Source organism: Myodes glareolus, chromosome 2 (genome assembly GCF_982192425.1).
Source record: "Myodes glareolus chromosome 2, mMyoGla1.1, whole genome shotgun sequence".
NCBI classification, from domain to species: Eukaryota; Metazoa; Chordata; class Mammalia; order Rodentia; family Cricetidae; genus Myodes; species Myodes glareolus.
Window position 1 is genome coordinate 51,611,123 of NC_142027.1, and position 59,970 is coordinate 51,671,092.

A 59,970-nucleotide genomic window follows, 5' to 3' on the forward strand; every position below is an offset into this window, starting at 1 on the left:
GTGTTCCAGGCTTTGTATGGAGAAATACTGTCTTGAAAAGCAAAAACAAATGAATAAAAAGAATTCCAAGACAGAAATAGTAGAATATAATAATAACCAAGTGCCACGCCTTTCTATCTTTTCGAAATGTGGTCTATTTGTCTTACCAAGAAGCATGCCTGTGAAGCTGGACTTGATCTTGTGTCCCCATACTGCCCTTCTCTGATCATGCTTGGTGAAGCATCTGTGTGACAGAGAGGGAGAACCAACCGTGGGCTTTATGGTTAGAAACAGAAGGACTCCATCTTTAATATTAGCCCAATTGGGCTGGGGATGAAGTTTAGTTGATAGAGTGGTTGACTTTGAAGAAAGTCCTTGGTTTGATCCTCATAAATCAAGCCTGGTAGTGCATGCCTGGAATCTCAGCACTGGAGCCTTAGAGGCAGGAGAGAAAGAAGTTCAAGTTCATCCTTGGCTATGCATGAAGTTTGAAGTGAACCTAAAGTACGTGAGACCCTGACTTGAAAACAAACAAAAAAATTGTGATCCTGCGCAGTAATCTTGGGCGACTGCCTTCTCTGGTCCTTGCCCCAGTTTCCTCAAGTGTTGAGCAAGGACAATCACATCCACCCATAGGGAGCTGAGATAGAATGGTAGCACAAAGTAGGCAGGGGTCCAGCAGACTGGACTCATGCTGTTGCTGAGTATTGTTTATGGTAAGTTCACTGAGTTCCACCTGCAACAGGATTTCGCAGACTTGTGGCTTTTAAAGGCAAGATTCTACTAGAGAGACAGATTCAAACCAGACATTCTTAAAAAAAAAAAAAAAAGAAAGTCCTGAGGCTTCTTTTACAGTAAGCGCTTAGGCGGGCTCTGTCTTCTGGACCACACACTCCCTGGTGCAAGAGGTCAGGTAGGCCCTCGTGAAAATCAGCTTTGGGCCTCCTACTTTTCTCACTCAGCCCCGGCCTTCGACTCTTTCTGCTCTTCAGGACAGCACACATCTCTGGAGGAAGCCATCTGTGTCACACACTAGATGCCTGGCTGTGTTTGCCCTCATCCTCATATCGTGTGTGTCCACAGGTGCGGCTCTTCTCAGGTCAGTGTTCCCAGAGAAGAGGCCCAGCCTATCTTTGGGACTCTCTTGGCTTTAGTGAATGGCACCATGAGCAGAAGTCAGCTTCCGACAGCAAGAAAATAGCATCCATTCGTGTGCTTATTCTTTCACTCGCTCAGTATTTGAGCAACTAAAATACATGTTAGCCGTGCAGCCAGATACTGAGAATTTTGAGGAACTCAAGGAACAATGAAAGAGTAAGTAGACAGAAAGCAAAGTAAACTTAAAAAAAAAAAGACTATAAGTGTGTGAGTGCAGGTGGTGATGGGGATGACTCCCATGGTGTGTGCAGGTGGTGATGGGGATGACTCCCATGGTGAGTGCAGGTGGTGATGGGGATGACTCCCATGGTGTGTGCAGGTGGTGATGGGGATGACTTCCATGGTGAGTGCAGGTGGTGATGGGGATGACTTCCATGGTGTGTGCAGGTGGTGATGGGGATGACTCCCATGGTGAGTGCAGGTGGTGATGGGGATGACTCCCATGGTGTGTGCAGGTGGTGATGGGGATGACTCCCATGGTGTGTGCAGGTGGTGATGGGGATGACTCCCATGGTGAGTGCAGGTGGTGATGGGGATGACTCCCATGGTGTGTGCAGGTGGTGATGGGGATGACTCCCATGGTGAGTGCAGGTGGTGATGGGGATGACTCCCATGGTGTGTGCAGGTGGTGGTGGGGATAACTCCCATGGTGTGTGCAGGTGGTGATGGGGATGACTCCCATGGTGAGTGCAGGTGGTGATGGGGATGACTCCCATGGTGAGTGCAGGTGGTGATGGGGATGACTCCCATGGTGTGTGCAGGTGGTGGTGGGGATAACTCCCATGGTGTGTGCAGGTGGTGATGGGGATGACTCCCATGGTGAGTGCAGGTGGTGATGGGGATGACTCCCATGGTGTGTGCAGGTGGTGATGGGGATGACTCCCATGGTGAGTGCAGGTGGTGATGGGGATGATTCCCATGGTTCAGTTTCTGCATGGAGAGCCAGAGGAAGGAATATTTGAGTCTGTTGCTAAAGGATGTTTGGGTAGTTTTTTTTTTCTCTTTGTTTTGTTGTTTTCAGGAAAAGGTGAGTCACCTGAAGGGAACCCTTCAAGTCTCACTATTGTTTCTTGATCCTTTAAATCATCTCTGAGCAATTTTCTGAGACATTTGCTTCGGGAGCATCCTAGTGAAAAGTCAGCTTTACACCACTGGCTTCAGCACACAGGCAGAAGCAAACTTTAACCTCTTGTTCAAGGGTACGACCACATTTAGAGCCGAGGTACCCCATCTTTGTTTTAGTTACATCAGTCCCAAAGCTTTCATCCCTTCTCTCACAAAGGAAGATGTCCTTGATTCTTCTAAAAGCAGCCCTTCTTCAGGCAGCCCCGTCACACCTCACCTTCTAGCCTGCTTATTATGTTTCCTGTCTCATAGCTTCAGACTCTTAGACTTTCCATCTCCTTTCCTTGTGTCAACAAACACCTTCCAGTCTTGTGCAGGCTCAAAGCAAACAGAGGCTTCCCAGCCCTGCTCTCCCCTGAAGCTCCTGAGGTGCCCACAGCCTTCTTACTCACACACTAAGGAAACAGGCTCTGCTTTTTGCAGCCACTGGTAATTTCCTTGATTCTTCTTCATTCTGTATCTTCTAACACGTTGGTTTCCAGTCCCTCACCCTCATGGAATCTCAGTTCTCCAAAGAACCTCAAGACCAACAAGTCTACCAACATATCTCCAGCTTTCATTGCCATCAGTGTCATTCAGATCTTCCAGATGCACAGTTCTTAAACTAAGGTTATCCCATATCTTCCACAGCATTGTGGTCCCAGCTCCCCCTGCCTCTTCTGCTCCCACTCCTTTTGAGTCAACGTTCCCAAGGGGATCCTGTACTGTCTCTTGACGTAAGCTCTAGACTCTCAAGCCCTGGCTCTACTCCTTCAGTTTCTCTGAGTACTACACTCTGTGGAGTGGCTGTCCCACCAGCCTACTCCCAAATCACAACACAGAGACTTACTATTAATTATGAAAGCTTGGCAGATAGCTTAGTCTTGTTTCTAACTAGCTCTTACAACTTAAATGAACTCATATCTTTTAACCTACATTCCTCTAAGTGGCTTGGTTACTTTGTAATGCCCATGCTGCTTGCCAGCGTCCTTTCTTCCCTGAAAATTCTGCCAACTATTGACCATTTGACCTTTTATTAAACCAACCCAAGTGACACATCTTCAAAGCGTACAAAAAGATTATTCCACAACACCACTCCAACTTCCGGTGGTATCTCTGATCTTCCTCTGAGAGCACCTCAAACACAGAATTCAGTACATTCTGCTTCAGATGCTTACACTGTGGTGATGAGCTTCATTCCAGCTCTCAGACTCAGGATCCAATGGCACTCTTTAGTCCTTGCAACTGTTTTTCTCCTTTGGCCTTTTCCCAACTGGGTCCGAAACCCTGTTTTGGGTAACTGAACGGTTCCTGCTTTGTTGGTATTAGAAAAGCAAGGGTTTCTTCCACCTGCTGGTTACTGAGAATGCCTGGTAGCGCATCTTCATTTTTCCTAGCTTACACAAATTCTCAGAACTTTCCAGTACTTTACCCTGAGGGTCACAATCTGGGCCTTTCTGTTTCCACGTACACTTTCCTTAAGTATTAACTGAGTATTTTAAGGCAACCTCTGATCTTTCTATGACTCAGCCAATTCTCATCCTTAAGTCATTCTAAAGAGCTGCAGGGCAAAGAAGAGGAAGATCACATTTGAAGCAAGGAGTAGAACCGAAACTGAAGATTAAAAATAGTAGGAACTTGGCAGAGATAAAAGAAGAAAACCGAGATGTTTTCAGAAGAAAGAGATGGTGTGTGTGTGTGTGTGTGTGTGTGTGTGTGTGTGTGTGTGTGTGTGTCTTCTTGGCAGGAGGGGGGCTGTAATCAGTGGAGGCAGTATTTGAACTGAATCTGAATAGAGAGAAGCTATTTCTACAATGGTAGCAAGATGGGCTATACTGGGCATGTTTGGAAAAATAGGAAGGAATCTAGATTTGTTGGAGAAAAAGAGCGCAGTCTTAACTAACTTAAATTGGTTTACTTGATGAATTCTAAAATCCACATATTCCTTAGAAAGTGCAGACAGTGCAGAATGTAAGATTTTGGCTTATGCTTCAACAAAAACATTTACTTCAGATCTGAGTACTGTGTATATTTGTTAGGACACACACACACACACACATACACACACAGATACAGACATACACACAGACACAGACGGACAGACAGACACACAAGCACAGACAAACAGACAGACGAGACCATGCTGGGGACTGCTGGAATGCACAGGCTTGGTGGGAGTAAGGGTGAATTCACTCTCACTGGCAAAGTCATGAGTGAGCACTACTAACACAAGTAAACACACATAGTGGCCGTGTCAGCTTGAGGAGGGATGAGAAACTGAGCTGGCATGAATGCAAGCAGAGATATCGGCCAGCATTTGGTTTAGGATGGAAAGTGCAAGCAGGAGCGTGTAAGTGAAAACAGGAAGAGCACAGGGCTTCAGGTAAGGGGGCAGAGGAAATGTGAATGAGTGTGTCAGAAGGGCAGGGCACAGTAGATGTGCTCACAGTTGGAGCTGTGGGAGAAACCTGGGGGCAGTATCAATGCAGGTAGGTTTGCCTGGCTGTGGCTCTTCATGGGGAAGTCAACTTTGTCCTCAGGGGACTTTTGACAGTGTCTCCAGGTATTTTTTAAATTGTCACAACTTGGGTAAAAGCCAAAAAGGCCATTGTATGTTCTTCAGCGAACAGGACAACACCTCAGAACAAATTATCCTGTCAAAATGTGAATGGCACCAGGGTTTAGAAACCCTTAATAAAAATAGAGAAACAATAATAAGAAAAGAAAAAGAAATTTGGAAAGATAAGTGCCAATTAAAAAAAAACAACCAACAACAACAATAACACAAAAGAAAAAACCCAAAAGCTATATAATATAAGGGAGCTTTCTGGAAAGGTAAAGTAGCATTATTTTAACTAATTTAATTGATTGCATTAATTTATTAAAAGTAAAAATTCTAGCAAGTGACAAAGAGCATTTCTTTGTAAGATTCTTACAGCTTAAGCATTAGTTAAGATTAGTGCTTGCAGCTCTTACAGAGGACTTGGGCCCAGTTCCCAGCACCCATGTTGTGCAGCTGACAACCTACTATAACTGTAGCTTTAGATGAGATGACACCCTCTTCTGGCCTGTGTGGGTACCTGCATATACATGCTACACACACACACACACACACACACACACACACACACACACACACACACACATAAATCTTAACCAAAAACAAACAAACAAACAAAAGCCAATTTAAGTGTTGAGGTCATTGAAACAAAAAGTTCTCCAAAGAAAGGCGCAATCTGTCTGTCTCTCCTGGTCCTAGCTAGTTTTCTGTCCTAGAACTCCTCCACCCCTACCTCCTCCCAAGGCACCAGGGAGTCTGTCTGTCCACTAGGGCTTTTGGCAACACTGACTGGGGAAAACAGGGCTGAGCTCCACCTGAAGTGACTGTAACAAGGATCATATGTGTTGAGCTCCAGCTTCCTGGGGCCTAGGAAGGACTGGCTCTGGATATTTGTGATCAGAAAGCTGTGGATCACGAGTCCTGAGCCGCAATTATGTAGGGGAAACTGAGTCATCACTATCTGGTTTGTTATGAATCCTGCCTGCCAGGACCACAGCTGCCTTCCCTCATGGTGTTAAAGCCACTCCATGATAAAGATGGTAAATTTAAACTAGTCAGAAGTTACCAAGGAAGCATAAGGCCTCCTAAGCCTATTTTTTTAACCTCTTAAACAAAGATATCTACTCAACAATTAATTCCTAAAGTGTAGGAGAGGGTTACCATATATACACTTTGTTCAGATTTAAAAAAACAAAATACTATTAAATTTTGTCTGTCACTTATAGCCTCAAAACTGTGAACTCAGGGTGACACTTAACCCAGAAATGGTCCAGAATCAATCTATCAATGTCTTCAAGAGTAGCCAGAGGGGATGGAATAGAGAATAAATTCTTGACCAGCATCCCCAGGAGCTGGGTCTAGTGGTCTATGATCCATAGACAATATTAGAAAGTCCCCATGTCCCCAGAAGAGAATCAGGAGCTCAAAGGTTTTGAAGAGATTCCCAGCCCCTCTCCGGGTCAGATGGGTCTGCCCCATGTAGCGCCAACAGTACTTTATCCTGGCCCTTTGAGGCTCATCCTCAATACTTCTGCAGTTGCCTCTGCTTCTAGGAAGCCAAGTGCAAAATTCCTTACAGGCAGTACAGACAGGGCACCCCGAAGCAGAAAGCCCATATGAAGAAACTCTAGATTTGGGTAACTACAACCCTAAGAACCAGTCTCTGACCCAGTGCCCCTGGATGGGCATCCATCACTTTTGTGAATTTCCTAGCCAAAGCCAGGTAGTCACATCTACACAGGCAGGGAAAGAGGAGCCAGCTTTGAGAATGCCTGATGCACCCAATGCCTTAGGAGAAGGGTATCAGGATAGTTGACACAGATGCTGCCCCTTCAGCTGGGAGCCTTGGGGTCAGCCTGCTCTGGAGAGACTGAGTACCATGGACCATTCAGAACATCAGGACTTGCCATCGCCATCAACTGAGCATTTAGAGCAAACATATCAAGCTGGGTGTGATGGCAATTGCCTGTAATCCCTGCTCTTGGGTTGATACAGAGTCTTTACGAGCTGGGGGCTAGCCTGGGAGAGATCCTGTCTCAACACACCAGAACAAATCAACAAAATAAACACATCAATCGTTTTCAGCACACACCCTTGGAAAGGAAAAAGAAGACAAACCCAAACTTTGAACTGGGGAAGTACTAGAGTTCTTTGTGGCATAATTAAAGGGACACAATGCAATTGACTCTTATGCTACAATGCCATGGAGACTATGAAATTGAAATGCTGCAGCCTCAGAGCCACAGAGGAAGAGAGACTTTACCCCTGCAAAGTCAGAAAAGCCTCCCGCTTCTGCTCAGAAAGTGCAGATCCCAGAGCAACGCTGCCAGTGAAAATACAGGATGCTGTTCAGTTTTACATTTCAGAAACATAATATTTTAGTAGTAAAAGTTTATCTCAGGCTACCTCCAGTTATTTGAAATTCAAATTCAACTGAACACCCTGTGGTTTTGGGTGTTTTGTTGTTGCTGTTGAGTCTGACCTTACCCCAGACAGCATGAGATGGGAATTTTGCTGGTTTTTAGTCAGTACCGGTGCCCACATGCTTCTCCAGGGTTACCATCTTGCGCCTCCTGCTATGATGGCTGTGGAGTTGTGACTCCCATCTCCAAGCTGCCTACTTCAGCTAGTGTTGGTCTCAAGAAACCATTGTCTAGAGCAATTCTGGGAGCAGATAGAGAGAAAAATCAGAAAATGGTATACCAAAAATCTCTGATAAGATACTTTTTAAAATAAAGGGTCTGTTAATATTTTATGTGTGTGAGTGTTTCGTATGTATGTGCATCGCAAATATACAGTAACTTTGGAGGCCAGGAAGAGGCTATCTCATCCTTTGACACTGGAGGTACTGGGGATTGTGATCCACTGACTTGGGTGCTGGAAACAACCTGAGTCCTCTTGCAAGAGCAAGACATGTTCTTTTGTTCATTTTGTTATTTTTTGTTTGTTTATTTGTTTGCTTATATTTTGTTTTTGTGGCTTCTCTTTGTAGCCCTAGATGTCTTGGACCTTGCTTTGCAGACCAGGGCTGGCCTTTAGTTCACAGATCCACCTGCCTCTGCCTCCCTAGAGCTGGGGCTAAGGGCCTGTGCCACCACTGCCTGGAGCAACACATGCTCTCAACCACAGAGCCATTTCTCCAGTTCCTATGGTACATTTCTTAACTATTTTCTTCATTTGGCAGATATTAACTGACCAATGACATGTTCTAGTTATTGGGGAATAAAACGAGAAATGAAGCATTCCTGTTCTCATAGTTTTTGCATGACTAAAGCAGATTTTCGATCACTAACTTTAATATTCTTATTTTTTTTAATGCCCGGAGCTGACCTGAGCTAGGTATAACTCCATGTGTTGGCTTTATCATATAATATCACTTTGCCATTATTTGAATATGTATGCCTACTGCCCTGATCCTTTTTTTTTAATATTCCCGAGGCAAATCTTTTGCTAAGGTGATTTTTTTCCATAATAGAGTTTATAAGAATTATCAGCCATAAATACTGACATAATAGAGAAAACTTTTAGAATCATGACTGCTGAAATGTTTCCTTGGCGTGTGTGTGTGTGTGTGTGTGTGTGTGTGTGTGTGTGTGTGTGTGTGTACAAATGGGGGCTCTTGGAAATTTAGAAATCAGACTACAGGGTCATTCTTTTGGCTAGCTTAAGCCCCAGAGGAAACACTTTAAAGATTCCAGTCACAGCTTTTTGGGCAGAAAGATGACTCCAGGGTTCAGCATGAGACATGAAAACATGGCTTGGCTCTGTCCCTGGCTTAGTTCTAGGGTGTTATGTTCCATTAGAGGCCCTGCTGAGAGGAAGTCCTGCTACCTTTCAGAAACCCGCCAAATCAGGCACAGACTTGCTGGCAGCCTCAGCGGAGGGATCTTACTGATCCATGCCCAACTCTCAGGAGGTAACTGGCAGTGGAGAAGAAAGCAAAACACACCACCCAATGCTTTGCACCTTGGAAATTTGACTTGGAAATTCTGCCTCAAGGCTGTGAAGAGTGGAAATAATGATTCTATCTTCTCCAGGTCCAATTTCTGGGCATTTAGACTTTAATGTTGAGAAAATACATCCAATTATCTGATTATTACCACCTCCCCTGCACACACATATGCACATAGTGTAGTGATTTCCAGGTCAGGTGACCCCCTCCTTCCCTCCGTTTTGTCCGCCACAGGGTTTCTCTGTGTAATCCTGGCTGTCCTGGAACTCTCTTTGTAGATCAAGTTGGCCTCGAACTCAGAGTTCCACCTGCCCGTGCCTCCCGAGTTTTCGGATAAAAATTGAGCGTCACCAGGGCCCAACCAGATCAGATTTGCTCCTTAAAAACACATTAAGATTAAGATCTAAAACTAGATCTTTGGTCTCAAGACCACTTCCTCTTCTAGGCTAAGCCTTGAAATGTGCTTTGCCTGAGGGACGCACCTTCTCTGGCAGAGGTATATGGACTTGTCTTCGTTCTGTCTTAGGTTCGTTCTGTCTCAGCAGATTCCTCTGAGGATTCTGAGACCACAGTGACCCAGTTAGACCGTAATCCAGTCACAGCCCTAGGCTGCCCTCTAGAGGCAAAGATAGTTACTGAGCAAGTCAGAACTGAGGACTGATTTCTTAATTAAGTTTAAGGTGTTACATAAAGACCCACAGGGAATAATGGCCCTTAAAGCTATTCCGTTACGCTAAAACTCGAATCTAAATATTATGAAAGAAAGCTGTATTAAACTAACGGAGTCTGAACAGTTGGTTATGCTATGAGAGTCTAATGTCTCAGCGTTGCTGGGATCTCATTTCTCATTTTTTCCCACTGCTTCCTTTTCTTTCTCTTTCACTTTTTCTGCTTCTCTGCTTCCTTCCCTTCCTTCTTCTTTAAAGAAAAATATCTATTTCTTGTGTGTGTGTGTGTGTGTGTGTGTTTGTGTATACCCTGCCCTGTGCCTCAGGCCTGACCCTCTGAAGCTAAGTTGTAGGTTGTGAGCCATGGGAGTGGGTGCTGGGAACTGAACCTCAGTCCTCAGCCAAGAGTGGTGCTCTTAACTGCCGAGTCACTACTTCAGTCCCTGTGTCTTTAACTTTCAGCTGTCATTTGATGTATCTTGGGATGATTATCAAGATTCTTGTAAGACTGTCTATCAATAGTTTCAAATAGTGAAATCCATTCTACTCAGAAAATTGTCCGGGCCTCCCAACCAGGGTTGGCTGTAATCCAGACACTTGGGCATGTTAGACAAACACACTAGCACTGAGCTACATCTATCCTTAGCTCTGTACTTTGTGTCAAGTGCTAAACCAAAATTTACTTCAAAAATTCAGTGAAACAATCTAATGTCATACATTTAAGAGTCCCTCCATTCAAGCAAGACATGGTCTTATTAGCACTTTTAAATGCAAATTACATTTTAAAGAAATGTTATCTTTTTAAAAGAAGTCAGAAAATTACAAAATTCTCAGAAACTACATCCAGACAGAAGCAAGCATTTTCAATTAATGTCTACTTGAGGATACTTTTAATGATTTATACAGTAATTTTATGATGATGGAATTTTTGGAGACTACAGGATGAGACATTGACAAACTGGATCACTTTGCTGGTCCTTCAAATATTTTCAAATCAATTCTAGAACTATCTTTTTTATTATGAAACTTTTAATGTTAGGCTAGTAGTTGGAAGGCTTTTTATCATAAGTAGATTTAGTATGGACTTAACAAGTAGGTGCAAAGCAGTCACACACCTGGCAAGGTGGGAGCCAGGAAAATAAATTATAGTCAGGTCTAATGCCATATGAATAATCCTTTCCTGGTGAGATATATTTCGAAATACGAGAATTAAGGATAGTTCAGATACTATTAGGCTTTTTATTTCTAAGTTAAAATCAGTTTTCCAGGGGCAGGAGTGATGGCTCAGTGGTTAAAAGCACTTTAACATCTCTTGCAGAGGACCTGCTCCCAAGTAACTGGCACAGAGGCTCAATATTACTTATAAATGCTCAGCTGATAGCTCAGGCTTGTTACTAACTAACTCTTACACTTAACCCATATTTCTTATCTATTCTTCACCACGTGGTTCATGGCTTGGTACCTCATTTTCTATATGTCCTGCTTCTTCGGTGGCTGACTGGCATCTCCCTGATACCTCCCCTTTTCCTTCCAGAGTTCTCTGTGTTTGGCTGTCCTGCATATACTTCCTGCCTAACTACCAATCTGTCAGCTTTTTATTAACCAATGAGACTAATACATAGTCACAATGTACAGAAGAATTATTCTACAGCAGTGCATATACATACATGTAGGCAAAACATTCATTATACATAAAATAAATCTTGAAAAAAGTTTTACTAATTTATTGGCAATCAGCAATGTTGAAAATACAGGTAGATACACTACTACAGGCAATCAAGTGACTAAAGAACATTATATAATTAGTCTATTACACAGACCAAAAAGATTTATTGAATGAATAGAATATCAGACTCAGAAATTAACTTTGGAAAATGAAATCCAGTATCAGCACCTACACCATGTCCAAAATTGCAACTTAAAAATGTATTTTAATAGTCCGGTATAGTGGTGCATACCTTTAATCCCAGCACTTTAGAGGCAGAGGCAAGCAGATCTCAGTGAGTTCAAGGCCAGCCTGGTCTACATAGTGAATTCCAGGGCAGCCGGCGCTACACAGTGAGACCTTGTCTAGAAACCCCAAAAAAGTTTCTTAATTGTATGCTTGAATGCATGCATGTGTGTGCATGCACACATGACTGCATGTGCCCTTAGAGGCCCTAGACCTGAAGTTACAGGTAGTTGTGAGCCATCTGACACGAGTCCTGGGAACTGAATATGGCTTCTCTCTCACGGCTTAGGACTGAGCCATCTCTCCAGACCCCAAAGCGTAACTTTTTAACTTCTTTATTCTCTCCTAGCATTTATTAGCTTTTTCCTAAACACAGTGATTTCTCCTCCCCGAGAAAGACATTAAAAGTTATACTAAGAACATATGGATAAAATATCTAGGAATAGTGACTCAGACTTGATAAGATTTAAGACTTTTTAAAGCTGGTGACTATGCCATAAGGAACACTCTCAGCACTCAGGAGGCAAAGGCATGTGGATCTCCAAGTTCAAGGCCAGCTTGGTCTACGAGGTGAGTTCCAGAACAGTCAAAGTTACAGAAAACCCTGTTTCAAAATACCTTATCTCAAAAAATTTTAAATAAATAATGTATATGTCTGTGTGTGGTAAGTGCATGGGAGTGCAGTTCTGAAGCTGGAGCTGCAGGAGGCCATGAGCCTGATGTGATGCAGAGGACTGAACTCAGGTCCTCTGTAAGCACAGTACGGTGCACTCTAGTTGCTGAGCCATCTCGACAGGAAATAATGATTTGATGTCTTAAGTACTGAAGCAAGTAACTGTTCTGGCTGTCTTTTGTGTCATGTTAAAGCAGTCTTTGCCTTCTCCTCCTTTTGTATTGTGCTATAAATGTGTATGAAAATTAAATGTGGGCAAATTCAGTCTCCAGTATTCACTGAGTTGCCCTCCTGGTACTATCCTGCATCTCTATTTTTTTTTTCATATATCTGTTCCTCCTTCCTAACGTTTCTAATCCACATGCCCCTACCTGGAATGCACGAACTTGTCGTAGCTGGACCAGGACAGAAATCAACCCCAAATGTGGCTTATGACACAGGGCCTGTGGGGACTCCTGCCTCAGACCTAGACCCCAGACTTCTTTTCCATCTTCTTCCTCTGAGACAAAGTTGTTAGCTACAAGGTTCACACTTGAGAATCACACAGTCAAGTTAAACATAAATACAATAAAAATAAAATTCACAAAAATATCTTACAATGTTTTAAGCAAGTTTGCAGTTTTGTGTTGGGCCATATTCATAGTTACCCTGAAGTGCACATGACACGGGCCCCAGGTTCACGTCTAACGTGAAATGTCTCCTATCAGGCTAGAGTAACTTGATAAAATGGCCTCCAATAAACAGACCACATCACCCTGGTATATGCTGCTTACTGATGTGTTTACTTCTTTCTCCAAAAAATGGACAGAATCTATATCCTCATTCCTGGAAATTGCCCCTATGACTTGTCTGATCCAGGAGAGTATAATGGAAGTTTCATCCATGGATGAGCCGCAAAAGGACTTGCAGCATCGCTTTTGCTGAGGATGAATTCAGCTTCCATGGGAAGAGTTCAGGTTATCTATCCTACTGGAGAGACTGTGTGGAGAGAAAGGTCCCAGAGATAAAGAAGTGTAAAATGTATAAGGCTGAGAGATATTGAAAGATAGTTTTGGATGGTAATGAAAATTATGATAAAAATTAAATTAGGTACAAGACTTTGGATTAATCAAGATAGGCCAGATTATGAAGGATTTTCTCTGAATTTATTAAATGCAGGTGGGTTAGATATTATTGAGAAATTTTTCCTGTATATATTGTATATAGTATTTGTACTTATTGCATATAGCTTTTCTTACATTACTTATAGCCTTCTCTTTTATTTTAGCCAAGAAAGGAGAAATGTAATCTAACAAATAAAACTTGCCTGAAGATCAGAGTGCAGAGCTAAGTCACTAGTTGGCCATAGAGGCCAGGCAGTGGTGGCACACACCTTTAATCCCAGCACTCAGGCAATAGAGGCAGATGAATCTCTGTTAAATTCAAAGCCACCCTGGACTACATGAGATTGAATCTGTCTAAAGGAGAAAACAGAGCTTGCACAAAGGTGATCCCAGCATTTGGATCACTTTTAATCCCGGCACTAAGAGGTGGAGACAGGAGTGATATGGCTGGGCAGAGAGAGGAATATGAGGTGGAAGGAGACAGAAGCTCAGATGCAGTCTGAGGTTTTGTAGAGACAGCAGCAGTCTGAGGATATGTAGAGATAGGATGGCCCCTTTGATGAGCATTGGTAGAGGTAAGAACTCTCGAGTGGCTGCCGCTCTGCTTCTCTTTACCGTCAGCTTTCACTCCCTAATATTTGACGCTGGGTTTTATTATTAAGACCAATTAGAATTCGTGCTACACAGAGAGACTGAACTTCTTGCTTCCACTGTTTTGAGTGCTTCAGCATGGGGAGCTGTGCCTGAACTTTCTTAGAGGCTGCACCATGAGTTGAGGTGGGTACACAGACCACAAATTATATATCCATTCCAACATTCCAATTCCTCTAAGCCTTTGGATCTTACCCTCTGTATTATCCCAAGACAGTTTTGGCAGTTGTCCTGACTGAATGTTGGTTCTAGCTGGTTTACTTTAGACAGCAGAGAACATAGACAGACAACCCCTAGCTTCAAGATTCGCCCAAATCAGTACATTTTTTTCTAGTCCATTGTTTTATACCTATCGTCTCTGGTCTAATGACCTTAAGTCTCAAGGTTACTTGTGTTTCTGTCACTAAAAGTGAGTATAAACTCTTTCTTTCTGTGCCAGACTTTGTCCCTTAGAACAACCCAAAACAAGCCACCTCTAGATATAGTCCTGGGGTGATGAGAAGCAGCTGGGGTGGGTCTTCACATCAGTCCCTTCAGACACAGGCAGATAGGCAGTCCCAAGACCTCAGCTTTTCCTGACTCCAAGTAGAAGTTCCCATACAAGGCTCAAAGTCTTTCTTGTAACTAATCACATTTACATACGAGTCTTATTAGCCCACAAATGTCATTTAAGTTGTAATTGTGCAAGCCAAAAAACTGTGTTGAGTCCAGGTCTTCTTGAAATGCTAACAAACTACCGAAGCATTTGCAGTTACCTCAGAAACTCTGTGTTGGTTTTTTTTTTTTCCTTGAGCTGAGAGTAAGTGACCCAGTTTTGCCATTTTTCTCATTGTTTTCATTTTGCCAACCAGTTTTCTCAGGTTCTCTAGTTCATTCAGAAGCATCACTGCTACTTGTTTCTGGTTCCCAGTGGGCCCCAGAAAGCTCTTCATTCCAGCCAAACTAATGTGATTAATAGGGACACAGCATACCACAGATTTATCATATCCCACTGCCTTAATGAAAAAGATTGTGTTGTTGTGTTAAAAACTAATGATATAATCATATCAACCACTGAATCACATATTGAGGGGCTGTTATTTGGGCCCATCTCTGATTCCAGATAGCTTATCCATTAGAGCCCTTTAGTAAAAAGAATAAATGTCACACACTTTACCTTCAGGAACTGAACACTTGTGGATAAATAGGCATTTGAGAACCGAAATGCTAAACTACAACAGCGCATTAGCACAAGTAACTTCCAGTTACTATTCTAGGAGTGGCGAAACATGAAAGACCAGGGATCTGGGCAATCAGAGGGTAGGCTTTAGAGGAAGAGACCTGCAGAATGGGCATATGTCACCGAGGAGGCACTGCTGGTACTATGGGGGTGTGTTTCTGGGATCTGTTAAAAAAGATTCAGGGACCAAATGCCACTACCTGGGCTGAAAAGCAACATTGTGAAGTAAAACTAAGGGAACAACGGTACCGTTTTTTTCCTCTTGTAGTCATCCTCCCTCTAGTGGCCCAGAGTGGTTTAGCAATGACCTGAACATTTTCTCTCTTCTTCCCTCTCTCTCTTAGACAGACACACATACACATCCACACCCACTCTTTGGTGTATTTTAGCATGAAAGCATTACTTTTCTCAACATGATAATAATTTCTATGTTTTAAAATAGAAAATATAGTCATAGAAGAAAAAGTAACTGTCCCATTGATGAAAACTGATCACTGCTCATACCTTTTTAGAATTTTCCAGAGCATTCCTTCACACATAAATGTGTAATTTCAGCCGGGTGGTGGTGGCACACGCCTTTAATTCCAGCACTAGGGAGGTAGAGACAGGCGTGTCTCTGTGAGTTCAAGGCCAACATGGTCTACAAAAGCTAGTTCCAGGACAGGCACCAAAGCTAAAGAGAAACCTTGTGTCGAAAATGGAAAACAAAAACAAAAACAAAACAAAACAACAACAACAACAACAAAAAAATTCAATCAAAAACCCAAAATACATAAATGTGTAATTTCAACAGATCACAGTTTTCTAAACTGCCTTTTAAAATACCTTAGGAGACTGGAGAGATGGCTCTTGGGTTGGAAATACTTACTGCCCTTACAAAGGTCCTGGGTTTAGTTTCCAGCACCCACACAGTGACTCACAATCGTCTGTAATTCCAGTTCCAGAGGATCTGATATTCGCAGTATGTAGTGCATATACATACAACCAGGCAAAACATTCACTTGACAATGGATAGAATTTAAAAAAACCTCTTAAAAACTCATCTTAATGTAACATCAAAATTATTCATCTCTTATATCAGTATATGCTTTATTTACACCAGAGGATTTCAAACCATTCCTAAGTATGGGCTTGTGCATCACCCGAGGGAGCTAGATCAGAAGCTGACAATTCTGTTTTAAATATCTGCTTTACACACTTGACACCAGGTTTAAGATTTTTTTGAGGGGAGAAAATTCTACTGCCCAACTACTAGAAAAGAACAGATTTCTTGTGAGGATATGTTATCACTGTATTTTCTGTTTTAAACTTGGGACAGGGTCCTGCTATGTAGACCAGTATGTAACTTAAACTCAAGGAGAGCGACTTGCCCTAGTCTCTGAGTGCTAGGATTACAAGTGTGTAACCAAGCCTAGCTTATTTTCTATTTTCAGGACTACAAAGATATCTTTGTACTTTGTGTGTGTGTGTGTGTGTGTGTGTGTGTGTGTGTGTGTGTGTGTATGAGCAAAGCCCTAGTAACACAGGACATCATTCTTTTTTTCCCATTTAACAATACCTCAGAATTATTTTAATATGCATTTCTTGGATTCCTGAGGTATGCAAGGTTTTACATATTTGGTGGTCATCTGTGTTTGTGACAGTTTTTCTCTGGGGTCTAAAAATTTTCTAAGAATGACTTGAAAACCTGCCCTGCTTTATCCATATGCTCAGTTCCTAGAAGATCTGCTGTCAATGTGCATTGCTCATAGAACACCATGTCCTTGTCTCCACTCTTCATGATGACCTCAGATCTTCCTTCATGAGAACACAGATCCCTCATCTCTTCCTATCACTGCATCACGAACGTATCCCTATCTACAGTTATCTTAACATTTCTTTCTGGCTCAGATAGAAAGGCTTTTTTTTTTTTAATCTTCAAATGGACACTTTCATTTTAGTACCTGATTCCATCTCTCCTTGTCTACTCTGAACAGGGTAAGAGACTGCAAGATGCTATGGTGCTGACTTTATACATGGATGATGTGGACCTGAGCCAAAATATGAGGCAGTCACTAAAGGTCGCAAAAAAAAAAAAAACCAAGGAAACAAATTATTTAGAACAGTCAGAAGGAAGAAACCCTTCAAACAGCCAATTCTTGACCAAGAAGACTGAACAGGGGCTGAGGAGATGTCTCAGTGGGTAAAGTGCTTGCTGTGCAAATGTAAGAATCTGAGTTCAGATCCTCGTCATCCTAGTAAAAGCTGGGCATGGTGGGATGTAGGTTGCTGGGACAGGCAGTCAAACTCAGTTCCAGAATTGGTGGGAAAACCAGACTTGAAAACAAAGGTGAACAGCTTTAGAGAAGACCCTAACCCAGAGATTCTCAACCTTCCTAAGGCTGTAAACCTTCAATACAGTTGCTCATGCTGTGGTGACCTCCAACCATAAAATTATTTTCCTTGCTACTTCATAACTGTAATTTTGTTACTGTTAGCCTTTACACAGGCATGAGTACACATGATTGCACTCCACATTCCCAAATAAAAATAGTTTCTATCTTTTCACAAATCCAGTAGCTTTGCGTTGGTTCAGTCTGTTAAATTTGTGGTAATTTGTTACAGTTAAAATTGGCCATCAAAAGGACACATGGTAGTGCATTAAAGGACATCTAGGTAGTTACAAAGTGAGGATAGGTGTTTAGGAAGAATTATCAAAGATAATGGTCCCAGGACTGACTGAGGAAGTGAGGCTGTATCAGGCAGATGGTCCAGATGGAAGAGCAATTATCTGCAGGGTACACACCGAGGACAGAAATGTTTCAGTAAAGCAAGATTACTTGCATTAAAAACAAGTTTAGGAAGGGTAAATATTCATATAGTAGGTACAGTTCCAGTGTATTTAATAACTTATGAAGGTCTTTGTTTTACTCACAAGCATACTGAGGTCAGGAGTAGCTTTTTGGGGTCACAGAGCTAACATATAGTAACCCGCAAAAACAGAGTGAAGTAACCTGACAGTCTCTAATGCCCACCATACTCCTCTCCACATTGTGAAAGGAACCTTAAGTACATAAGCAAGACGGTATGAACGGCTGAGAATGAACAACCATCCTGGGGGTTAGGATCAGCAGAGCTTGGGATGTTTTGTCCGAGACAATGATGGTGGTAATACTGACAGTCTTTGGGTTTCTTTGTTATTATCAAAGTTGGGTTGTTATCCAAGGTATGTAGTCTTTCTCGACTACTCAAATCGTTCCGAACTACATGACGAACTCATTTAATATAATCCGAACTCTTCTTTTTAAAATTTCTAAAGCGGAGTTAAAGGCTGGGCCTCACTCGGACTTATCTGTAAAACACCTAGCTTTGAAGTTGTTCCAAACCTGGAAGGAACTTAAAAACTCCCTTCGCAGAGGTTCCTACCCGGCGTAACCCCGCCCCCGGCCGGACACCTCGGGCCCGCCCCCCCACTTCCTCCCTCCCTCTCCCGCCTAGGCCGCCCCACCCGCTCTCTCCGGGCTCCGTCTTCCCGGGCTCTCCCGCTCCGCGCAACATGGCCGCTGCGACGCGGCAGGAGCCGTGGAACCGCGTGAGGATCCCGCAGGCGGGGAACAGCAGCACACTGACGGTGCCGGACCCCAGCGCCACCCTAGGTGAGTGGGACACGCAACGAGGTTCCGCACGTCTCCCCGAGTCCGCGGCCGGCTCACGCGGGATGGGGCGGGACTTCCTGAGCGCGGGGCATGCCGGGAAGGGGCGCACGGGGCGGAAGGTCCGGGCTGCTCGTGTGGCGTCAGGGTTATCCTGGCCGGTGGCTCCGGCACTGGGATCTTCTGGTCTCCTGCGGGCCAAAGCTGGGGCGTGAAAGCAAGGCTGGCCCTGGCCTGGCGCCTGCAGCTCCTAATCCTTACACGCCGCCTGGGATCCAGTGCTGTACCCCAGGCACCCTGGCGGCGGAGCTCGTTTTCCCCTTCCCGGGAGAGGGAGTTCCTCGGGTCCCTCTGTTCTTCTCGAGAAAAAAAAAAAAATTCAGTTCCGAGACAGTATTAGCGGTTTTTAGAAAACAAGAACTCCCAAAGATATGTGGGGTGGCAGCTCAGTGGGGTCTGTGTTTTGAGTTTTAATTAAGTTTGTATTAATATGATTCGGGAGGGTGCGCATTTATGGAATCAGGTGATGTTATTTACCCTGTCCCAAATCGTGGATGGTTCGCTTTTAGGACATCGTAGGATTTTTTTTTTAAGAGTCTATTGGGTGGGCGGGACTTAAAGATGGTTCCATGCTTATCGATCCCCCGGGATTCACGTGGTAGAAGGCGAGAACCAACTTCCGCAAGTAGTACGTTCTCTGATCTCCCACTGGACTCAATGCTCGGTGTGGTACCCCCTCCCACCCAGTAAAGAAATGTAATAGAATATTAAAACATAATGCAAATATTGCATAAGGTGGTGGGCCTTTTGAAGTGTGAGGTGATACCTGAGTGCGAAAACAGCTTTCCTACAGCCTGAAGGATGTTTAACCACAAAGGGGCGTTCAGACCAGGAGACATAGCTACCAAGATATGCTGCTATAGTTTTCTTGGTTACTTCATAGCTAACTTTTTTTTCCTTTTGAACCTGTTAACGGTCCTATGACTGTCAGCTCAGAAATTTCACTATTTCTAAAACAGGTTTTAGATCACTCTAAGATGGGAATAAAAATAGTACCAGCTTCTTGGGACTGTGTTGGAAAATGAAAGAGTTGATACCACAAAGCTTTTGTAACACTGCCTAGGTTGACGGTCAAATATCTTTACTATTAAATATAAACACATTTGGTCATAATTGTTAAGTGCAGCTATCAAGTCCTCACACCTTTCTTCCCATCTGTGTTATGCAGCTTAAAGTTCTAATTCCTCCCTAGCCACATTTCTAAAAAACAATGCTATGGGAAATTCACCAACTTGTCCATACCCAGGTAGCTAATATAAATTCTCCAGATAGTTGGGAGGAACAGACAAGATTCTTCCATTTAAGAATCTTTGTGTTTCCCTTTTGGACCACCAGGTGGCACATTACACTTGCTTCACAGCTGCTCTTGTTAAGACTAGTAAACATGGGTACACCCCTAAAGTTACACAATCCAACTTCCAGTAACCCTAGTGGTTTCTTTTTTCTGAATGTAGTTTCCCATTGCTATCCTTGGGGGATTGGTTTCAGGAATCCTATATAAAAATGTGCACAGGCTCAAGTCTGTAACATGGTAGGCAGTATTTTGCAGTATGACCCACACACATCTTTCTGTATCCATTAATTTATCTCTAGGTGACTTATGATATTGTGTACAGTATGACTGTTATTGAAATACATTACAGATGGAATGGGGGGGACTATATTCAGTGTGAGGTTGGCTGGATGCACGCAGGACACGCATGGGTAGAGGGCTGAGTGTGTTATATATTCTCATCACAAAGTGGTCTCCAGATACAGCTCCTTTGGCTTTGAAGGCTATGACTTTATTCACTCCGTCTTGCTTACCTGCAGAGCAAAGTGAGGGTTTTAGAGGCAGATGCAGCATGCGCCCAGCTTTTGCATGTTTGGGGTATAAGTGGTCATCACCAAATGATGACTGTGGTTATAGCGCTCACAATCAAAGAGGGACGTGATGACACACACACATTTGTGTGTAAAATACGTTCTCTTATTGCTCACCTGATACCACTCTCTATTTCTTACATACTTAGACTCTTTTATACTTTTATCGTCGAGGCTGATTTGTGTTCTGATTCCTTTAAGACAAGCAAGGCCGAGTGTCTCCTCCAGTGTATTTCTCCTATGGTGCAGCAGATGTAGAATGCATACCGAGTCTTGTTTTCACTGTTTCTGCTTTAGACCTTTGCACTGCAGCTGTCCTTAAAGGATGCCATCTCGTCACAAAGTCACTTAAGAGCCAGACTTTAGATGTTGAAGTCGATGTGTTATGCTCCGTCCTCTACAGCAATCATAACAGACTGAGCCGCCACAAGCCCCATCTGGCTCTCCGACAGGTGAGAGGAATTCATTCATAAGTATATAAGACACAATTACATGTTGGGTATTTTGACCTTTATTTTTCCAGAATAGTTTCAGAAGGTAATTTACGATCAAGAAGTGCATTCAGAGCTGGTGCTCACCTTTAACCTCAGAACTTGGGAGATAGAGACTGGCAGGTCTCTCTTAGTTTGAAGCCTGCCTGGGCTATGTCGTGAGTTCCAGGAGAGCCAGGGCTATGTAGAAAGACCCTGTCTAAAAGAAAGAAAACAAAACAACAACAATAACAAAAACAAAAAACTCAAACAAGAAGTTTATTCCGATTCTTTCCAATTTAATTTTCACTATGCGCAGCCTTTAATAGTGTCTTGGCCTGGTTCAAAAGTAAACTAATTTAAACCAAAAAAATCTTAAAAATGAAAACAGTTGTGGTTTAGTGTTGTGGTTTACTTCTTGTGGGGTCATATAGTGAGCAGTCTGTCGGTGTGTGTGAGTGGGTTTATGGTAAATTGTGGTATAAAGTGGTTTCATGAATGTTTTGGAAATAAGAAAGTATTGTGGCCTTCAGCTTCATGACTCCATGGCAGAGCTGCTGAAGCCAGGCTCTGTATGTGCCGTTCACAAGCCCTCTTCACTAATTCCTCGGGTACCTTTCAAAGTTCAGTGTGCTGCCCACTGCATGCCAGAGCCGTCTTTCCAGTACTTACTTATTTTCTCACAAAGCTCTCAAAATTCGGATGCATCATATACAATGTTATCTCCTAACATACCTTGCATGTAGTTAGGTCTTTAGTATGGATTTGTTATATGACTGAGTCAATTTTCTACATTTCTGGTATTTACAGACTGCTGAAACTGAGTAGAGAATTTGCTGTCTTGTTTTACTAGGTTCACTGCTGTAAACACATTCCCTCAAGAAGTTATAATATTGGGACTTCTATTCATTTTGGTCCTGTCATAGCATCGGGTATTTGGCACATAGTAATTTCTTAAATTGAGAAATTTGTTGGATTGGTTAAAGTCCCTATTCATAAGCAAAAGCAATTGCTTTGGGATTTGGGTTTCTTCGTCCTTAAGTGAGAAGGTCTTTTGTGGTGTTTCCATACCGTGAGCGTTTGTTGTCCTCGCGCCCTTGATCATGTCTGTGACACTGCTGTATTACACACATGCTAATGTGAGCTGATCTTCCTCCTTCAGGTAGAACAGTGCTTAAAGCGTTTGAAAAACATGAATTTGGAGGGCTCAATTGAAGACCTGTCACAGTTGTTGTCTGCCAAGTAGGTGGCCCATTGCTCTGTCAGGATGCCTTTGCTACTCCCTGCTTGGTGTTGAGCTATAATCAACTAGGCCAAGATATATACGTTGTGTTTTAATAAGGGGCACCTGTTGATTGACGGGAGGGGCTGGTGGGACACTGAAATGTGGCTCACAGTTGGTTACAGTGAAAGGTCGGTGGGTGGCTTGTGGGCATAGCCACTTCAGGCTGAGCCTAAAGCAAGTCTTCACTTGAATACTGCTGTAGAGATGTTGTGTTTAAAAATGAAACTCATGTCCTTTTCTGTTTATATCAAGTGAAACTCAGTCTGGAGCCACCAAAAACTGTGCCGTCCCCAGCCAGCCGGTGGTGGAGGTGGTGCTGATGAAGGTTTTGGGAGGCTGCAAGTTGTTACTGCGCTTGTTGGACTGCTGCTGCAAGGCATTTCGGTATCCGTGGTTACGGGAACACCTTTGCAATGGGGCTGTTTGGGTCTGTTTAGCTCTCCAGGTGGGGTAACCTGTGGGACTTCTTAAAGCTTTGCCTTTTGGCTCCTCTTCCAGTAATTGCTGGTATGGCTGGTGCCAGAGACTCCATATCTCCACCTATCATGCGTTCTAAGAGTGTGGCTGTTAGGGATTCTTACCCGCAGACACTCACTGTGGTCCTTGGAGCTCTAGCAGAATGGACACCGCTCTGTTTTTAGTGTACTGTGCCTTTATTGCCACTAGGACATTAATACCTTTAAGGTCGTCTTTACTGCCAGTGTATTTCTTTCATAATTTAACTCACACATCTTTCTTTGGTTTTGTTTTTCCAACTTGAACTGATCCCCAGGTTGACTGTGAAGCACTTAGGACTGCAGGAATTCATCATTCTGAACCTTGTGATGATCGGGCTGGTGAGCAGGTTATGGTATGTTCACATTTCTGCGTTTGTGTTCATCTCTGCCTGACCTGTTTCTTGTTAGTGTTCTCACAGTTTCGTTTCACTGTTGTCCCTGGGATCTGAAGGAAGACAGAAGGGCTTCCCTGTCCTCCCGTGCAGATTGTAAGCTGAGTGCTGGTGGCTGTGCTGGAGGAGTGGACCTCTGAAACCATATGACCAGCCTGACACAAGTAGCTCAGAAAGTGAACTCCTAGGACCTAGGAACTATAATAACAGTAAAGTAATAATGATGATGATGACGATGTTGATAGTAATATAATAATGGTGGCAGTAGTGACTTTGTAGTAGGCTTTTGAAAAAGCTGCTGTTCCTGGGGTGGTCAGATTTTGATTCTTTTTGACAACTATTTTCTAATTTTAATAGCAATTGGAAATAGAATTTGGCCATCCTAGTATGCTCTGGACATTCCTGCTGCCAGCACACACTGCCTCTGACGTGTATTTGGTAGATGGAAATAGCACTAGTAGTACTCACCCACTAAAAAAAGGCATTTTCCTTTTTTTTAAGAGCTTTAAAAAAAAGATTTGTTTACTTATTTTATGTGTATAAGTGCTCTTCTAAATGTATGCCTTTATACCAGAAGAGGGCATCAGATTCTACTATAGATGTTTGTGAGCCATCATGTGATTGCTGGGAATTGAACTCAGGACCTCTGGAAGTGCTCGTGACTAACTGCTGAGTAATCTCTCCAGCCCCACCAGACATTTGCTTGTGTGTATTTGTGCAGCATAAAAAGGTTTGATGGATACAGAATTGGATCATTAGCTATTACTTGAATGTAGCAAAACTATCAAAACAACAATGAAAACAAACACCCAGAAGATTCTTTCTACCTTTGAACATAAACCTTGCTCTGATGTCTTAATTCAGATATCTCATTTGTATTTTCAATCATCTTTTTATTTTGCTTACTTTTAATCAGAAGGAACAGCATTTGAATTAATAATGTTACTTTGTTAATTAAAAAATTAAGAGAAGTTCTTACTGTGTAGCCCAGGATAGCTCTGAATTCATGATTCTCTTACCTTAGCTTCCCAAGTGTTGTAGGTGTGTACCACCAAGCTGGGCTTGCTAATCATATTATTTTAAAATGTTTAACTTTCATTGTTTTCTGAAATGAAAATGGATTTACATTTTACTGATTAAAACAATGGTTTATGCTTAGAAATCCCAAACCACAGAAGTGTGAGAAACTTGAAATGCCCCTGAAATCTCATCTCGATAAAATACCTATAGGATTTTTATGTGCACACTTTAACACGTCTCTAGGAAGTTCTTTTCGTGTAGCATTTAATACTTGGATTTTTGTGTTTGGGGTGGATTAAAATGGCAATTTTCAAATATACACCATAGGCATTTTGTTTGGTTTTGTTTACTCTGTAGTGGCAGAGCTTGGTAACTCTTTATTTTCAGTTTTGAATCTTGTGTTTTCTGCATATCTGCAGATGACATTACTAGCTAATTCATGAGCTTCTGTCTTTCTAGGGTTCTTCATAAGGAGCTTCTAAGGAGGCTGATTTCCTTATATGAGCCATTGCTCGGATTGCGTCAGGAGGTCTCCAGGATTCAGCCCATGCCTTACTTCAAAGATTTTTCCTTTCCTTCCAATGTTACCGACTTTCTAGGGCCACCTTACATTGAACTCTTTAAGGAAAAAACGCCTGCAGCTTTTGCCACTAAAGGAGTAACTAAGTTGCTAAATAAACTGTTTTTAGTGAAAGAACAGCTACCAAAGAGCAATGAAGACACTCTAGATAGAATTTCCAAAATATCTGAACAAAGGAAGAGCAATCTGCAGAGTGGTGTGGACCTGGGACAGCCAGTGAGAATGAGTAAAAAGACCAGAAATGGTGAGTTGCTTGGATAAGCACAAACTCTTTTTAATTTCTTTTGAAAATTTTATTTTTTATTCTTTAACACATACTTTTAAAATAAGTCTTTGAAAGCGTTATATAGTCACATATTATGTAGAAAGAAATTCCGGATCTCACTTCCTAAGTCACTGGTTATATTTAGGGAGGTGTGAATATTACCCATTTCAGAGCTTTGCTTCTAGTTTCCTTCTTGGGCCTTTGCTTTATTCTCTTCATTTCTTTGCAGTAACTTGGCAGGAAATGTCATGAAGTTAAGAATTTGTTGGCAATTTGAAAGTCATGTGACTGAATTTTTCTTTTCCTTTTTTTAATTCCATAGAAAAACCATCAGGATTTGACGTGCGGGCATTCTGCACAAGGCTGCGAAACAAGGCTGCTCAGGTCTGTCTGGTTTACCCTAACACAGCTTTTCATCTCTGCCAAGTTTGCAGGAAGCTACTCACTAAAGAGGGAGCTGGGCTTTCCTCTAGTAGGCTAGGTTGTGCTCTTAGTTCTTAGTGTGAGCTTCTGAATGATCAAGACAGGACTTTTGAATGGACCTGGTTACTCCAGTTAGTAGATGTGTTCAAAAGTGCTTTAATAGGCATTTCTCTAGAATTTTAGTGTAACCATATGGTCCATCTGAAGTACAGATGGTGAGCAGTTTAAGAGCATGGATTTTGTAGTTGCTGGAACCTTGACCCCACTTCATATTAGCTGTGTGATCTCTAAGTTCACTGACCTCACTATACCTCCCCTCTCCTCTCCACGCTCCTCCTAACTTTGGCCTTGCTTCAGTACTTGTAAAATGTTACGTGGACTCTCGAGTGTGGGAAGCATCATTTTGTCTTCCTCCTCATCTGCCATTAGGTACCAGCCATGTTTGGGGGTTCGAGCTTTAACTGGATAGCTTTTATTAGTGTCAGAAAATTGTCTGATAAGTGCGTCAGTGTCACCCTTTACCCATGAGCCATCTCTCCAGCCTCGAACCCATAGTTCTTTATTGCACTTTTAAACATGGGTGGCAGTGTGCATTTTTATCTTACCCAATTCATGAGTTCAGAAGGAGAAAGCATGATAGACCTTGGAGCGCCTGACACTATCTTAAATCTTTGTGTGTATCAGCTCCCATTATCCTCAGAAGAGCCGAGTGGGGTAGGCGCTTCCACTACTGCTTTCACAGTTCAGAGCAGGACACTGAGGCGTGGACGGTTTCAAAAGTTATTCAGGCCACATAGTGAAGTGACAGGGATCAGGTTTGAACGCAGGCCATGTGATTCCATAGTGCAGCAGTCCCAGGGAGAATGTCTGAATTTTGGTCTTAAGAACTGTGGTGTCTATGAGCCTTCCCACTTCTGCAGCCTGAGAGCCAGCTTACAGGTGATCTGGTTGGTTAGTGTCCTCCTTATTCAAGAGGAATTGCAGAATATTGTAATTGGCATCCATAGCTCAGCTTGTTTTTAGAGCAAATTGTTGATCACAAAACAATACTCAAGGGTCTTTAATTTCATAGTTATTTCTTTAAACTCCTTTGAGTGTGGGGATTTATTATTTGACAGGGTCTGACTCTGCAGACTGACCTGACCTCATAGAGACTTTGCCTGCCTCTGCTTCTTGAGTGCTGGGATTAAAGGTGTGCGGCACCACGAATTTGAAAAGAAAGTTAGCTTTGGTTGGAAGATAGGTAGAGTTGGTAGGTGGTATATAATTTTCCTAAAGTAGAAAAAGCTAGTAAAATCCAAACTTGACTTGCTACAGAAGAGACCGAAGGAATAAAGATGCCTTGTTAAGAATGGTGCAGGTTTAGGAGGGCTGCACTCCTAGTCATTTATCCTGTGCACTGACTGACAGGCAGGCCTACCATGCTGGGCACTTGCTGGGGGCCCCCATCCGTGTTTTCAGTAATGTTTGTGATCTGTTTTGAGGATTGGTCCTGGGAGAATAAAAACAAGAGGAAAACAAGTGTAGTCCAAGTCAGTCCCGCTGGCACAGGTCTGTTTTCCCTACTACTTGGGAGGCTGAAGGAGGGGGATGACAAGTTCAAAGCCTCTGTGAACTAGAGTGAGTTCAAATAAGCCTGGTAATTTGTTGAAGCCATGTCTCAGAGTAAAAAAAAAATTAAAAGGAATACAGGCCACTTGACAGGTATGCACAAGGTCCTGTGTTCAGTCTTCAGTGAAAGAAATAAAGCCAAAAACATAAAACCTCCCAAACAAATAAATGAACAAGGTAGTTAGTTCAGTGATGCCACTGTGAAAGACTTGTGATTTCCCCCTCATCATTAGCTTTGACTACTGTTTAATCAGAGTTTCACTGTGTATGTTACATGTATATGAGAGTATCTTGGGTTTTCTTTTTACTTTTGGTTTTTCAAGACAGAGTTTCTCTTGTGTAGTCCTGACTGTTCTGGAACTTGCTCTGTAGACCAGACTGGCCTCAAACTCACAGAGATTAGCCTGCCTCTTCCTCTACCTCTGCACTACCACCACCCAGCTTTATTTTGGGTTTTCTCTGTACATTTAATTAAAAGGCAGATAGGAACTGCCTTCGTAGAAAGGTAAAAAGTAGTGTTAGGAGAATGGGTAAAAAGGACAGGTCCAATGCATTTAGAGTTTCCTTCTTTGACCAAAAAGAAAAAAAGAAAAGTAATTATTGATTTTTTTTTTTAATGAATCAGCTTCCCAAAACTTTTGTTCTTTATTTTCAAGTCAGTACCATTTTTAGTTTATCTTTGTCACCTTTTTATGTTTCAGGAAACCAGCCCTGAGTTTAAGTGTTCTCAATCCAAATTTAAGACAAGCAAACTGTCTTCTCAGAAACTGAGAAGAGCTCCCTGGGTTAACAATATTGTGCAAAGAATCCGCATGACCAAGACTTTCGCCCAGCTTTCTGAAGAAATCCAAACTGCAGTTGTGCTGTGCCGGAGCAGAAGGCTCAAGGCTCAGGCTGCCTACTTGGGCAGCAAACTTCTGAAGAGCAACAGGCTGAGACACGTGGAAGCTCAAGGCTATAGGTGACTATGCTAGAAAATTCCTTTCTCTTTTTGGTAAGAAAGTGTACATAAGTGCATTACCTCCTTCGTTTCAAACGGGATGTCTAGCAGCCCTCGGGACGCTGAAATAAGACCTACTTAGTACAGTTGCATGTGTTGCTCCTGGCATCTGGGCAGTTGTGTCAGGAGGGAGAAAGTAAGTGTTCACTGGACTCAGTAGTCTGTATCTCATCATTCCCACTGGTTCATGTCAGAAAGCATTAAGATTACCTGTGGTCTTCAAAGCCAACGGCGACAATCCTAGGAGCTCAAGCCTAGTGGGAGGTATCCCTTCGGTAGACAGTGTCAGCACAGCTGGGTGAGGACAGCAGGGAACTGAGTGCTTCTGCCTATGAGGCCCACAGGCCGCAGGGATTAGGGTCAGATTTGATGTTTATAGCAGCCAGGTGCTTACATATTGATGCATTAAATTTATCATGGTTCTTACACTCAAAGAACAGTTTAGAATAGTAAGGAAACAGTTAATAATGATGAACAGTTAGCAAGAGGGGTAACAAACTCAGTTTTATTGGTTAAACTGTTAGTCTCTACTTTTCAAAATATAGAAATCATATTTTCCTATTGCTGTTTCAGTAATACATTATTTTTTCTGTAGTACAATTTGGAAAACATTTAATGTCCACAGCACTCTGAAGGCATTATCCCATTTTATTCATAAAGAGATGGTACTGCTCAAAGAATTGGAGCTGGAGATCTAGAACTCAATTCAGTTCCTCTGATTCTTGTTTTCGTTTCAACTGACAGATGCACCCACTTTTTACACAGTGAAAAGTCACGGCTTATAGTCATGACTGGGAAATGAGTCATGAATTGCTTATTACACAGAGTTTCCTCAAATGATAAGAATGAAGGGATTTGGGTAAGGCACATGAGTTCTCATGTAGAGTTCTACATGAGTTCTACTGCAGACTTGAAGGGGGTACAGTGCAACTCACACTTAGGGTGTCTCACAGCTGTCAGGCTGTCTTCGCCAGAAGCCCCCCACCCTTTCCTCTCTTTATTTCCTCCTACAACATGAACTTAGCTAGAAATGGATTATGACTTACTGCAGAGATTTCTATTTGTGATATTTTACAATTTCTACATGTTTACTTGAGAACAGATTTATCAGCATGAGGGAAAGGCCACGGCTCTGAAGCATGGAGTTATGAGAGTTACTTTGAGGGCAAAATGGAGGTATATTTGCCTGCATCCTGAGAGGGAATCAGGCTCTGAAAAACATGCTCTTAGGTTGGAACTCCCATTTCCTTATTTTGTGTGTTTGAGGTTAAACATGCATACAGGCGTAGGACTTATAACAAATTGTGTACTTTTGTGTTGGAAATTGGTGCTTGAGAGCTTTTTAGCATCATAATAAGTTGAGATTTTTCTCTTCTGTCCTTTAGTTTGCCAAAGAAGCTACAGTGCATGAAAACATCTCTTTGTAAGTGCCTTCTTCGAGGCTCCATTATCAGCACTTCAAAGTGTCCTCCTAGACAAAGAAGATCAAAGTATACAGTTTTATCGAGACAAAGGAAACCGCAGAGAAAGTTGCAGTCAAGTCTTTTAAAGGAAACTCAGAAGGTCCCTGAAGGGACTCTAAAGAGCACTAGGGACACCAGTGCTAAGTGGGGCCCTTCAGATGCGACAGTTCAGAGGACAGATGTCTGTCCTAACAAAAAGGAGGTCTTGAGAAGACTTTCAAAGCCCGTTCTAAAAACAAAGGAGATGGGGATCCATGGGAATGTCACATCAGGCAGTGGAAATGAAACTGGTTTGTGGACAGAGAGACAAACACACACATACAGTGTGCCAGAAACTGCTAAAGAGGCAGATGACATTGATGATATTTTTGCTTTGATGGGAGTTTAGATGTTCATATATGAAACTTCTGAGCAGTTAACAAGCTGGTTTGGTGTTCTGCTGTTTTAAGTGGAACTGCTGAGATCTGGAAACACTGCTTGGGCCAGGAGCTGCTTCTGTGCAGCATTCCACAGGAGTGCACCCAGTCCAATAAAGTTACAGCGCTCTGTCAGCTAATCAGTATTTACTTGGCTTTGACTGTACAGGGTGTGAAATATGGTGAAAAGTCCATCATAGTCTGTCCCTCAATAACACACCTTCTTGACTGAAACAGGTAGGTTTCCGAAAATTAGATGCTTATGATTTACTAGGGGGGCAATGTCTTAAGTTCACAAAATCTTCTGTATCTGAGGGTAAACAGGGAGCACGGTTGGAGAGTAGTAAGGAAGCACTATAAAGGCTCACTTAAGTCTCACTGGCCCCATTCCTTTTAAGAAGTCTTTACAGTTTGTGTGTGTGTGTGTGTGTGTGTGTGTGTACATGTGTGTGTATATCAGAGGATCACTGGTGGGAGTCACTGGGGTATTGATCTGCAATACCCACCGGACCATCTCAACTGCCCAGGTTCTTCTCTTGAATAACAATGTGTATATGCAGTGGATGCTGTTACTAAAATGAATTATCAAAATATTTGCCATTACTCAAATAGAAAAAACTATTATTTAATCTTCATTTTGTCACTGTAACTTTTAAGAGGATATATTACAAGGCTTTTGGAATTTTTTCTTGTTTCTAAGGGATGCAGCAAAGAAGTAGGTGAGTGTATGCATAAATTTGTCACCTGGTATCAATGCTATCACCTGACTATATCAGTACAACTGCTCCTGGACACGATGGTCAGGGGAAATCTGGCCTTCCACTCCTCCAGGCCAGAAAGGGTGATTTAAGAGAAGTATGTAGCTTTGTGTGTGTGTGTGTGTGTATGAGTGTATGAATTTCTGGGTTTAGACAAGCTACAGGAACTGCTTGGCACTTGAGTATGTGCAATTAGGAAGAGGAATATACCTGCTTCATCCTCTGGTCAAAGAAAGCCCGAGGTTTTGTTTGCTTTGGTGGGAATGGAACTTCGTGCCTCTTATCTGCTAGGCCATGGCTTTTCCACTGAACTACATCCTCTTGAACTAGAAAGCCATGTCTTGAGGCTGCTCACAACGTCTCTCCACACCAAGTACCAGTGTCTGTGGTGGCCAGGCATGCGGGGCAACTTTACTTCTCCTTCAGCACTCCTGTTGTCTTCATCACCTCACAAGAATGCTACAGCTTTGACAGAGCCCTGCTCCTGGCAGAAGGATGCCTTTGAATGTAATTCTTTTAACACCTATATTTGCTTTGTGAAAAAAAAAATTAAAAGAATTTTTTTTGGTTTCAAATACTGCTAGTTTGGATAAAATAACTAACTTTATCAATTATAAAACAGCTGAAATTTTTCCTATTGAGTTTTTAAAAGCCACATAGTTGTACAGCCGTACCACAGCTCTAACCGCTGATAGCAGTCTCACTTTGGAATACTAAGATTCTTCATGAAGAATTGATGTCTTCATAAAAATTTTGCTCCAGTAAGCTGCAGCTCAAAGCCAGTCTGTCCATTTTAAATCTGGTGCAATGATTCTAAACCGTCCCACTGACTTGCAAATTCACTTAAAACTAGGTTCTGTGATCTCTGCTACTTCCTTCAAGGTGGGATGTTTTTGTGATATAAGCCTATGAGGTTTGCTGTGTCCTTTGGTTGATTATGGCTTGTAAATGTACAGCTGCCATCAATATAACTTGTTAGCCTTCATAGCTAAGGTGCTGACAGCCATCAACGAGGTGAGGAGACATCAGGTGATTTCCCCAAGGAGCAAGTAATAACAGACACTAGAAATGGAATCTGAATCTTGGATTCTGATTATCAATCCTGTGTTCGCCCAAAGGACAGTGAACGATTCTACTCCCACATGACTGGTTTTTCCAAGGCTGGGCAAATTTTGACAGTTTTTTTTTAAATATTCAAATAACGACAAAGAAGAATTATAAGCGTACATATAGCCATTTATTTTTCTACTTACCTAGGCACACTTTACAGAAAGACACCCCACCTTACCTAGTTCACATTCACAGCATTAAAGGTGGTAGACATTTCTTTTATAAGATAAAGAATTAATATAACCTCTTTACATAGTAGTAGCAGGGTTTCACTTCATGTATTGCTCTATGTTCTTGGACTTGTTAGTTTGTTAAAATAGAAGACAGCTAGCATCTGTCCTAATGAACATATGATTTAATTATAACCCTCACCCCCAACAAATTCGTTTTTGCTTAGGATGATACAGGTTTTAAAGTTGAATTGATTCTCCTGCAGGTTGAGATGCACAATATTTAAAACAATATTGGAATTCTTCTAGGTGTTTAACTCCAGTTGACACGAAGAATGTTGAACCTTCATCAACCCTGGGAGCATTTACTTAAGATTTCCTGTTATATCTGCTATAAAGCATTTCAACAGATGCACTCCAGAATAGGTCACTGCACTGTGAAAAGAAAAGAAAGCTTAATTTCCCCCCTTGCTCAAAGGTTGTAACAGAACTGAATTCATGTTCTACAAACTTGTTTTTAAACAAAATCTTATAATGTCATGTAGGAGGGCAATGCCTTTTAGTCTGCCCCATCTTCCTTCTCTTTCGTCAGTTTCACGCAGTATTCTGCAGTATCTGAAATAGATTCACACAACTATTCTGAGGATCCACAACATTGAGTCTAAACATTTTGCCACACCTTCCATTTTACTTTCTGTTCTCCTGAGTAAGTCTTGACAGAATTTAGTCTTTCTGTGATAAAAATGCAAACACCTTAAAGTATATTTAAGGTAAAAAAAATCATCACCACACACTGACTTATGTGTCTGTCTCCACCCACGTAGAAGTGGACAGCTGTGGTCTCAGGCCTGGACATCCTCTGTATAAAGGTGCTGTCTCCTGTAGTGCTGCCGGTTCTGTTAGTATGTACAGCGTTTTGGATTTTCTGGTTAAAACTACCGTGCCTAAAACAGCCTTGTGATGGCTTTTACAGCTGAACTAAGCATGTAATTTAGAGGAAAGCCACAAGTTTGATGGTCCATACACTGACCGCACTACTCTGCACTCACATGCAGTATTTCTGTTAGCTCACAATTCTGTCCCCCAGAGTCAGTTCTCAGATGCCTGGAATTCTACTACACAAAAAATACAGAAGTAGTTAAGACTGTACCTGCTCACCTATTTTCCCGTATCATTTATAAAATATGCCCTTTGTAATAACCTATATGGACACTTCACATTTATACTTTTCTGTTGTGTTGGGACAGAGTTCATGCATGAAAATTATCACTTAAGTTTTGTCGATAGCTTCAAAGCCAAACCTTTCCAGACTAAGTGTCTTTACCTTTCTTCTAAGATAGCAGTTCTCAACCTGTGGGTCTCGACCTCTTTGGCAAACCTCTATCTCCAAAAATATTTACATTCTAATTCACAACAGTAGCAAAATTACAGTTATGAAGTAGCAATGAAAATAATTTTCTGGTTGGCATCACCACAACAAGAAACTACCGAAGGGCCGCAGCATTAGGAAGATTGAGAACCACTGTCCTAAGAGAATATAGAAAGAAAAGAAAACCTGAATTATTTACAGAACTAATTTGCTCTATCCGAAATATGCCTGGAGCTCTAGTGAGCGAGTGGGCAAGCGTCCGCAAGTCTCCCGGGCTTGAAGAGCTGTGGGTATATTCCTATGAATGGCTGCTGTGTTACAGTGAATGCTGAGTGTCTTTCAGGACAAGAGGCGTCCATGTCCAATTCAGATTCTCAGTGCTGCGTGACTTACAGGTCACGTGGTAAATATGAGCGACAGCAGTGTTCCCACTCAACAGGGTCATGCAGCAGAGAAATCCATCATGTCTAAAAAAGCAAACTCCTTTAAAAAACACCACGGATCCAATAATATGGCTCTTAAGTCTAACCCTGCCACTTACGACGGGCAAGAAAGGAAATTATGTAAAGTGTCTATCAATCACAATACATGCTCCTGATAGTGACGTTTACCGGTGAGAAAATGGACTCAGAAATAAAACCAGTAGCCTCTTTACCAGAGACCCACAGACGTTACACAAACCCAAGGCTATCTGTCCCTAAGGCCCATGCTCCTTCCATGTTAGCAGACACCTCTCTGTAACCCCATTTCTCATTGTAGCCTTCTCTGTGGAACAGGCATGTTTACTATGAAGATCAGGGGCAGTGTGTGTATGTGCAGCACCCCTCCCCCATTATCTGTCTTCATATAGCTTTAGTGTTTAGCCACAATCTGACAGGGCTGGTTTGCCATATAGTACATACAGCAGTGTGGGGCTATTGCCTCATCAGTCCCCTTTTTTTGGAGCTCCATAATTCCATTGATGTAGCTCCCCAAAGTATTAATTTTCCCTAGTAACATCATGCTGTTAACACAAACAGCTTATAATAACTAAAATTTACATTTTTTTCAAAATGAAAAATGTTGAAAATGTTGCTAGTTTAACTTTGTGTGCTTTTTAACCCTGCTTACTAAACAGTTAAAATAAATGGCAGTTTTATATGACAACGCTTGAGGGCTCTGGAGGAATTAGGAGTTTATTCCACCTCCAGGATTTCCATTGCACTTGGAGGATAAAGGAACAGGTCAGATCTGAATGTAGGTGAATGCAAAGAGCATTTTGTAGGAAGATGGAGGGGGATCTGGAAAGGCATATTCATAATTGCAGTTTCAGTGTGATCTAGACTGATAGGACTCAAACGGCTAAGGGGACAGTTACACCTACATCTGCTATATTGTTTTTAATTTTCTCACAAACTATCCCTGGTGCCTTCCACAAACAAGTCAGGGCAAGGAAACCAGAGACTGATGCTCCATCTGCCTCAGTACACATTACTTACTGTACCAAAGGTACACAGTACAAGTTAAAAATAGAAATTTTTCATGAAACCACATCATAGTGCCTCAAAATTTACCAGCTCAGAAAATAACTATTCCATCTGTTTAGTTTAATTCAAACTTGAAATATTTTTTCTTTATATAGGCCTATTTTATATTAAAATTTTTAATTATTTTTCTGAGGGAGTGGGTCCTACTATGTAGTCCAGGGTGGTCTTGAACTCAGGTCTACATAGTCTTCCTGGAAGAAAAATGTTCCTGTCAATTTTCAGGCAAATTGATCTGTTGCGGCCCAAATGAGTCTTTTACTCTAAGATAAATAGTGTTCATTGAAATTAAGGAGACAGCGCTGGTGAGATGGCTCATCAGGTGGAAGTGTTGTTCAACAGCCTGATGACCTGAGTTCAAATGGCAGATTCACAAGGGCAGGAAAGAACTGACTCCATAAAGGTGTCCTCTGACCTCCACAGGCACACCACAGCATGCATGTGTCCGTCCCTCCCCCCTCACAATAGATAAATAAATAAGTAAAAGCTGGTTTGAAAAGGAAAGGTTTCATTTCTGGCATGGTCTAGGGTTGAACTAGGTTGAAGCAAAAAGAGAATGAAGTATCTGTAAGGAGGAGCCAGCATGAAAAAAAAAAGAATAAAACACTAACAGACAGTACTGAAAACTCACAGCTAACAGTTTCCTAGAGGCACTTAATCAAGGACACTGACTTCGTAGTAAAGGGTTTATATTTTGGGGGTGGGGGAAGTGGGGTTGAGACACGGTTTCTCTGTGTAACAGTCCTGGCTGTCCTGGAACTCGCTCTGTAGACGAGGCTGGCCTCGAATTCACAGAGATCTGCCTGGTAAAGGCTTTTAGTACAGTGTTATTAGAGAAATCTGACTCTTACCTGATAGGAAACAACTGAGGAAAGCAGCCTTGTGTTTGTGTGTTAACAAACTTCTGGATCTGAAGCACTTGTTTTAAAAGATAGCCTTTGGAAGATTTGTCAATTTTTGTTAATACCATCTATAGAAAAATAAGTATTAGAAATAAAACTTATCAATATAGCTTTACACATTTTAACTATAATTTTCAGTACTTAAGTTGATTTTGTTCATGCAAATTTCTCAATCTCTACCTACTTTCTCATCTATACAATAAAAACAAGCCATAAATAACTTGCTCTGATGATGAGTTAAATGTCACACATAGTGTGTACTGTGTGTCTGCTACCTAATGCTTTACTAGACATAACCATAATGCTTTGGACTTTATTTAAAGATCAGAGAACCAGAGCCACACTTATAACTGACATCAGCTGTTCAATGTGATTATAATGTATTTTATATCTAAGATAGTTAAATGACTGTAACTTGACTGTGCCACATAAAGATGCTAATATGTAACAATTTTGGAACCAAAAAGTTCAGTTTTACATGTAATACTTCAAAGGAGAAATTAGAAATTGTGTTCTTTGTTGGCTATATCTACTATAGTTGTACTCTTGGTAAATCCAGATTGTTGCTTATTCAACTACAAAATAGTAGAGGAAGGTCAAAGCATAGGTGATGACAAATCAAGGAAAAGGTGAAATTTCAATCTATCAGGTTTTCCCAGGGAATATCAAACACTCAGACACTCTTACTTGAAGCTGACCCATGCCAGGCAAGTGATATCACTGAACTATAACTCTCCCGGGATAAAATTTAAAGTCATCTTTTTGTTTGTTCTTTCCCCCTTCTTGGGTACTTAGATTATTATTAATATCTTAATTCCTTTTCCAAAGAAGAAATAATACACTCTTCAGTATGTGATTGCACAAAATGGTAACTATGATACTAAATCAGGAATTACTTCCTAGCCAGTTTGATAATATTCAGTCATTTTTATACTAATTCCTTGATGCCTTATAAGAGTGACCCTAATACTTCAAAGGACTTCTGCAAATCCAAAGAACTTTTGTATTCCAAGAATACACAAAAAGAGTGACTGCTGAGTTGCATGGCTTTAATTCACATGAGTAAATTCACTGCTTCACTTTAGTGGTTTCTGACAGTTTTTGAAAAGTAAATTATAGTCATTGAATTCTTCACTTTTCTTAAAAAGGAATTTTAAAAGTCTATCTGGAAGTAATATAAAGCAAAATTAAGGTGGATACTAACCTACCGATCTGCATTTTAGTGTAGGTCAATTTTATGCTAGTAGAAAAAAAACTAGTGAGATATTCCTAAAATAAATTTTCAATTTTATTTATTTCATGCATTGGTGTTTTGGCTGCATATATGTCTGTGTGAGGGTGTCAGATCTCCTGGAATTGGAGTTAAGACAGTTGTGAGCTGTCAAGTGGGTGCTGAGAAGCGGGTCCCCTGGAAGAACTGCAGTGCTCCCAACTGCTAAGCCATCTCTCCATCCTAGAAAATAATTCTTTTTAATATAAAAATTCTATTTGTGTATGCTGGAATCGTCTAAATTTCTGCTGCAGTCCTAGTTACACTTCTGTAAGTACTATACCATGAGCTAGTGATGTTTTGGACAAATGTTTCTATTTCCATAAAAACATCAGAACACTAAGTGAACAGTTTAAGAAACTGACTGTAAATGTGAAAGCGTGTATAGTTCCAATATGTTAAAAGCACACGCCATTCTTTCAGAGGACCTGAGTTCAGTTCCTGCACCCCTAGTAGGTAGCTGGCAACCTCCTGTATCTCCTGCTTTGGGGAAATCTGTTGCTCTCTTTTGAACTTCATAGGTATCTGCATACAGGTGATATAGGCATGTGTATGTGTGTACATACATGTGTTCTCTCTCTTTCTGCCCCTCCCCCTTCATAAATTTAAAAACTTAAAACTGAAAGGAAAAAATAAGAAAGTGTTACAGAACTTAAAGTCACTTTCCATTTTTTTGTGTATATAGGATGTATACATATATTGTGTGTATAAGTATGTGTATGTATGTGTGTATACATGTACACATGTCTGCATGCAGAGGCCAGAGGAGGACATGTGTCTATTTCCTCACTCTTGCCTGTTTCCTTTGAGCCAGGGCCTCCCACTGAATCTGGAGCTGGGTTGGTAGGCAGTGATCATGTGATCCTCTGGTCTCCAACCTCTAGAGCACTAGGGTTGCGGGCATGTATGTGAGCACAGTTTTTCAGGTGGTGCTAAGGACTAGACCTTACGTGCCCATTCTGTGTAGCAAGCATTCTTACCCGTGGACCCATCTCCCCAGCCACTCCTCTATCTTCTGAGGAAACACCTGCTCGCTACTAACAAGTATATGTGCATATTCACATGCATCCCAAATGTGATTTCTAATTGCACCATAACTCTAAGGAAATACTTACCACATAAGGCAAAGCAAATTCTTCACACATCTCTATGGCAATATTGTCTAACTTTGTAATTCCAACCACACTATCAACTAACAAAAATGTTCTCTTCAAGCTGTAAGAATAGAAAGAAAATCAATGCAATATAAGATAAACCTATTCACCTGTCTCTCTCATCCTAGGAACTTCATCCTGCAGCCCAATAGAACTCAGTGCAGTTTACTGTACTTTCAATACCTAAATTTGTTAAATATCAATTTATTTCAATAAGAACATTTCAAGCTGACTGAGTCTTGGCAGAAAGATAAATGAGCTCCCTCCTGTAAGACCTTAAAAGTCTAGTGGAAAAAAGAGACAAAAATCAAATTTGTTATAATTTTTAATATTACTTTAATTTTGCAATTTTAATTAAAATTAATTTTACTTTTACTTTTAATTTAGCCTTTATATGTAAAGCTACAGGAAACAAATTTCCATATATATGTGCACACACACACACACACATTTTATTTGTGATGCTGAGATCAAATCCAGAGCCTTTAGCAAGTTAAGCAAGTACTCTATTACTGAACTACTTATCCAGTCCTTTTATTTATTTATTTATTTTTCTTTTTGTTTTTTTTTTCTTGAAGACAGGCTTTCATTGTGTAGCCCTGGCTATCCTGGAACTCTCTTTGTAGACCAGGTTAGCCTCAAACTCAAATCCGCCTGCCTCTGTCTCAGCTGGGATTAAGGGCATGTATCACCACTGCCTGCTATGAATGTTTTTTTTTTTTTTTAATCTACTTCAGAAGCCTAAGTATTTTCCTCTAGATTGTGTCATTCTTCAAACACATTATTATTTGATTACTTATGGAGATCAAAAAATAAATATAACATTTTCAGAGTTTGTGATGATCGAGCTACTTTAAGACAGAGTTTACTGAATTTTATTTAAATTAATTAGCTAATGATTTTAATTTTCAAAATTAGCCAGCTGAGAGTTTGGTTTTTTAAAAAAACGAACTAACTGTTGAATATTCTTTATAGTTTCAAGCTGAGAAAATAAATGAAGTTAAGATTCTCCTGAGCTATAGGCAGAAGCTAAACAGGCAGTGTATACCCTGGTCCACAATATTGTATTGTGGAGTAATATGAGAATAAAAAGCACCTACAAATCAGTCACTTACTATGCATTTGTCATGAGTAGAATACCCTGGATTTAAAAAAGCGCTTTGGTATGAAATGTGTAACTACTGTAAGAAAGGAATTTTCTTACTTCTTTCGTTCTTTTAGATAGGCCTCTACCATGTCAACAAAGTCTTCGGGGGCTCTATAGCCATACCCTGGCATGTCCACCAATGTAAAGTATTTTCCAACTTTGAAAAAATTCATTTTCTTTGTGTGCCCCTGATAAAGTAAATGAAAAAAAAAAGCTGGCTTAAAATATTCCCTTTATTTCATAACTAGAAATGTCTTCTATTCGATCAACAAATATTAATTAAAAATTGAAGTATATATTCTGAGCAAAGGGAGAAGAAGTGATTAGTGGCCACCAATAATTAGATCATAATTAAGTCTCTTTAATTTGTTTTTAAATAAAATTTTTTAGCTTAAAAATTTTACATTTCCCATAAAAAATAGATAAAATATTTCAGAATCTTTCCTATTTTGCTGTCTATTTATGTCATCCAGATTTAAGCTGTATGTCTGCCATTAGTCAGTTCTCTGGTGAACAATATACACAGAGGAATGAATTAGGATGCTGATCAAACGTTTATTCTATCACACAGATTCTCATATTCAAACCCTGATGTTTCTTACCTGCAGACTAGTGTTTCCCTAAGCCAAGATGTTTTGGATGTGGGTTTTAGTGTCCTCATAGAGAGGTTTTTAAAGAACATGCAACACCATAATTATAAAATAAAGTCTAATTAAAATTCATGCAAAGATAAAATATGGCTCCTTATGCTTTTGTGATCCTGAAACAGGAATCAGAAAAGGAAAGACAGACAATTTGGAGCCAACTGTTTGGATCTTAGAAAAGACACTATCAAAGGAGAGGTTTTTTTTTTTTTTAATGTTTTTAATGAATGATGATTATGTTCCTGGTTAACTTACTCGTCCATCTGTTAGAAAGAGTTTTTAGAATTGTATATTCGAGAATGAAAAGAATCACCGTCATCCATTGTCCTCTTATACAGGAATGGACTTCATCACATCTAAAAGTCATAGCTTAGGTGGCTTATTTGGTCAGGAAGCAGGGAAGCGAAGATGAAGTGTTAAGGAATGGAATCATTAGTGACAAAGACAAAGAATCTACTACATGAAGTGGGAAGCAAAAAGCCAGTGAATCCTGAAAGGGCTTAAACTTAACGAAAGGGGTAGGGAACAGTGAGCATTACAGCTGGTGAAACTGAGCTATCAGATACCAACGTGATGGGAGCCGGGGCGAGTGCTGAGAAAAGGCTATTTTAGGTCCCCGCTGAGTCTGCAGCATTGAGAAGGAAGTAGAAGGGGAAAATGACAGAATGCCAGCAGAGCAGAGCATCTGCAAGAACAAGCATAGAGTGGCCTTGGGTAAAAGAACAAGCACGACTGGTACATATGTGTCAAGTATTTTCCAGCCAACAAACCTCTCCGCCGACAAATAATCCCAATCAGTCCAAATCAGAGCAAATTAAAAGATGCCCAGGTTTAATGGGTGACAGCGCTCCTGGGTGGCCCCCGGGAAACACTGGCGGGATGGGGTGGGGGGGGAGGAGAAAAGGGGAGAGCACTTGTTCATTCTCGGGGGAGAGGGCAGTTTAAATCCTGTGGGAGTGCTCTTGACCTTTCCAGGGGAGTGGTCACTGTTTGGTGAAGTTTGGAGTGAGGCAACTCCTAGGGGAGGGAGTTTGGAATGGAGTTTTCTGCCCAGCATTCCAAAAATGGATGCCAGTGGCCTGGGTGAAGTCCCCAGCTAAATATTCCAGACTCTGTATAAAGGTGTGCCAGGGAGCTGAGGTGATGCTGCCAACCAAACAATATGCAAGAATGTATGAGAATGTATGAATAGAAGGTATAAAAGATTATAGAGGATAGAACAACTTGAAACCCGTTTTTCCTATAACCAGTGTAGAACTGGATGCTCACTATTATGTAAGGAAACGGAAAACAGCAATACAATACTTAATTGGGCAACTGGAGAAGATTTAGACAAAGGATGCCTTCCTCAAGATATTGGCAAGAGGTCTATGGTCAGATCAGTTATATCTTTTTCTTCAGGAAATGCACAGGCGCTAAAGACATGTCTTACCTTACGTCTTGTTTAAAAGAAATCTCTTTTGTAGGAATTTAGCAATTATGATCTCTTTACCTTCCAATACTTAGGTTTCATTTTAGTAAATTCAAGAGATACCCAGCATACCGGTTTTTTTGAGACTCTGACTTCTACATCAGGGGCCAGCGAAAACAAGGCTTTTATCAAGGAGGATTTTCCAACATTGCTTCGGCCTATGAAACACACCTGGTATGATAGGCAGAAAGGAGAATGGAGAGCTTAGAGATCTGAATAGTGGTTTATTAGCAAACGTTCTATTTGTGGGGTTGGAGAGATGGCTCAGCAGTTAAGTGCATTTGCTGCTAGAGGACTCAGGTTCCATTCATTCTCAGCTCACATGGTGGCTCACAAATGCCAGAAACTCCAGTTCTGGGAGTATCTGACGCCCTCTTCTGGCTTCTGAGAGCAACGGGCAAGCATGTGGTGTACAGACATGCATGCATGCAAAACACACATAATGAAATTAAAAAACCAAACCAAACCAAACCAAACCAAACCAAACCAAAACACTGGCTGCTGTTTCAGAGAACCGGGGTTCGATTCCCAGCACCCACATTGCGGCTCACTGTGGTCCTCCACGGGCACTGCACATAGAAGTGGTGCATCCATACCGAGTTCCCCGTTTGTCTGATTCTTACGGTCTCTCACGTTGGGTGATAAGACATGAACACCGGCGAGCTCCAGCTCTCTCACCTCCGGCTGCTGCAGGCTCGGGGCGTGGTCTAGGCGGACCGCCGAGCTGAGGTACTCGACGCGGTTCCGGGCCGTGGCCTCGAAGACTCTTTCCGCCCTAGTGATGTCCTCTAGGCTGGGGTCGAAGAGTCTCTGTTCGATGAGGCCTGGCCCGGTGTCCGTGACGAGATACTGAGCCAGTTCCCGCAGCGGGTATACAATTTTCGTTAGCTGTTTCTGCGGAAGCCTTAGCACGTCAGCGAAGGCAGGGGACCTGCTGTAAAGCCGGGACCAACCCCTTCGGGCTGGCGCCATCTCAAGGAGCCTACCCGTTCTATGCCACAGTCCAGCTGCCGCCATCTTTCTCTCCCAGAATCCTCGCGACAATGTTATTCATTCATTCATAGGATCTGGCAGCACTAGTGCGGCTCACTGCCGCGGCGCCTGCTGGGACTTGTAGTTTTCAGGGCCTTCTTGCTTGCTCAAGCTTTTCACCGCCAAAGACTGTGAGAATGTCCGGACCCGCAGGGGAAAGCCCGCAGACTTTCTTTAACACCTTGGTCTTCCCACCTGTGCATCGGATCGGTGTGTTCTTTTGAGCCTTAAGGGTAGAAGCCATACAGCGAAGCTCTAGTGGGTTCCATGCCCCTTTTGTCATCTGTTTCCGGTCGTATTACCGATAATTAACATTTAATCATAAGTTCACATCACTGAGAAAAGCACGTTTGCAAAATTAAATGAGCTGGTGAGAAATGTGGTTGGAATAGCACCTCGTTTTCAGAGGAGGGACTAACTCTTGGGCAAACATGCCATTGGAGCTGCAGCTGAGATCTCTTGTCCAGATCCATAAACGGGAGACAGAGGGAACTGGGAATGACTAAAGGCCTCTGAAGCCTCAAAATGCTCCCCCACCTTTAACAAGGCCACACCTCCTAATCCTTTCCAAACAGTTCCACAAACTGAGGAACCAATTATTCAAACATATGAGCCCATTCTCATGCAAACCAACACAAACATTTAATCATCATTTCCCCCTCTGCCACTCCCTTATTTTTAAAAGCATTGGTATATACCAGAGACATAAACTTTACAGAGATGAATTAGAGTCAATATATGCTGTTTTCTCTGGTCATATGTGATCAAACTCTTCCCAGTGTACACAGAAGATCAAAGATGAGACATGCTTGTAGCAGTTAGATCTACTAGTGAGAGGGTGGAAAATTACAATTGGATTTAAGGGAACTAACCCCATTAGAGTTGCCATGGGAGTCTTACAGAATACAGAGAATTGTGTAAGTTCGGGGGGGGGGAATAAAAAATTAGCCAAAATCACTATAGGAGAAGATCACATCTGCTAAATGGGATCTTGTAATAGCTCCCAGTAATACTCTGAACCTGTTTGTTGGCAATATCTTGGTTTCTGGTGTTTTGTCTCCATGAAGTAGCTATTAGTTTATAACGATATATTAGGAGTCAGGATCTAGCTTCCTACATCAGCGGTTTGTCTGGGCTAAGATTGAGAATAAAATTTAGCTCCAGTGAGGTAAAACAATGTAGTTTAGAAAATCACATGATCTATGCCCAACATTCAGTGTCCAAAATGAAATTCCTAATATTCTCTCCTCCCTTGTTCTGTTGGTTTTGCATTCATTCCTATCACAGTATGTGACAGTAGTATCCCCTCAATTGATTCAGCCAGACTTCTTGAGGGAAAGTCTTGATTTCTTTCCTTATATCCCACACTTAATACAGCAGCAATCTTGCTGATTTAATCTTTGATACATTCTGATACATTCTGAATTTGAGTCTTTAGGCAGAGCCACTATTAGTATCACGTTTCCAGTCCCCATTACCTCTCACCTAGATAACTGCTATACCTTCCAGAAGCTGGTTGTCTACCATTGCTTTTTACTCCATTAGGTACATCCCCGACATAACAGCAAAGACGATCCTGTCAAAGTGAAAGCGAAAATCTCCAGCATGTTCCTGTCTCAAAGAAAAGACAAAGTTCTCCCTGTAACTTAAGAAGCCTAGGGAGCCCCACCTTTCTGTACATCCCTGCCTGGAATGTTTCCTTCCAGATTGTTATTACATGCTTTACTTCTTTACCATTCGGAGTGTTTGTGGCCATCCTTCTGAAGAAGTGGTTTTGATTTTGAGGGCTGAAGAGGTAGTTAGCCACAGAGTTAACACTTAAAAAAATTAATATGATAGAGACAGGTATTGCATACTTTACACATAATCCTTGAGTCATTTTTATTTTATTTATTTTTGCCGGAGGGCGGTTGCTTTTGAGACAGAGTCTGTTACATAGGTCAGACTGGCCTCAGATTCACGGTCCTTCTGTCTCTGCCTTCTGATGATGTACCGCCACACCCAGATTTAGAGCTAAGATTTTTCACTAACATTCATGTGACTGAAATGCTGTAGCTCTGCTCTGCCAGGCTCAGCTGCTAAGGACAGGAAGAAGGCTGGCAGATCAGCGAAGAGATCTCACCATTCTTACAGATCAGCACAGTTGTTTTTCCATTGCTGTCCGTCTCTGAGCTGAATGGCTTTTTGCTTCCAAATGATCATGAGTTATGTAGATCCAGTAGGTATGAAGTAGGGATTTTATCTAATCTGAGAAGTTAAGTGTTTGTAGGCCTAGACAGGTAGACAGAATCATGGACAACAGAGAGTCAGCAAGTGCAGAACTCACAGGTCAACTCCTATTCTAGTTTAGACACACCAGACTTAGAATGTCTGTACAGAGATAAAAATAGGGATGCTGGGAAAACTCACTTTTAGATATGGAGAGGTAATGGATTAGTACTCAGTGTTGGTTTTTACAAAAGGTTCTTTCTTACCTTCCTTTTCTCTTCCTAACAACAGCAAAATACCATGCATGGTGGTGGTTCCTGTAATGCTAGCACTTAGGAGGTAGAGGAAGGAGGACCAGAAGTTAAATGCCCCTTTCAGTTACACACCAAATTTGAGGCCAGCCTGGATTACAAAGACTCTGTCTCAAAACATTATTTAATGCTTTCCATAAAAGGAATTGGTTTGAGTATCAGGCAAAGGCCTTGTCATATTAAAATTTCCTTCCATTGGGAAGGAAATAGTGGGGGGGGGGGGAGAAGGTGCATTATGTAGACAGTGACATGGAGAAATTGTGTTACACAAATTACCTGAATTGTAATAGCTACTGTTGGAATGAATTATTTAAGCTGAAATTTTATTTTAAAAATATTTATTTTCGTGTGTGTGTGTGTGTGTGTGTGTGTGTGTATCAGCAGAGGACAGAAGAGAGCATTGGGCCCTCTGGAACTGAAGTTGTAGGAGGTTGTGAATGTCTCAACATGGGTGCTAGCAGTTAAATCCAGGTCCTCTGAATGAGAAGCAAGTTCTTTTAAACACTGAGCTATCTCTCTAGGGCAATTTTACAATTTCTTTAATTATATTTTAAGTTCTCTGTGAAATTTTCCCTTTAAACAATTATATTATCTGTAATTCAGCACATTCATACAGGTTTGTGACCCTCCACATGTTATGTGAGAAATGAATTTCTACCTTTTTTTTTTGTGAGGGGATACAGGTTATTACTTGTGAGAGCCACTATATTACCATCTGAGAAATAACAGATGTATTCCCCTTGACCATTTTTGTAGTTTATCAAATCATTGAATTTCATTTATATCTCATTAATGTTGCTTTAAATAATGTCTCTAACAACTTAATAATTGTGTTGTTATTTTCATGTTCTCTCTATGTAATCTTCAGCTTCTTTGAAGATTGTGTCTGCCATGCTGACAAATTTCTCTAAAGAGATCTGGAGATTAAATATCAAGTACTAGTCAGGTAGGAGGTAAGTTCTTAGAAAAACTTGGGTTCTGAGAGGAAAATTAAAAATTTGTTTCCATCAAGTTATTTGTTTTCAATCAAAAGAAAGCAAGTTGCTTTAAACAATATTTTCCCATTATTAATTCTGTGTTTCATCTTAACCATACTAATGGTACTATTTTGGAACTCTTTGCCGTTTATAGTTGGTAATTTTGTATCTGTTAAAAGCTTCTCTCTCTCTCTCTCTCTCTCTCACTCTCTCTCTCTCTCTCTCTCTCTCTCTCTCTCTCTCTCTCTCTCTCTGTGTGTGTGTATGTGAGCGTGTGCACATGTATGCTGTAGTGGTTGATAAAAAGCATGGGTTTTTCTGTTCCAGGTGATGAATTCATTAACATCTTAATCTTTATTATTTATTAGGCAAAAAATTTTTGGTGGACATTACTTGATAGTAGTATTTCTATCAATACTGTATTCAATTGCTATATTCAAAACTGTAGAGGTTAGAATGAGAATGGCCGCCATAGGCTCAGATATCGAATACTTGGTCTCCAGTTGGTGAAACTATTTGGGAACAATTAGGAGGTGCGGCCTGTCGGAAGAGGTGAGGCACTGGCAGCAGGCTTTGAGGTTTCAGAAGTCTAAGCCATTGCCACTTACCTGTCTTTCCCTCATGCTTGTAGGTCAAGATGTAAACTCTCAGCCACTGCTCCAGCGCCATGCCTGTCCACAGGCTGTGATGCTCTCTGTCATGATGGGCACAGACACCAGCTTCTCACACTGTAAGCCCACAAGAAATTATTTCTTTTCTAAGTTGCTTTGGTCATGGTTTCTTAGAACAGCAGCAGAAAAGTATCTAACACACTATCTAAACTACATCTCATTTCTTTACTGACAGGAACAGCATACTCTTTGAGAGTTCTGAAGAAAGAGAGCAACATCCCTCAGAGAGATATACTAAACACATGTGCCAGTTCTAAACTCATTCACGGAGAGGTTTTTGTCAGATATCTCCAAGTCTGGCTTCCAAGTTTGCTGATACAATAGGAAGATTCCCGAAACGCAGTGGATGGTTGTCTCTAGAATTTGCCACAGCCTAAGGATGCAAGTTGAAGGAACAGACTCAAGTTGAAGCCTTGGAAAACTAGGTTCAAGCTTCTCGGAATTCCCTCCCGCAGCACAGGTCGCGTTTACATCTGGCAGCAATGAGCTGTAACGAGGGCCTGCTGTTCACATAGAGTGCTCGCTGGAGCCCAGGAGTCTAGGGTTAATAGCAAGGGCTGGCCATGTAACTACCTTGTGGTTGTACAACTGAGGAAACTTTCTGAAATTTCCGGTTCCCAGAAGGTAACCATGCATTCAATATTGCTACAGTTTTTATTTTGTTTTTGAGACAGGGTATAACTATGTGGTCCCCGCTGTCCTGGAACTTACAATGTAGACCTCAAACTCACAGAGATCTACTTGTTTCTGCCTCCTGAATGCTAGGACTTGCAGCATGCACCACCACATCTGGCTTAGTTATTGCTACACTTTTATCTTAATGACCCCTAGAGGCCCAGGTGTTAAAGGCATGGCCAGTCTCTAAAGAGGCACTATCAGGAGACTGCGAAAACTTTAAGAGGTGGGGCCTGCTGGGAAGTCTATAGCTCAGTGTTTCTCAACCTGTGGGTCATGACCCTTTTGGGGGTTGAAAGACCCTTTCACAGGGTTTGCCTAAGATCATCAGAAAAGCACAGATGTTTACATTATAATTCATAACAAATACTTCATAACACAGTTACAAAGAAGCAATGAAAATAATTTTATGGTTGGGGGGGTCACCACAGCACGAGGAACTATATTGAAAGGTAGTAGCATTAGGAAGCGTGAGAACCATTGCTCTAGATCATTGGGTATGTACTCTCAGGGGATGTTGGAACTCCAATCTCATATCCTCTCTCTTTATTTTCCCATGAGGTAAGCAGTTTTTCCCTTACCAACCACTCTGGCCAGAGATATGCTGCATCATCATAAGCTTAAACACAATAGGACCGACTGAAGGCGCCAAAACTGCCAGGCAAAATAGTTGGCATAAGTTGATCATTTCTAGTATTTACCATGGCTATAGCAAGCTTCCTAACACAACTCTAAGCAACCTTGGCCAAACAGAGCAAGCATGGAAAGCTACATAAGTGAGGGAAGTGTTCGCTAGTCAATCACTCAGAAGCAGTTCAGGGCCAGTCTTATAGGTAAGCTGGACTCTGGTCACTGGTCAACTAGGTGCACTCCTTTCTGCCCACAGAGTTAGTAGGAAAACACTGAAAAGTGAGATGCTTCTCATTTGGATTATTGTAAGATTTATATATTCATATATATATATATATATATATATAAACAGATATGTACAATGTCTATATTCAATATTTACATATTGTGTGCTTATACTACAGGTCCTGATTTAAATACAGATAATTTCTGTAGGAATGTTTAAGAAAAATGGGGTAGACATGCCCTAGCATTTTAATAACATGTATAAAACCCAGAATTCTACATGTTTAGGAAATTCTATTTAAAGTCGCAGTCTCAGACTAGGAATTAATACAGTGACAGAGTGCTTGCCTAACAACTCAGGTGGTCCTGGGTTCTATCCACACCCCCACTCTATCCACTCCCCCCCCAACTACAACTCCTGTATGGCAGATTCTTGACTGACTAAATGAGGCTGAAGTATTATGCTGGAATTAGGGACTGCTAGGTTATGAAACATTTCCTTCAACTTTCTTGCCCTCTTCCATTAGCTGAGCTGTCAGTCACTAAAGGGGGAGAAAGAGAAAAAGAGAGAGGGAGAGAGAATATTTACTCTCTAGAAAGGCCTACTGTGTATGGTAGGGATCCTAGGGGATTTCCTGATAATAGGATGGCGAATCCAACTACAATGGTATGGTTCTCTTCATTCAGCCTATCAACTGAGATACTAATCACTTCCAGGAACACTTTTGCATTCACACCCATCAGTAATGCTTTTACTGTCATTGGGATATCCCCAGCCCAGTCAAACTGACACACAAAACAGCCAACACAGGCACAACCATCAGAGACAAGCTTAGGCAAAGCCAGTAGTCAAGCATAACTTGATAACTGAAGCATAAAGAGCACAAATTTTGCAGCAGAATTATGAATGAAGGCTTATGAATTGCATGGCTTAGGACTCTTCCGAACACAGAGGGGCCATCAAGACAACACCCAGACATCTAACAGGACACATTTAAGTATGCTGAATAGCTTTGTTTATTGTATGTGTTTCATGTGCGCATGTGCATATACTCATGCACCTTGACCCATGTGTGGAGGTCCAAGGGCAACTTTTGGGAGTCACTTCTCTCCTTCTACCATGAGGGTTGGGAGGATCGAACTTAGGTTCTCAGCCTTAGCAGCAGGCACTTTCAACTTCTGAGATGTTTCACGGGCGCCAAACCGACTTTATTTAGCAAATTATTATTCTTATTTATAACTTTAAAAACCTAGACATGTTATATATGGACTTCCATCGACGCTTTCACTAGAGTCTCAAGAGTATAAAGTCCGAACCTGATAAAGACAGAAAGATAATAAAAATGTTATTCACATTGGTATGTAAATGTAGAAACAACCCAGTGAAGCAGTAACCTTCTGTTGTTGCTTTAGCAAAATACCACAGACTTAATAGCTTGTAACCACACAAGACATTTTGTTTCCTCAGCCATTATCTGCTTCTGTTTGTAGAAAATAAAATATAAATTATGCACCTCTTTGACTTCTAAAAGCACTTATTTTCAATGTCGTCTTGGATTCATTATGTTTAAGTAACCTTTATTTAGTAGAATTAAAAAAATAGAGTCAGTATATAGAACATAGTTGAATTATATTTGTTCTTTTTTTGTGTGTTTTTTCTTTTTCTTTTTTTAATATTTGTTCTTGAATCGAAGAAATAATTGTTGCAAGAAGAAAAATGCTAAATACTGTAAATAAAGCAAAGCAAAGCAAAACCAAAAGCCCATATTTAGAAAGTATTTCAGCATGTCATTTTCTTATAACCAGTTCTTCTTTGTCTTATTTATACTGGCATCCCAGTGTCAAGGAGTTACTCCCTGCTTCCAGATAGACCCTACACAGACGCTAGACCAAAGACTCACTGGCATATTCCAGAAAGTTTCTTTTCTTTTTCCGTGGTAGCAATGTTTTACATCTTTTCCCCCAATCCTGTCATGTGGAAAAGTGAAATTTCAACAATCATAAAATATTTTATTGCAGTATGGTTATTTAATACATGTTGCTGGGATCTGTGTATGGTTCGTTGCACCAGATTCATAGGCTGCAAGGTTGGCCCCATTGTGGCATTCTTGAGAAGTAGTGGAACCTTTAAGGGGTGGGGTCTAGTGAGAGGTGGTTAGATTGACTCTTGGAAAATATTAACAGGTCAGAGACAGGTTCTGTGGTACTAGACTGGTTACCACAGTTCAGCTTTTCAACTGTTCTCTTCTTTTCCCCCTTTCTGGCCACATGACCTCTCTTTTGGCTCTGAGGCTCTCAAAGCAAGTTAATCTCCATGCCATGTTTTGGGACCTTCAGAACTGTAAGCTAAACTAATATCCCTTCTTCCAAAAGGATTTACCAAGACACTCTTACTCACAAGATGGATGCACCAGGAGATGCTAGTATTAAGAAAATGACTTCCCAATGATAACCAAACTACATTCTATAGAAACACGGTGGTTAGGTACAGAGTAAGGGACTGGGAGGGGCAGATTTCTCCCGGAAATGGAAATAGAATATGTAGTTATGGATGGATGTGGAGGGCTGAAATTGAAAGATCAAGTGGGGAGTGGGAGGAAAGGGGGGGATGAACGGGAAATGTATAGAGAGAGACAGGTAAAATTAAGGACTATTTGAGAGCTAGTATGGAAACCTAATACAGTAGAAGCTTCCTAAAATATATGCACATGTCAAGGTGATCTAAATGAAATTGCCAAATAACAGGTGAGACAGCCCCCACTGGCCAGCTCTTGTCACAAAATGAAGGTTTCAGTACAGGGATTGGGTTACATCTAACTGAGTTGTTGGCCAAAGGGGCCCCATGGGAAACCCCCATCCCCAACAAACCAAGCTGTTGCCAGGCCTTTTGTTCTCCACAAACTGACAGCAAAGACCAATTTCTGAAGACAGCACCTACACAACTCATTGAACATGGGGAACTCTAGCTGGTGTTAACACAGAGCCTTCACCGCTGCATGCTAGCATCTTTGGTACAGGAAAGTACTCTGCACGCTACCAAATGAGAAATATAAACACCAAACCAGCCACAAATCTTTTGATCTACAATAGTGTCCTGCTTGCAAGATATTCTGCTGCAATCGTGGCACACTGTGGGAGTAACCAACCAATATCTGATTTGACTTAAGGCCCACTGGCTCACTCCATGAGATGGAACCCATACCCGACATTGCTTGGGTGACCAAGGACCTAAGACTAGACAGCCCTGGGACATAGGGAAAAACTAAATACTACTTCTCTAAAAAGCAAAACAAGAGAAAAGAAAAAGAAAAGCCTTCTCCTTAGGGCTCAGGGAGCCCTGCAAAAGAGGTGGTGGAAAGAGTGTAAAAGCCAGCCATGATGGAAGACACCAAGGAAACAGGGGCCTCCAAGTCTAAATCAACATGATCGACACACTCACACACTCACAGAGACTGAGGTGGCATGCACAGGTCTGGTTCGGGGCCCTAGAAGCTGAAAAGAGAAGTGGACACCTCTTCCCATGCTAATCCAGAAGCTAACTCCAGCTGATAATCACTTGCAAATGAAAATTTAGTTTTTTTCCAAGTGAGTCACACTGGGGAAACAAAGTACTCTTAAGGGTAGGCTAGGCTACAAGCCCAGCCATAGATGGCCAATGGAAAAGGAACTCAATGGCATTTTTGGAGGTTCTTTGTTTCATAATGTCATGACAAGGCTTTCCTTTAATTTCTTTTGAAAAATTTTTATCTTGCTATATATATGTATATGTATATAAATTTTCCACTCTTTTTACCCTGCAGGGGTATTTTGTGTATATATTATGGTTTCTAGTTTAGTGTTTTTATGGGATTCCTGAGTGTGTGAATGAGTGGGTGTCTCTTTGTCTAGATCTATTTCTCATGCTTTTTTTTTCCTTCTTTTTTCTTACTTTATCCTATTCTGACATGTTAGTTTTCGTTTTGTCTTATGCTATATCTTATTATTATCTTTAGGAAACCTGATTGTTTTATAATGAGAGCTAGAAAAGGAGTGGATCTGGGTGGGAGGAGGTGGGAAGGAACTGGGAGGAATGGAAAGGGGAAACCATAATTGGAATGTATTATGCAAGAAAAAAATCTACTTTCAATATAAAGAAAAAAGTAAAACAGAAAGTGACTTCTCTGCCTAAATACGGCCTGAGCAAGAAAGAGGGAAGACCCAGGAAGCCTTGACTATAGACACAAAACTACAGACCACTAAGGAACGCTGAGAGAAGAAACAGTCTTCTTCAGGGAAGGGCACATCAATCGGTTTTCCAATACGAAATGACCATCCCTGAAAATATATGTACCAGTAACATTATATGGACTGAGCAAGTTGTACCTATGTATTTATAAATACATACAAATATGTATACAAATATTATATATAAACTATTTATTATGTGTATGCACACATATATGTAACAACAAAGAAAAAGAGGCTGTGAATTTGAAAGAAAGTGAGGGGCTATACGGGAGGAACTAAAGCAGAGGTTCTCAACCAGTGGGTCCTTTCACAGGGATTGCCTAAAACCATTGGAAAAGCACAGATATTTACATTATGATTCATAACAGTAGCAACATTACAGTTATGAAGTAGCAATGAAAATAATTTTATGGTTGGGGGACACCCCAACATGAGGAACTGTATTAAAGATCACAGCATCAGAAGGGTTGAGAACCACTGGGTTAGAGGGAAGACGAGAATGATGTAACTACTCTCAAAAAATAAAACTAATATATAATAAAAAGGACTTCCATCTGAAGATGGAAGCATGGCTGCTTGTGGTCCCTCTGCCATGCTGCTGGCATTCTTAATTTTCAGAACCAAGGAATACAGTTCAACCATGATTCTGCTACAGTCCGTATTCAATTCCACCAAAGTTTCTCCATCATAATTAAGGGCTCAGTTAGAATTGTTTTGTTTACTCTCAGGACAAAATCGTTAGAAGCAGGACATTATTTCTCATGGGCTTAGTTGCTGTATTATGTTCGGCCAAGTAAAATATAGAACACCAAGTCTGAAAAGATCTTATCTACTTCCTTTTCTTGATAGGGAACATTCAAAATCTAAACATTTTCAACAGTCCCATAATCCTTACTTCTTCTTTTCCCAAGCTGAAATAATATAAAAGTATTTTTAAATAAAACTCCCCTACACAAACTTTCAAAGCATATTAAATCAGCCCAAAATCATAGTAAATACTCTATGTCAAACTAACAGTGAATTGAAGCACATGATAAAGATCAATACTAGAAAATTTGTCACAGAAATGTAACTTAGATATTAACGCAACAAACTGTTTTAAGGAAAAACCATGTTAATGTAGAACTCTGGGCCTGTACAGTTCTGATATTTCACTTATGAAATGCCTGAGCCTTTATGGTTATTTAATATTAAGAACTGATACAAATGAACAAACCAAATGCATATTGTAACAGACCACACTGAAGAAGGCTGTGGTGGAGCCACACAGCTGGGAAACGCAAGGATTCTTGAGGATCTGTTTGTTTAGCGTTTAACTGTGGTCTACAAATTAAAGACACCAATTTTGTCTTTCAGAAAACAAATTTTGAATATGTAACTTCATCTCCTTTTTTCTAATGTAGCACAAGGGAGACTGGATGAAACGGTCAGGTTCAGGAAACTTGCTGAAGAAACAGAGGTGGCTTGCTGATGAATGATGTGAGAGTGGGGGACAGTAAAGAATCAAGGAAAGGGACATCTGTGTGGTGGCAGGTGAAGACCTTTAGACAAGTAGACAAGTTGGACATGATAACAGTAATAAAATCTGCTAGTTGATAAGAGAGCTATCCAGGTAATGATGAACTACCTGGGTAAGGTCCACAAGAAGAAAGGAAGGAAAAGGAAGAAAGGCAGACAGGCAGGAAGAAGGAAGGAAGGAAGGAAGGGAGGAAGGAAGGAAGGAAGGAAGAAAGAAAGATGGATAAGCTGGACATGATAGCGTTTTATGCTGGTGGTGTTTGCTGAGTGATGTACGTGAGCCGATTAAAACATTAACGGTGCTCCAATCAGCCCCTTGAATGGGGAAGAGTAGAATGAAACGGGAGCTGAGTGGACAATGATACTTCTCTTCACGTAGACTTAGTTCTTGCTTTGAGTCACAGGATGTCATTTAAGCCTAGTCTTAGCTTAGGCTGAAGATGCTATGTTCACAGATTCCTAGAAGAAGTACATGAAAATCACTTCCAGAAGAAGATAAAAATCACACAGGGGCTCAAATTATGTCCAAATTTCCTACAATTTAAAAGTACAAACAGTGCCAGACACTTGAAACCAGTCTTCACTGGAAGAATCATACAGATAAGAATGTTTTTTGACATGGTTTCTCTGTATCCCTGGCACTCACTGTTTAGACCAGCCTAGCCTTGAAGTCACAGGGATCCTTCTGCCTCTGCCTCTTCCTCTTGAGTGCTAAGATTAAAGGCATGCACCATCACCAACCATCATGACATATCTTAAAAAGGAATCAGATAGACATTCTAGAAGAGACAAAAAGTTAAGTGATCATATATGGTGACTTTTCTCCATCTCACCCAGCCCCACTGGACCTGCTGTCTCCATACTCCGGTCCCCACAGCCACTTAGTAGATAACCACTCAGAGGCTAAATATTAATTGTCATTGTTTGGCTTAGGATATTACTGGCTAGCTCTCACTTGTAAATTAACCTGTTGTTACTAACCCGCGTATTATTATGTATGTATTATGTATTATTATGTATGATGTCCTGGCATGTTACACCTTAGGCTGCGACATGCGTCTTCCCGTCTCTGTCTTCTTTCTCTCTCTAACGCTGCTTGAATTTCCTGCCTAGTTCTATTCTGCTTGGCCATTGGCCAAAACAGTTTTATTCATCAACCAGGGAGAGAAACACATACTCACAGCATGCGGAAGGACATCAAGTGACAGAGGCGAAGTTTCCCATTTGCCATACAGTTTAACAGCCACCTCAAAAGGGAAACTCTTGATTTTCTTATTCTTCATTCAACACATTGGGTTCTAACGGTTTAAAACTCACCTATTCACTGAAAATGATATACAATTATAAAATACAGCATGGTTAGCTATATGTAATTTGAAGCCAACATTCTTAACCCACTGGGAGACTAAAACTATAATAATTCAAGAGAACATTTATCATTCTCTTGAGAAATCCTGAGGTAATAAAATGTGAATGAATTTTGCAAAATACTAGCTTTTGTGATTGCTGTGGTTTTCATCTTTTGTATTATTTTACTAGAAGGCCACAAAAAGTTCGTTGATTTATTAATTGAACTCTATCTAAGGTATTTAAGATAATCACACTTGGAATATTCTCTTCCAACTTTTCTGCCTTAGAAATTTGTGACGGTCAGATGATCATGCCACATTTTTAGTTTTTAGTCAAGATATGTGACAGCGATTTTCAACATTTTATTTTTGGTGTGTGTGTGGGGGTTGACTTCTGTATTTTTCTGGACTTCCCAATTGCCACCCATAAGTAAAAAACTGCCCTACTTAGGAAATATCTTAATGCAGAAAATACTTCGAGATTGCATTTTCAACAAGATTTTTTTGGCTTCTGGGGCGAGGTATAAATACCGTTGGTAACACAGAAGAACACTGTGTCTGAGCACAGAATTGGATCTGATTCTTTTCCAGTATTTACCCTTATGCAAAATACACTGCAAGGTGCCATGGGATCTTTTAAATGACATGTCTTCTGACTATGGCACCCACACTATCCACTAGGTAAACAGTTGTAATGGGATTTTTTTGTTGTAATTTTCTTTTTTGAGACAAGGTCTTTCTATGTAGTCCTGGATGTTCTTGAGCTTGCTATGTAGACCAGGCTGGCCTCAAACTTATGGAGATCTACTTGCTTCTGCCTGCTTCTGCTTCCTGAATTCTGGGGTTAAGCATTAGTTTTGGTTTCACAAAATCGCAGCAGGCAGCAAAGAGCAGTGTTAACACAAAGTAAATCACAGCTCATGCTTTGTTTATTAAACAATCGCACAACGACGACAACAGAAGCGAAAGTCTAGCTAACTGAGTACCTAACTATGAGGGAAGCTTTCTGGAGTCGGATCCCTGCTGCCATCGCAGGTCGTCTGTGTGCCTTTGGAAGATCTACCTAGTCTTATTGCTAAGAAGGGACAATGTAAAGTGGGAATAATAAAGACAGTGTTCTGCATACGGTTGTGTAGAGAATTAAGCAGGGTAATATTTGTGAAGTGTTTATCGCTCGACTTAGGTTGTTAAGTGTAGGGCTTAGAAAGTGTTCTTTACCGTAGATATGACCAGTGAGATCTGGAATGGATTCTTCACAACAAATAAAACATTACTAAAGTTTCTTTATGTATACAAAGTGTGTGAACATACTCACCACTGCACCTGGTGCTCACTTGTTTGACAGTGTATGTACTTTGTTTTCAGACATTTTTGTCTAATTTTTCTGTACAATTTGTAAAATTATAACAAGATGGTTAGCTCTTACATGACACACACATGTATAATTTTCTGAAGGTTGTTTTTCTGTTGATGATGTAGTGTAAGTAGAAGTGAAAATTCTCAAGGTAAATATCAACAGCACGCTAGGATGTGAAAGGAGAAGCATGCAGTGTATGGGCTGCATCCCCATTTTCAGTGTCGGGGACTGACCATGTTGGAGAAGCACTCAGCCTCTGAGCTACACCCCAGCCCTTTGAGGACGAGAAATACTCCTGAGCAGAAGATGTTTACTTGAATGGCATTTGTAGACAGATATGTAATTTTTGAGCAAACCAAAGGTTCAAGTTTGTGGTTGTCATGGCTTCCAGGAGCTCTAACTTACTGGGGGTTGCTAAACTAAGCTTTTGGCTACCACATCATGGATCTTTGCCATCCCAGTCTGCTTTGTTTTGTTTTAAATCGACATGACACCATTCTGGTTTTTATGTTTTGCTTTCTTCCTCAAATTCCCTGGTTCTTAATAGATAGATACTCGTAGGCGACAGTTGCCGGGCTCACATTTCTGCTTGAGCAGTTTCTTCCTCTTGATGCTTTCTCATTTTTCTGTTCTGTTTCCGAAAAGCACATGCAGGAAGAAACTAGCGCCCAAGACTTTTCAGAGAGAAGCCTTTATAAGATGCACACACACTTCTCTTATTACGGTGGTTCTCACTGCACATCTTCAGCGGGTGAGGATAAACTCCCGGTGCCTTAATTTAAATGCTTGTTCTTAAGAAGAGAAGGTTGGCATTGAGAAAGTTGGGGTGTGGGGCTTGAGGGTAGACGATGTGAGGGGGTGATGAGAGAAAAACCCCACTCTTTCTTCTATTTTGTGAGTTGTGTGCTCTGGCAATCATCCACTCGACTCTTACACATCTGGTTAAGGACTGTGGTTTGTTCTCAGATGAGCACCCAGGGAGCGTGCGTGTGAAAGTCACACCTGAAATCTCAGACTGGGGGGTGGGAGCCCAGTCTGAAGACCTCAGAGGCAGCAATTGTGAAACGCTCAGTTCAGCTCAGCCACCAGGTCTCCTTAGACTTTGGCAGGTCTCTCGAACTTGGTTTTGATATTAGCATCAGGCAGGCATTAAAATAAATGACAAGTAATTTCATTTGTTTTTGAGGCTGAGAAGGTGACTCAGCTTATGGTATGCTTGTCTAGCATGCAAGACAAGACTGGGTTCCATTGCCAGTACACCAGGTGTGGTAGCACATGTCACAGTAAAATCTCAGTCGTGGGAGGCGGGGTGAAGACAGGATGATCAGGGGCTCAAGGTCATTCTCAGAGACAATCAGGGGTTCAAGGTCATTCTCAGATACACAGAAAGTTTGAATCCATCACATCTCAAAAATAAATGATAAAGAGAATAAAATTAAATAAAAGCAAAATGAAGCGATGTGTGCTCTCTCGTTCTCGTGTGTATGTGTGCGCGTGTGTGTGTGTGTACATGACACGGTGCTTTTGTGAAGGACAAGGATAACTGTGGAGTTGATTCTGTTCTCTCTCTCTCTCTGTACCTCCCTCCCTCCCTCCCTCCCTCCCTCCCTCCCTCCCTCCCTCCCTCTCTCTCTCCTTTTATGTAGTTTCTGGGGACTGTAATTAGGTCTTCAGTCTTGTAAAGTGGAGGAGGAGAGATAGAGGCCACTTGTTGGTTTTTGACCACCCGCCTAGCTTAGACCCAAAATAATCACACAGACACTGTATTAATTAAATCACTGCATGGCCCATTAGCTCTAACTTCTTATTGACTAACTCTTACATCTTAATTTAACCCATTTTTATTAATCTGTGTATCAGCACGTGACAGTGGTTTATCAGCTAAAGTATTTAGCGTCTGTCTCCGGTGGCTCCATTGCTTCTCTCTAACTCCGCCCTTCTTTCTCCCAACTTTTAGCCTAACTTTCCCTGCCTACCTAAGTTCTGCCTTGCTATAGACCCAAAGCAGTTTCTTTATTCATTAATGGTAATCACAGCACACAGAGGGAAATCCCACATCAGTATGGCCAACACCTTTACCCACTAAGCCATTTTGCTGCCCTGATCATGAAGAATTTTTGGTGGCATTAAAAACAGTTCATGTCATTACAGTATCAAATGGAAAAAAAGAATGCAGTCATGACTAAGGAAATTAAAATTAGCCGGTCTCATTGACATTGCCTGGCAGAGAACTTAAACCTACTCCCGTCTGTTGTCAGAACCTCCAGTACTAACAGCTTCGTGTGATGGAAAAATGGCATCACGATTTAAATGACATTTCTTCGATTCTTTTTCAGATATCTGATGAATCACTGAACTGAATCGAGGACAGCTACCCTTCCCTCACTGTCATAGCCCATGTCTTCAAACCTTCCTTGCTCTTAAGGATCTTATCTCATGATGTGAATCAGATTGATTCATTGAGAAAGCTTAAGAGGGGGGAGGGGAGAATATACATAGTTTAATGTTTGGTAAAAGGGAAGAGGGAACTGCTAACTTTGAAAAAAATGCATGTTGTTTTATCTTTTTTCCTGTTTGCACTGTTTTCTTCCCCTTCCTGGAGCACTTTGCCGTGGGGTAGGAAATTCTTACCACAGCGACTGAAGGTTTTTTTTCTTTCCTTCTTCCTCTCAACTGTAATCTAAGCGCACATTAACTAGCAACATTACACCATTTTTTTTTTTTTCTGGAAAGTTAGAATCTCTAATGAGTGACAACTGAAAGGTGATTATCTGTGTTTATACTAAACTTTCTTTTCCAAAGTCAGAGAGCAGGGAGACTCAGTGCTGAACCTCCAACAGAGACCCGCGGCTGAATGTCCACTGACCGGGTAAATGGACTCCGTGGACGTAATTCAGTTAAGGGTTTTCACACGGAGAGACAGTGCTGGATTCCCTGAGCAAATCAATCACAGAGGATCCTTCTAAGAGAGAGGGAAAAGGGTCACAGTCAAGGAATCAGGTTTGACAGCAGAGCAAAGGCCAGAATGATGTATCCACAGGCCAGAGAGCAGAGACGTCGTCTAGGTTCTGGGAAAGGGTGAGTCCCCAAAAGTGAAGCCCTGGCCATGCCTTGAGTTTAGCCCCTTACAGCCGTCTAGACTCTGACTCCTAGGCACTGAATTTGTGTTGTGTTAATCCACCAATTTTGGGATTGCTAGAGTAATAACAGAAAAGTGGTACACTTTCGATGCTCTCAGCGTTACGTATGGACCTCCAGACTAGATTGCAATTTCACC

General features: G+C 41.3%; 2 protein-coding genes across 5 annotated transcripts; one reads left to right on the top strand and one right to left on the bottom strand.

Moving 5' to 3' along the window:
- Positions 1-18,474: 18,474 nt before the first annotated feature.
- Rmp64 (ribonuclease MRP subunit p64) lies at positions 18,475-31,328 on the top strand. Of its 4 annotated transcripts, none has more exons than XM_048422353.3 (9): positions 18,475-18,653; positions 20,871-21,025; positions 22,206-22,285; positions 22,581-22,712; positions 23,101-23,178; positions 24,697-25,061; positions 25,405-25,466; positions 27,818-28,077; positions 29,502-31,328. In XM_048422353.3, exons 1-9 carry the CDS (start codon positions 18,554-18,556, stop codon positions 29,965-29,967), a joined length of 1,698 nt encoding a protein of 565 aa, XP_048278310.3. In that variant the 5' UTR covers positions 18,475-18,553; the 3' UTR covers positions 29,968-31,328. The 4 variants fall into 4 exon arrangements, 3 of the variants coding, with proteins under 3 accessions (XP_048278310.3, XP_085541708.2, XP_085541707.2); XM_085685582.2 differs by lacking the exon at positions 18,475-18,653 and adding an exon at positions 18,812-19,104; XM_085685581.2 differs by lacking the exon at positions 18,475-18,653 and adding an exon at positions 19,175-19,338.
- Positions 31,329-31,968: 640 nt separating this feature from the next.
- On the bottom strand, positions 31,969-42,545 carry Gtpbp8 (GTP binding protein 8). The gene is made up of 6 exons (XM_048422354.3): positions 42,192-42,545; positions 41,586-41,684; positions 39,456-39,586; positions 38,213-38,312; positions 35,777-35,895; positions 31,969-32,468 (listed from the first exon to the last, which is right to left on the bottom strand). Exons 1-6 carry the CDS (start codon positions 42,528-42,530, stop codon positions 32,399-32,401), a joined length of 858 nt encoding a protein of 285 aa, XP_048278311.3. The 5' UTR covers positions 42,531-42,545; the 3' UTR covers positions 31,969-32,398.
- Positions 42,546-59,970: the final 17,425 nt, after the last annotated feature.

Bases quoted from the DNA above. Each gene is read 5' to 3' on its own strand.
- Gtpbp8 (XM_048422354.3), bottom strand. From the start codon at position 42,530: ATGGCGGCAGCTGGACTGTGGCATAGAACGGGTAGGCTCCTTGAGATG. The intron at 38,313-39,455 runs GTAAGAAAATTC...CTATTCTTACAG, and splicing joins TATCTAAAAGAACGAAAGAA to CTTGAAGAGAACATTTTTGT. The intron at 35,896-38,212 runs GTAAGTATTTCC...ATTTTTCTATAG, and splicing joins AATTTGCTTTGCCTTATGTG to ATGGTATTAACAAAAATTGA.
- Rmp64 (XM_048422353.3), top strand. From the start codon at position 18,554: ATGGCCGCTGCGACGCGGCAGGAGCCGTGGAACCGCGTGAGGATCCCG. The intron at 25,467-27,817 runs GTCTGTCTGGTT...TTTATGTTTCAG, and splicing joins TGCGAAACAAGGCTGCTCAG to GAAACCAGCCCTGAGTTTAA. The intron at 28,078-29,501 runs GTGACTATGCTA...TCTGTCCTTTAG, and splicing joins GTGGAAGCTCAAGGCTATAG to TTTGCCAAAGAAGCTACAGT.